Genomic DNA, 72,089 nt, shown 5'->3' on the forward strand with positions numbered 1-72,089 from the left:
CCAAGGCATCGAAAAAAATATGACACACACACACACACACACACACACACACAACAAGAAAGAGCAGGTGGCTATTTTTTTTTTTAAGAAAAAGCAAAGAAACAAAGGAAACCAGTTTATAAACATTGAGAACATGCATCCTAAAACAAAGCTCAAAACATTAGTAGAAAAATTTAAGGAAATCTCTCAGAATATAGAGCAGAGAGAAATATTTGGAAAATAAAAGACAAAGTCAGATAGGTGGAAGGCCATTCTGTGAAGTAAATATCCACCTACCAGGAGCTCCTAGAGAGAAAATAAAGAAAATGGAGAGAAGAAAATAATCACAGCCCAGACGGTGTGACTCAGTGGTTGAGCATCTACCCACGAACCAGGAGGTCACAGTTCAATTCCCAGGCAGGGCATGTGCAGGGTTGCAGGCTCAATCCCCAGTAGCAGGTATGCAGGAGGCAGCCAATCAATGATTCTTTCTCATCATTGATGTTTCTATCTCTCTCTGAAATCAATAAAAACAAACAAACATATTTTTTTAAAAAAAAAAAAAAGAATCACAAAAGAATTTGAAAGCAAATTCACAGAATTGAAGAAAAAACTAAGATTGAAAGGACCCATCAAATGCCAAATAGGATAAACAGAAAATATCATAAAGAAAACACCCTAAATCTTCCAGGGGCACGTGTGTTAGGGAAAGCAGCATGTGCACAGAACAAAACAGATTATCCATAAAGGAATGAGAATTTCCTGTTGAGCTAATTAGCAATACTCGGCGTTAGAGGACAACAGAACATATTTTAAAATGTCAAAGAGAAAATTATTTTGATTCTAAATTTCTAGAGTCATACAAACACACACACCACAGTGTGAAGGTTAAAAACATTTTTCAATCCTCAAGAAGAAAAGGTTTTCCTATACCTATCCATGTACAAAGTTAATTAGAAATACAGTGAAACACAATGAAAAGGAATACAAGAGAAAAGAAGATAGGGAATTCCAGAAAGAGAAGAATCCCAGACAAGCAACAAACAGAAGCCCAGAAGCTGGCTGGGCACAGACCCACCAGGAAGGTAGAACACCTTACATCCGGTCCTCCCCAGAGAGTGTGACTGAACAGCTGGGAGGCATTAGGGATGCGGGGAAGAAGGCATCTGCTCCTCCATCAATGGGAAAAATGAAAGACAATTAGCAAACAAAAAGCTGCACAGGAAAGTCAGATTCCAAAAATACAGTATGCCATGATTCTAGCAATAGATCGAATGACAGAGAAAGCAAATCCATCCGACTTTGGTGCCTGGAACTTTTGAGGGGCAATTCTAATTGCAGAAACATCTGTGCTTTTCTTGCCCAGGTTTTCCTAAAACGAAAAACTGATATTAAACAGTTCTATCCCCAGTGAGTGACACCTTGTACTTTTACCCTGTCACGTGCCATTAGTAATGTGTCCCACCAGCTCTGAGGGGGAAATCACTATTATTATTTTTCAGCTTTACACTGAGAACTGAGAAGCCTAGAGGTTAAGTGACTGTCAGAGTTAGCAGCTGGACGGGATTGGAATTCAGCACCTGTGAGCAAACGCAAGGCCGGGGCCTGCAGCCTTCACGCTTCTGGGCACCCGGGCCAGGAGGCCCATGGGGTCTGGATGTGTCCCTGTGGCTCCCCCCACGCACCTGAACATCACCCAGCCTCCAGGCTGTCCCTTTTTCCCTCTCCCCGCCCCTCCCCCCCTGACTGCAGACAGGGGTCAATTCACTTGTCTTCTCTTGACACTATCAGAACGACAAGGTTTGTAACCTCTTTCCTTAGGTGAGCCACGTCGTCGTTACACAGCATGTGAGGAAGGGCCGAGATCCTGGAGTGACAGCACAGAAACATCCCCTAAGAGGCGGCTCCAGGAAGAGCCTCACACAGGAGCCTGCTCCCATTCCTGCTCCCATTCCTGTTCCCAGAGCTCTAGACAGAGGGCTCCATCCACTCCTGGCTGCTCTAGGCCCAGCCAGCTCCCCGTCCACAGCCCTGCCTGCCCGAAATGCTAACGAGGGCCCTTCCAGATGGACAGAGAAAGCCAGACAATCCCTCACTCACAGTCCCAGGGCTGGCTGGACAGGGTGGACCCCAGTGTATCGATGGGCAGGCCAGCTCATGATGGCTCCGCTGGTATGTGGGAACCAGAGGAGGCCTCTGTTTTTAGGTTACAGGGACAGGGCAGGAGGCTGCTGGCTGAGGAGGCTGGAGGCAGAAGGCAGAAATCAGCAGGTGTGGGTTCACAGCTCCCCTCCCCCTCGCACACAGGCAGGCAACTGCCAGAATGAAGGTCCAGGTACTTTGAAGGAGATTAAATTCAAAAGCCAGAGCTCTTGAGTACCAGGAGGCCATGGCAACCATAAATCCATCACAGAAGAGCACTCAGAACAGGGGCCAAGCCAGCTTGCTCCACGTCACTGATGAGCGCTGGCTCCGCAAGTACATGCTTTGGCCACACATGGGCCTCGGCGCCTGGGTCCGAGCAAAGCCCTGTAAAGGGCATCGCGGAAAGGGAAGCCAGAGGCAGTGAAGAGGGTATGGGCTGTGGGTCAGAAGAAGGCTGGCTCAAATCCAGCTCTGCAGCTTACAGACTGTGCAACCTCAGGCAAGTCGCCTAACCTCTCTTTCCTGGCTCAGAAAATGGGCTTAAATCAAAGGAACCTTGCAGAGTCATTGTGAGCGACTGCCCCACAAGCACCACTCAAAATGACAGCCATGAGGACAACAGAGTTGATGGTGTCGGAAAGCAAAATTAATGTCCACAGAACATTAATGAGAGTGACAGCAGTCTTGCTACACCCCCTTCCACACACACAACACACATACACGGGTATCCTACTCTAGATAATAAAAGCCTAATATGCTAAGTGTCCAGTTGGCCAGTCGGCCATTCAACCAACCAAAGTATGATATGCTAAGGCTGCTCAACTGCAAGTTATGATGTGCACTTACCACCAGGGAGCAGATAGTCGACTGGTCAACCAGTTGCTATGACATGCACTGACCACCAGGGGCAGATGCTTTGACCAGTAGGTTAGCTTGCTGCTGGGGTCCGGCTGATCTGGACTGAGTGAGAGGGGCCGGACATGCCCTAGAGCCCTTCTGCAGACCCTCCCCAACTGGCCAACCTCCCATGTACCTCCCTGGCCCTGATCATGCATTGGTGGGGTCCCTCGGCCTGGTCTGCACCCTCTCTCAATCCAGAACCCCTTGGGGGATGTCGGAGAGCCGTTTTCAGCCTGATGGCAGAACGACTGGTCTCTATGACGTGCACTGACCACCAGGGGGCAGATGTTCAACACAGGAGCTTCCACTGGTGGTCAGTACACTCCCATGGGGGAAGCGCCACTCAGCCAGAAGCCGGGCTCATGGCAGGCAAGTGCAGTGGCGGTGGAGGGAGCCTCTCCCACCTCCGTAGCAGTGCTAAGGATGACCGACTGATGGCTTAGGCCCACTCCCCAAGGGGCTCCTGGACTGCAAGAGGGCGCAGGCCAGGCTGAGCGATTGGTGCAAAATTGAGTGCACCAATTTTGTGCACTGGGCCTCTAGTTTCTCCATAACATTAATGATAAATCTTTATACCAGGAGCAGGAGAGGATAATTAAATCTTTCCTCTATACCCCAGATTCAAAAAGTAATAATATTAACAATTTCCTGTGTGTATGTGGAATCATAGTTCAAAAGATAACTTCAGAGCCACCATCAGCTTTGAATGTCATGACACCCAGTGTGGCCGGTAGGTCAGGAAGGTATCCTGTTTGCCACAGATGAAGGAGGTATGGATCAGAGGGGAAGCAGTTTTATGAAGGACACACAGCAAGTTTGGAAGAGGAGTGGACCTCGCATTTTGTCTGCCTCCCCAGTGGTCTCATGGTCTTTTCCTCCCTGCTCTGGGTCTATTTCCTGAAGGCACCAGGAGGGCTGGTTGATAGGACAACTTGCTTCCCCAGCCATCTCCATCCCATCAAAGACATTCACAGTTTTCCCAAACTAGTTTTCCATCCTTGCCTTCCAACTTTCCCCTTTACAAAGGATGTTTCCCAATCCCACCCTGCCCCCAGCAACTCTGGGTCCCTGCTTCTGTCTAAAAGTCTCATTCTCATCTTTGCACATCCAACCCTACCAGGCCCAACTCAAACAGCTTGTCACCGAGAATTCTCTCTGGCTGCCCCTCTCTGTATCCCCACAGCACTTGCTTCTTCTTCACTGGGTCATTATTTCTGGTCTTGGGGCTTCTTTCCTGTTAACCTGGGATACCTTGAGGGCAGGAACCATGCTGCATTTTCCCCGGAAGCTCCCATAGGCCTCACACAGTGCCTGACAGATAGTAGGGACACAATCACTATCTATGTATCAACAGCATTAACCCTGGAAGGAAGGAAGGAAGGACTATGTGTATTATGTAGAGAGAGGTTTACCAGTACAAGGACAACCCCCTTTAAAAATTCAAGAATATGGACAGAAAGTAAACTCACTGCACTAGGTCAGTGTACAGTTGCCTTAAACTCAGGCAACAACTGACTCTGTCTATGAATTAAAAGAGGCAAGTTCTGCCCTGGCCAGTTTGGCTCATTGAATAGAGCATCGGCCTGCGGACTGAGGGGTCTCAGGTTCGATTCCGGTCAAGGGCATGTACCTTGGTTGTGGGCACATCCCCAGTAGGGGGTGTGCAGGAGGCAGCTGATCGATGTTTCTCTCTCATCGATGTTTCTAACTCTCTATCCCTCCCCCTTCCTCTCTGTAAAAAATCAATGAAATATATATATATTTTTTAAAAAGAGGCAAGTTCAAGCATCATTAAAACTGGCCTTAAATAGGACTTGAAGCTCCTCCTAGGACTTGGGGCTGGATCCATAGTTTTCATTCCAAAACATCACAAATGTCTCCTTCATTCCAGGCCCTGAGCTAGAGCCGGGGACAGAAAAGACTCATATCACAGGCCCTGCCATGACAGAGCTCACAGCAAGTGGGGAAAAGAGAAAGCAACCAAACAGGGACAAACAATATCAAAACACTCTCATGGGGCATGTCCAGGCGGCCACAATAGTGCAAAATGGAAAGGTGTCCAGGCAGGAGAGGATGGCCTGAAATATAAAGATGATGGCAGTTACCATGCAAAATACATACAGGTGGCTGTGTGTGTGTGGTAAGTAGCAGTTAAAATGTTAAAGGTTAGAAAACTAAAATTTCCAGGCAAAGCCCAAGATGCAACTAATTATCAAATAAATTTACCCCAAGTTCAGATAATATGCATAATCGAAGGAATTTCTGGTGCTAGAGAGACAAAACACATGGCCAACTTTTCCTTTGCATCAGAATGTTTTGATGCCACATGAACACACACATTCATGTTTAAAGTTGATTTAGACACCATTCCCTCTAAAGGAAACAAAAACAATAAAATTTAAGTTCTCTGAGCCTCAGTTTTCTCACCAAAGAACCAGGATAAAGTAGACCTCCCAGGATCTGCTGCAGCTAGAGTCCATGAGATGATGTACGCAAAACACTCTTTGCGTGAAAATCACAGAGCAGGCTCTTGATTACTGTGAGCGTAAATGTTGGGAATCCGCACAGCATGATAGGGGAGAACACGGACTGGAGTTCCAATCCCAGCTCCACCTCTCACTGGCTATGACCTTGAGCAAAGCTAGGTAACCTTTCTAAGCTCCAGTCTCCCAAGCTGTAAAATGGAAATTCTAATGCACAGCTCGTCATTCTAATGATTAAGTGAGGAAATATGGTGAAACATTTACCACAGAATAGGTAGTAAGTTCTAAATAAAGTATGACTAGTGTTATATTACTTTTGTCAAATATTTTTGTCTAGTTTTTCAAAGGTAATTCAGAAAATTGAGTTTACAATCTACATGTCCCCAGATACCCAGGTGTTAGAAGTAGGAAGAGAACATGGCATAGGAAACACTGAGGAATTCCAGGTCTACTTTTCAGTGTGGCTGCCTACACAGGGCTGACTCTGGTAACAGCCGCCCCTGGCAGCCTGGCAGTGTTGTGGGAGTAGGAGTAATTCTCAGGAAAAGAAAAAAATCAAAGTTGTCGGCTAGATGTCTCAATTATATATCCAATGTACTTAAATTTTAAAGAAGACCAGCTTTTCATTGGAGGTTATTGATATACATACACACAAACACACATACACACACACATATATAAAACCCCAGATCATTTTTTTCAATGTGTGTAACTAGTGCAGGGAAATGAAATAGTCAGCTGACCTAATTTTCACATTGGGAATAGGAGACATAAGTGTATTTTCCATACCAGTAGATCTAACAAAGTATTTTCTTCATTTCAAAGATGTAAAGAGTAAGAGAAAGTGAGGAACAGAGTATGGCACAGCGTCAGCGCCCATATCCCTTTGTTGCTCTACAGAAGTCCTTGTCTGCACATGTCTTCCATCTATACAATGGCGACCTGTGTCTTGGTGTAGAACTGGCTACCAGCATCTGACAGACATTTCTCTCACCACCCACTGATATTCAGGCCAGCAGTGTCCCCAGACGGCCTGGACTCTGGCATAGGCAGGCTTTATCCGAGCCGTATAAAGGATCCCGAATCACACAGTACAAACCTCTTAGGAAACGACATCTACCACAATAAGAATGCAACTCCTATCTGTCATCTAATATCCTGTAGAAAACAGACGTCACAGGCGATGCATGGAGAGCTGAGGCTTCATAGAGCACTGCTCACCATGTGTAATCATACTTCTGACTTTTCTAGCACTTTCCATGAATTCCAGAGGTTATCTTAATCTTTGCCACCCTGCAGTGAGGCAACAGAAATGAAGAAAGATAATGGTCATTTTGAAGTCAATTCTAAGACCTATTGTTTAAATGACTCATCCTGGGTCACAGACGAAAGCTCCAAAAATGTCAACATTTGGAGTCTCGCCCTTTTCCACCATCATCCTGGACACAGCCCGCATTTTGGTGAATTTCCTTAAGCTCAGCATGTCCAATGGAACCCATCTCTTTCCCCAGACTTATTCTGCATCCCAAACCCCCAAGGCCACCAGCTACATCATTTTGAGGTGCCCAGCAAAAATCTTGGAGTATGCATGATCCAGCCAGTGAACCAAGCAGAACAGCTAAGAGCCGGGCTTTGAAACCTGCTGCACCCAAGTTGGAAGACTGACTCTGCCACTTGCCAACGATGACCTCAGGCAAGCTACGTGTCGCTGAGATGCCATGTCCCCCTGCAAAACAGAAATAGTAGCTACCTTCCCTGCTGAGGAGCGACATGGTTTAAACATGGTGAGATGTGCGAAAGGCTTAGCACAGCATTGGACACAGAGGAGGCGCTCAATAGATGGGACTCACTATTGTTGCCAATGCCATGAACACTGGGGATGTCTTTCCTCTCTGGACTTCTAAAACATTGCATAATGTCACTTGAAAGCATATCATGGCAGAAGACGAACAAAGTCTCATCTCAGCTCCATGGCTCACTAAAAAAGACTCCTCGCAGAATTCATTCCCTCATTTGTAAAATGTGGGTAACATCACAACTTCTACCTTGCAAGGCTATTGTGAGTATTAAACAGATAATGCGCATAATACACACAGCAGATGCCCAATAAAGTGTGGTGGCTGCCACGCTCTTAATGACATCCTATTTCAAATCATCCTCTAATCATTTCTCACATAGAATACTATGTTCTAGTACCTGGCCATTCAGGAGGGCAAAATACCAAAGGGTATTTTGGTATTTTGGTTTCCAAAGCCCTCGTACAACCCACAAAATCAGGCATTGCAAGAGAAACTTAGCTCTCATCCAGCCAGCCGAGGTCTGAGAACATGGCCAGATGACAGAGGAAGGGAGGGTATGGTTCAGGCCAGGGGTAAGGGGGCTTCAATCTAGGGCATTCAGTAGGAGCACGTTTAGGAATGCAAATTCTCAGCCATCGGAGCCCTACTGAATCAGGGGCCCTAGCAGGGGCCTAACAAGGTGGGCTTTCCCCAGGCCTCTGGGTGATTCCCGTGTCCAGCACGTGTATTCCATTGGTCCATACCGATGGTGTCAGATGCTCCCAGCTTCATTTCCCCAATGCCCCCCTTTAAGAGGGCCAGTAATTTAACAGAATTGATCAGTAGTTCATTTTCTGCCCTTTCTTATGGGATCTATTACACCAAATTCTTGATGTTTGCCTCCTTTAAGTAATGCAAAGGGACAAAGTGAAAATAAACATTAAATAAGATAGCACATGAAGATGGCTCATGGCAAGATTTCAACACTGTTCCCATGTCCTATGGCCCTGGTGGAAAGTGGTCCATGCTTGGGTGGTTGAGAAGGTCAAGCCTCAAACAAATTCATTCTTCAAGACACCAGATGCTAGTTTCCAACATCCAGGACACTGGACGCACTGAGGCCCTTCATTCCCAAGGATGCAACAGGCCCAGGAGGGGAGGTAGGTCACTGGGGGGGGAGGGAGGGCGGTTGCTGCTCTAGACAGAATGGTCCTGGATAAGCCAAAGCTGCACCAGACCAGAGGAGAGACCAGGCAACAACCAGCCACTGAACTGCTGGGCTGCCCTGAGCAAATTGCCTGCTGTCTCTGGGCCTCATCAATAACATCAAGGTTTACACCAGTTTCCCCAAGATCCCTTCTAGCCCCATGCTTCAGAATCCAAAGGTTCAGTAAAACATCAAAAAGAAAGTAAAGGGTTAATGTTCCTCCACTCAGACGTTTTCCAGATGAGGAAGATACATGTGGGAGGAAAGTGAAAATTAAAATGATATTAAAAAATACATATTTTTTTAGCCCTGCCAGTGTGGCTAAGTGGGTGAGTGTCAACCTATGAACTAGGAGGTCACGGTTCGATTCCCGGTCAGGGCACATGCCCAGGTTGTGGGCTCGATCCCTGGTGGGGTGTGTGCAGAAGGCAGCCAATCAATGATTCTCTCTCATCATTGATATTTCTATCTCTCTCTCCCCTCTCCCTTCCTCTCTGAAATCAATAAAACAACATAAATAAGAATATTTTAATGTTATTTTAACTTTTCTGTTTCCACTTAAAGGGAGAAACGGATGCAGATTGCTTTAAGAAATTTTCAAGGGAAATGAACTCAAAATCTCCCAGCAGAGTCAAGTGAGGGGGGAAATAGTCTCGGATTGATATGCAGCTGGGGGTGTGGGAGACAGCTAGTCTGCAGTGGGTGGACATTTCATCTTCCCGGCGATTTATCACCTTTAGAAAAGTTTGCTGAAAGGAAAGCAGCCAGGAAAAGAAGAAAAACATGCATTTACCAATTCACTTGACCAATCTCTCCCAAAAACTAACATGGCAACACAACTTGAAGAATTTCACGTCCCCTGGTTAAAAGAATAAAATAAAAGACAGGACACCCTCTTCCATTAGGCTTTTTAAAAAGTTGGAATAAATGATGTAACAGAAAAAAAAAAATAAAAAACGGCAGTCATTTAACACCAAGGCTTGCTGGTTAATGTCTCAACAGGTAGAGGGAGTCAGATGCATTAACAGGCACTTTGTTCTCAACTCAAAGGATCAATAACGCAACTGCACGACGCCAGCAGAAATTTAAACAGGTTTACTTTTGAGGGTTATCTACAGGCAAGAAGTAAAGGACGGGTCTGCAGGAACTTGGTTCCTACACGGTGGTTACAGGACTCCAGAAAAACAATTTAAACTCAACATAGCCCTGTGTGCGTGTGTGTGAGTGTGTGTGTGTAAAACTGTGGCAACAAATGGCATCTTAACCTGACATCTTTTCTATTTATTTTTCTAACACCTTAACCATGCAGAGGTCAGTAGTGAATTAACGCTGGGCAACTGCTCCACATAGGGAATCGTTCCCAACACCCACTGCCTTTTGGAATAACCGCAGGCAGGGAGAACTGAAGAAACGGAAGACAAAGTACAGCAGACTGTATTTTCCAAAGTTGGCTGCAACCATCTCTCCCAGGCCACGTGTTCTTCAGCAAAGTGACCCTGACACTCCCCTGTCAAGAGGTCGAGTCTGTATCTCCACCGCTTGAATCTGGGGTGGCCCTCTGGCTTCTTTGACCAATAGGATAGGGAAGAAATAATGTGGTGCTGGCTCCAGGCATACAGAGTGCTAATACTATCCTAACCAGGGTGCTGTTTATGTGGCTGTCTTCTGTTTAAATATTGTGTTTCCTGCTTCCGGGGACACTGGTTTCTCGGTCACCACACTATGCGAAGCTTCTTGTGGGCACTCTGATAGTCCCAGCTGAGTTCAAAGCTGGTGCCCAGTATCAACTGCCAATCATGTGGGGGAGCCACCTTGGACATCCAGCCCACTGAGCCTTTTCGTGGCACCAATCCCAATACCATCTGACACAGTCTCCTAACAGACCTGAAGCAGGAACGCCCAGCTGAGTCCATGCAACCCTCAGCACCATGAGAGATAATACATTGCTATGAAGTCAGTAAATTGAGGGGTTGTTTGTTACACAGCAATAGACAACCAAAACATGTAACTTGAGAGACAGAGTTGGGGTGAGGGCTAGAGACAATAAAGAATCTGTCCCCTCAAGTGTCTTCTACAATAGTTGCCCTTATCTGCTTATGAGGAACTCTTCAAAACAACAGCACTCCACATCCCACAGCACTGCAGAGAGAGAAGGTGAAATGCACTTGAAACCAACAATGTGAAAAACAAAATAAGCATCTTACTAGACACACCATTTTAAGGGTGCTAAAATCACTGCTCGGAGCCACAGCGATGGGACAATCAAGCAGAATATTTAAGATCTGAAATCTTAAAAGCCTTTTAAAAATGTAAATAACCTTATCCACTTTAAGTCTCTATTTCAGAGTAATAAAAAAATGCATTAGCCAAATGCATCGCCTCTGGCACCGATCTAGGATAAAGTTGCTTAAATTCCAAGACCAGCCCCCACGGCTCCACAGTAATTGGATGGCCACACCTGAGAAGCTGGCTAAGGAGGTCAAGCCCTTACCGAGCTATTTTTTTTTTTCATTTTTCTTTCCTTCTCTGTGTTTTGCTTACTCTCCGATACACACTAAAGCAATGGGTAGGAGCAAGTGTCATTATGCAAGGACTGTGGTCACAGGAAGGAGCACATCCAGACAGTCGGGAAAGGGACCAGACCTCATTAGGGAGAGGAGAATGAAAAACACCGTAGACTGTGGCCACCCAACAAGTGGGTTTGGGGCCCAGTCCTCTTGCAGATGACTCAACTGCAAAGTGATAGTGTGTGCCATTCAACACTCGCCAGACAGAAAGGTCTCAAGCATGTCCAGGGCTCAGGAACCTTGACGAACTGGACATACAGGGTGAGTCAGGGTAAGGGGTAGCGGAGCAGCTGGAGAGGCAGGTGGTGCCCGGAGCAGGCACCTGAGACCCTCTGTGTAGGCTGGGCACAGAGAAGCGAGCCCTGCTCACCCTCCTCCCACCAATCCTCACGACGGGCCCGCCATGAGACCCCTTCAGTTCTTCGCTAGAGAGCTGTATAGCTACTTCTTTAGTTCTCCGCTTGAGATCTGGACTCTGTGAGCTGTTTTAAAGAAGAGAACTGTTTAAAGAAGAAAAAAATAATCTAGTGAAAGGAAAACCTCAAAAGCAGAGAGCTGGAGAGCCCTAATCCTGGAAAGGATGGGAACAAAGTGATCTCAAGAAAAATTTGCATAATGGATTACTCTGAGAATTAATCACCTTTTGAGAACGAGGCCATGCTAATTATTCCTGGAGAGGGCAAATAGCTCTTGAAATGAGCCCCTAGTTTCCAGACTGTCGGGCTTAGTCGTCAGCCACAGCATCTGTTTAAGATACAGAAACCCATCTGCATGCCACGGTTCAGCGCCAGGGGGACATCGACTCATCACCAGGCAGGACAGTTAACCTTTTCCTGAAAATGACAATCTCTTCCGACTTCCCTCCCACGCCGGGTGGGAAGTCTCCGATCTACATGAACGGCAACATGTCCTCATATGTAGATGAAGGTGCAAAAAAGGGACCCAAATTACATCTATTGATTTAGCAGAAACGAAACCCACACTGATAACGGAGGGCCAGAACATTCTAGCAGCATATGACCAGATGACATCTAGCATCTCTCTCAGATCTGAGGATGAGCGATTTTTTTTTTAAATATATTTTATTGATTTTTTACAGAGAAGAAGGGAGAGGGATAGAGAGTTAGAAATATCGATCAGCTGCCTCCTGCACGCCCCCCACTGGGGATGTGCCTGCAACCAAGGTACATGCCCTTGACCGGAATCGAACCCGGGACCCTTCAGTCCGCAGGCCGACGCTCTATCCACTGAGCCAAACCGGTTCGGCAGATGAGCGATTTTTATCTGATTGGCTAGAAGGCAAAATGGTAGGAACACTTATAAGCTACACTTCAACAAACACATCCCTATCCGAAAAGACAAACGCAATCTACCCAGGACCAAAGGGTTCCAAGAACCATTGATGGGAGACTGCAATCTCAAATGGGGCTCCTCGGTGCTTACAAACAGGGGAACAGAAATTTTCCAGATGGCGTAATGAGAATATGCTTGCCTTAAAAATCAGAAATTGTTCATTTCTTTCCACTCCATTCTGTTCCATGCTGTAATAGAAAGGTCATCAAAGGGTCAGAAAACTAGATGAAGAAATAATGAAATTTGAGGCTGTCTATGTGGAGGGGAAGACAAGTGAAACGAAAGGAAGGCAGGCAGGAAAATGGAACATTGTTTCAAAGTAAGAACCTAGTGAGTCTGAAATGAAAGTAAAATCAATGTGGAAAAGAAGGAAGCTCCCTCCACTAGTTTCCATGAGTCTGTACAGATTCAAAAAGGATTATTTTATAAGTGAAATTGAAATTCAAAAGTTGGATAGGGAGATTCAGGCACAGCCTTTATTAAACCCCTGTGGCCCACGGAGACTTTCAAAATAAGGACAGTGGCTGCTTGCCCTACCCCTAGATGGTTGGGTTTCTGGATGCAACTCATTCATGATATAAATGTGTCTCCTGCTTTAATTAAACTCGGTCTCTCATCAAGGGAAGGAGAAATAATCCCAATCTCACATCTCGTCCGTGATAAACTTTGCTGTCTCTCTTCTGTTTCCAAATGAATTTGGCTTATTAAAAAAGTAATGAGTTATTAATTAACTCTACAGTCATACAAAGCTGTTTAATTCTCAATCTAATTAGCAGCAATCTGTTGAAGGGTTCTAATGATTATTTTAAATTTGCTAACAGAAACATCTTTTCACTTTTCATAAGTTATTTATAGCAGAGCTCACACTGGATCCTGCTTGGTTTTTAATTTGATAATATTTTTATTAAATGCTCCACGCTTTTCCCATCTCTTTGTACACACATTGTATCACATTTCATTTCTGTGTAGCATTGTTGCTGTAACCACTACAGTAAAATGTAAAAATATCAAGTGATGTTTTGCATGCATGCTCTTTATGATCTGCATTTCTATATACATTAGAAGTGAATATGTACATGTTAATGTAAAGGGCTATATACTCCAAACTATGGATCAAATAAATACACACACATACACAAACTCCACATAAAATCAGATGTGTTTACAGAGAGGCATTTTTATTCTGCCCTATAAAGTATAAGGGATTAGATGATCATCAGTGTGCCACTCTACTTCTCTGAGATCTAATGCGAGTTAACCTGTTCTGCAGTCTGTATCACTGTTTAGAAATATCCAGAGAAAGATCTGAGGGAGGAAGCAACAGGTTCATTAGCTCTCCCCTAATATCCAAGGGAAGGAAAACCATTTCCTATATCACCCCCCATCCCTCCTCCTGGGTATATGAAGAGGCAATATGCATAGTGGTTAAGGAGCTTAATTCTAGAGCCAAACTTCCTGGGTTTGAACCCCAGCTCTGTATGTACTAACTGTGTGCCTTTGGGCAAGTTACTAAACCTCTCTGTGCCTCCGTCTACTCATATAATAAAATAGGAACAATAACAGTATACCTACTTCATAGGATTAAATTAACTAATATTTCTAAAGTGCTTAGAACAATTTCTGATACATAGTAGAAGCTCTATTATTTCCAAACTAGAGGACCGATACACGAAATTCATGCAAGAGTAGGCCTAACTTCCCCTGGCTGCCAGCACTGGCTTCCCTCTGGCACCAGGACCCAGGCTTCCCTTGCAGCCCCAGCTTAGTCCAGAAGGATGTCCGGAAGGATGTCTGGTCTAATTAGCATATTACGCTTTTATTATTATAGAGATAAAATTATAGAGCTAGGAACTTCTGCCTATAGAATATGCAGAGTTGGCTACACTGCAAGGCCATTATCTCACTGATAACAGCAATTTTTTTAAAAAGGAAATCCAGAAGTTCAGCCCGGCCAGAAGTTTGGTGGTTGAGCGTCAATCCATAAACCAAGAAGTCATCAATTCCATTCCAGGTCAGGGCACGTGTCCAGGTTTTGGGCTGGATCCCCAGTAGGGGGCGTGTAGGAGGCAGTTGATCAATGTTTTTCTCTCATCAATGCTTCTACCTCTCTATCCCACTCCCCTTCTCTTGTCTCTCTCTAAAAATCAAAAAAACATATTTTTAAAAAGGGAAAGAAAAGCCAGAGCTAAAATTACAGAGAAAATTTAGTCACAGTGTAGAATTTCTTGTAGACAGTTTTTTTCTGTTTCTTTTTTGAGAAAACATAGGTAGGGTGCTAAATTAAATGGCTTACATTAGAACTTTAACTAGTGTTGTTATTTATTAAATGTCATTATTCATTAAAATGCTAATAATTCACTAGGTTTTTTAAAAAGTAAACACAGGACCTTGAAAAAATTAAATTTAAATAAGAAAGTTGCATAGTAATGGATCGGAAAGCCCGGGGAAGCATCTTCTAGAAACTAGTTATTTATTTATTTTTTAAAAGTGCTATAAACAGTGTTAATAATAACAGTAATAATACCCGCATTTATTAAGCATTGCCCACATGCCGGGCCCTATGCTCGGCGGGTTACACGACCCTCTCGCTGCAGGCGTAGATGCGTGCAAAGCTTTCACAGCGATAGTCCTCTCCTCTCGGGTTACTTCTCTCACATCTTCTCTCCCCAACTGCTCACCTCCTGGAGCCAGTGCCCTGGGCAGGACAGTTGGACACTTCTTGGGAGGAGATGCCTGATTCCAATATCCCTGCCCGAGACGGTCAAGCAGAAGTGGAGAAGGTGCCAGGAGACAGAGGGGACAAGCAGGTGGGTGAAACCTTGTGTAGCCCGTAAGCTAGAGGCCAAGTCCTGCCATGGGCCTGTATGTCCAATTCGTCAAGGTCAGAGTGTGGCACTTAAATCCAAAGCTCACAGCTATCTAGGAGTTCTCCACTCTGTCTATGCCCCCCAACTGGAGATCCTGGGTCCCCCTGGTTACTCCATCAATGATACCTTTTTTCTGTCAAAGGCCATATGGATATATATTTTTTTTTTTAGAAATTGTTTAACTATATCTTTATTGATTTCAAAGAGGAAGGGAGAGGTAGAGAGAGATATAAACATCAATGATGAGAGAGAATCATTGATCAGCTGCCTCCTGCACAATCAGGGATCAAGCCTGCAACCTGGGCATATACCCTGACCGGGAATCGAACCGTATCCTCCTGATTCAAAGTTCGATGCTCAACCACTGAGTAACCATGGCTGGTCCCATTTGGACATTTATAACATCATTTGCGTGCCATACAAAATTATCAAAAGTCAGCCTGCTATATTTGGTCAAATTTTAATTAACTCACCCCTAATGCTGTGGCAGGGCCACACCAAATGATTTTGCGGGTCTAATATGGCCCTTGTGCCGGCATTCCCCAACCCTGACATAGAGCATGGTTCTCGCTCAGGGGCAATTCTGTCCCCCAGGGGACCCCTGGCAATATCTGGAGGCATTCTTGGTTGCCATGACTGGGGAAGGGAACATCTAGTGGGGAGTGGTCAGAGATGCTGCTGAACATCCCACAAAGCACAGGACAGATCCCCACAAAAAAGCACTGACCGCCCCTAAATGTCAATTCAATTTCCAATTTCAGCCAAAGATGAGAAACCCTGCCCTCGAGTGGCTTACAAACAGCACAGCCTTTGAGTCCGGGCAGGCTGGCTCACAGCTTCTCTACAGGCAAATAGCCTTGCACAAGTATAACCCCTGAGCTTCCCTTTACTCATCTACAAATTAGGAGTCTAATAAAGTCATGTGAAAACCCCCTGACAGCACTGCAAACTCAGCAAACTACCGCTATCAACACCTTGGGTGTGTCCTCAAAGAATAATGCAATCCGTTTTCTGTCCCTACCAACTCCAGGCACTATCTGAAACCTTATCTCAGGGTAATGAGTTCCAAACAGTGAATCTAACTGATCCTTGCAGGGGACTGAACTCATGCCTTTGGTCTCATCAGCTCCACTAAAGAATCTACTGAGCTGCACAAAGGAAGGTGGAAAGCATAGCTTTTCCATTGAATAACCTCCAGCAGCTGACTCAGCACTATCACAGCTCTTCAACCACAGGCCCAGCCCTCTGGAGCCATGAGTCTCGACCTCCATATAGAACCAGTAACTTCCAGATACCCCACTGGGCCAATCACTAATGGTTACGAACCAGAATACAAAGAGATGGTGGGGGATTCATTAAATGTTGTTAACATGAATATCATGAAATCAGCCCTGACTGGTTTGACTCAGTGGATAGAGCGTCAGCCTGCAGACTGAAGGGTCCCAGGTTCGATTCCAGTCAAGGGCATGTACCTCGGTTGTGGGCACAACTCCAGTAGGGGGTGTGCAGGAAGCAGCTGACTGATGTTTCTCTCTCATCAGTGTTTCCAGCTCTCTATCCCTCTCCCTTCCTCTTTATAAAAAATAAAATATATATTTTTTAAAAAAATATCGTGAAATCAACGACATCATAGGATTGCACCGAAGCCTAACAATTACTTACCAGACTTTCCTGTGTGATAATAAATAATGGCAATGTTCACCCCACCGCCTTATTCACTCGGGCAATGTCTACTGTGCTTCTTAGCTCACACATGACCTCCTCCAGGAAACCCTACGGCTGGGCCCTCACCCCAGGTCTAGCCACCCCTCTGTGTTCCAGTAATGCATCAGGGCTTACTACCATCACCACTGCTTTCCTGCTTCACCATAATAACCTCTTTTCTTTTTTCTACCACAAGTCTGTGGACTCCTAATGACAGAAAATATATTTTTGTCTGGGTCTATGTTTGCAACAGGTGGTATGGGGCTAGTACATGCCACTGTTGAACAGCTACCAATTGTGGTTTCCATGAGGGTTGAAACATGGCTTCAACCCTCAAAAATGCTGGCACAAAAATGCTGGCAACTTAACTCAACGGCTAAAACAAAAACATACTCTGTGTTCGCACGTCTGTAGGCTGTCTGCTGGACAGCTGAGTGTGGTACGGCTCAGCTGGGCTTAGCTTGATCCTCCAGGGGAGTCCAGGTCTCTTCCACATGACTCTCAACCTCCTTGGACCAGTGGACTAGCCACTTACATTCTTCTCGTGGCAATGACCAAACACAAAAGGGACATCTTGGTTGGCTTAAGGAAGTCACATGGTTGATGCCAACCACACCAGGTGGGGAAGTAGGCTGCACCTCTACTGGGAGGAAGTGAAAAGTCCCCAGCATAGAAGGTGGGATGAAGAATTGGGGGCAACGATCCACTATAGCATTAAAACTCTTACATGGAAAAGAGGGGCCCGTTTCCACAGACTTCTAGAGTCATGTGTAGTTATGGAATGTTTACCCCAAACTCCCACCGGCAGGAGTTAATACCTGCATTGTTCCATTGCAGTAGCCAGCCCTCTGCTGGTCCTAGCTATTAATTAGCCCAAGGTCACACAACTGGAGAGGAGTAATGATACACACAAACCAAGGTCTGTCTACCTCGAAAGCTCCCTACACTTCACTGCTCCCAGCAAAACCAAGTCCACATAGAAAATACAGTGTCTGAGGCCCTGCTCCAATCATGCTCTCCTGTCCCCGCTTCGTTTTTGAAGTATTTTGGAAGCAATTCGGCATAGTCCAAAGAACTATGAATAGTAGGTGGGAAAAACAGCAAAGGGCCAGGCCCAGAAACTGAGCCACATGGCCAAGGTCAACCCCTATCCACACACCAAAGGAACAGAACCTCTCGGACATTCTGTGAGCCAAGTACAAGGCATTCTTATGCAGAATCAGCTTCAGAAAAAGAGGTCATTTTGGTGACAAGAGCAAAGAGCCTGTCCTACACTCATATGACAAATGCTTCCAAAACATTTCTCGATGAAGCTTCACGTTGTGCAGTGCCGGGTTCTGCTCTAAAACACAGACAACACAGATAAAAATCACCCCAATCTCATTTGAGGTCACCCTGGCTTTTTCCCAGGGAAAGCTAAAACGGTGTGTGTGAAGATCAAAGTGAGAGGCCCGAATCTTCTTGTTCCTTTAGTAACAGTGTAGCATCCACATTCAACAGTCAGCTCAGAGTACATAGGTGGGGCCCATCCCCTACCACAGAAAAACTTTGATTTTAGAAGGACAACGCACTTATCTATCATGACTTCAGAAATAAATATTTTGTGGCTGGTAAAAATTCGGCAAAGTTTTTCTGCAAAGGGCCAGATAATAAATATTTTTAGTTCTGCCACTGTAGCGTGAAAGCCGCCACAGACTATACATACATGAATGAGTAGAGTTACGTTCCAATAAAACTTTATTCACAAAAACTGGGAGAGGACGTTTTGGCCCATGCGTTGTACTTTGTTGACTCCTAACCTAAAAAGATGGGAATAACTCTGGTCAGTGTGGCTTAGTTGATTGGAGAATTCTCCTGTGTACCACAGGATGGCAGGTTCAATTCCTGGTGAGAGCACGTAGGTTGTGGGTTCAATCCCCAGTCTGGGCACGTACTAATAGGTGTTTCTCTTTCTCTCTCTCTTCCTTCCTTTCTTTAAATTCAATTTAAAATTCTTTTAATTAAATAAAAAGATGATAATATATTTGGCTAAAATTCTAGAAAATTGGTTAAGATCTTTAAGAAGACAATGAAAATGTATAAAATTTCTTCAGCAAAGTCTGATTTAAACAAAGCCTCCTAAACACCTGGGGTACTCATTTAGTCCTTTTTTATAGGTTGATAGGATGGAAAACTCAATTCCCACTTTACAAATGGAGGTGCTGAGGCTCCCTGAGCCTGCGACCCACCCAAGATCACACAGCTAGGATGTGGTAAAGCCAGGATTCCAACCAAGGCCTGTGTTAATTCTGGTTCAGTGATTTTTTCCAGCATAAGTGTTGCCATTATGCATCCTGAGCCTAAAATGGTTATAAAGAATAATCAGAAAATGCCACTTTTATTCTAAGAAAATCATCAGTGATGAACTCAAATTTATGAGTAAGCTCTTCATTAAAGCCCTTTTTACAATACTATAAAATTAGAAACAATCTGAGTGTCCAATATTAAAGGGAAGTTTGAACAAATTATGATTTAGCCATTGGAAATAATGTTAATGAGAATATGCAATAATATTGGAAAATGTTCACAATAATGATGTTAAAAAATAACCAGAAAGCAACACAGTGGCTAAATCTTCACTCTATTGTTTAGCATGTATATTACAAAAGCTCTGGAAAAAAAAACTCTACTTGTTTATGATCAGTTGGCCCTCCCTGGTTTAGGGTTAGCAGGTAATTTTATTTTTTGAATGTTTCTGGTTTTGCCATGCTTTATTCAATATATATTCTTGACTTTTACAATTGGATGAATATGTTTTTTAAAAGCAATTTTCCCTAATTATTTTCTAGCTCTCGCCTATGGTTCTGTTTTATGTCTTTTCTTATGGGTAATTTGTACATAAATGAAAATTTTAAAAGCAACCTTTCCATCCTCTGAATTCAAGGGAGGCTCCTACGCACAATCCTTAACTATGAGCTGCAGCATTAACCTGGGTTCATATCTCTAATCTTTAAGAGGCTGAAGCTGTGGTCTTTCAAATGTTCAGGACTACCCTCAAGAGCAAGGCAGACGTACCTGAATCCAGTCCTGTTTACAAGACTGTTGAGTAAAAATAACCCTTGTTTCAACATTCATCCTTGCTAGGGTTACTAGTTAAAAAAGAAATAAACACTTTACCACTAACATTATGAATGCTATCCCAGTACCACTTGCAATGTGTCTGATTTGATCTGTGTGGTTTTTCATATTGCCCGAGAGGTTAGCAATGAATGTGTCAGGAGTTTCCTCCCCGGACCTCATAGCAAGGTAAGAAAAGCAGGTATGAGACCAGGCTTGAGTCCCCAGCAAAGCCACTTAGGAGATGCGTGACCCAGGACGAGCCATTTACACACCCTTCGGCTTAGCATCCTCATCCTTAAACCAGGAATGGTAACCACACACTTAACACCTGCCAGAGTCATGAGGATCTAATGGAAAATGAACATCACGAACACATTAAATATCACAGGGGTTCCTGCCATAACTGCCAGGCATAACACTGGGGTTGTCTCCTTCACCTACCACTTTCTGATCTGGATTTTAAAAAATAATTTCCTTGGAAATTGGTTACCTACTTCTATACTGGAGGCAGACATTGTGTGAGTGCATGTTGCTGTGTGTGTGTGTGTGTGTGTGTGTGTGTCTGTAACCCTTGCTCTATTCAGTTGTACAGAAATGGGAGTCAAGGATATGTGAAAACAATTCTTCTAGCCAATGTCAGTCCTATTGCCCCCTTAATCATGCTTTTTGGAGTTTGTTTGTTATTGTTGTTTTAGATTTTAGAGTTTTTTGGAAGAATGGATTTTCAACTTTCTTTTTTTAATTGAATTTATGGGGGTGACATTGGTTAATAAAACTATACAGAGCTTTTTGTTTTAGTATAAACATTTTGCATAGATATTGTAAGTAAATGTACTGATATAAGCACACATCCAGAAAAGTGTACAAAACATGGATAGATTGCTTAATAAATTTTCACAAACACTTGGGTAATTGCCATCCAGATCAAGAAATAAAACACTACCAACCTCCCAGAAGCACCCTTCCTGGCTCTTCCCAGTCAGCATCCCCTCACCCGCTCAAGGTACCTACTCTGTTGACTTCTAGCACCACAGGTAAGTTGCTGCCAGTTTTGGAAATACTTATTAATGGGATCATACACTACTTTATCATCTGTGTCTGGCTTCTCCTGCTCAAAGTTAACTGAGATTTCCTCACTTTGCTGCAGGTGGTAATTCATTATCTTCACTGGACGCTATTCCTTTGCCTCAACATAGCATAATTTATCCATCCTACTGGGCATTAGGGCTGTTTCTAGTATCCCTTGGTTTTCATGAATAATGATGTTGAGAACATTCATGTACATGCCTATGAGTAAATATATTTACCCATTTCAGTCAGGTATATATCTAAAAGTGAAATGGTACCTCACAGGTTATGCATATATTTAGCTTTACTGGACCTGCCAATCTTATACTCCCAGGAGCACTGTATGAGAGTTCCAGTTGCTTGACATCGTCACCAACATTCGACAGCATGTCTATCATTTAATGAATCTGGTGCAGTGAAATTTCCTTGTAGTCTTATTTGCATTTCTGGATAACTAACGAGATTCAGCACCTTTGCATATGCTTAGTGTCCACATCCTCTCTGGTAAAATGCCTCCTCACGTCTCTTAACCACATTGCTTTATTTTTTAGAAGCAACTCGTGATTTACCTATGCCGAGCAGGAAGGAGTGGCAGGAAAAATAAAAAATGGTAGACATCTAGGAAAAAATCACTTAAATTTATCTTTCAATTTCAGTTTTTATTCTGTTACCTAAATATGAATTTCCTTGAACTTTCTGAATCCATAATAACAATGCCATCCATACAGAAGCTAGAAAATAATGAGAGCTGTCACGTGCCATGTGCCAAGCATTTTGTCATCTCACATAACTCTTACATGTATTCTCAGGACAGCGCTCCGACTCCCTTTTACAGATGAGGAAACTGAGGTTCAGAGAGGTTGAGTAACTTGCCCAACACTACACAGCTATTAAGTGACTGAACCATAGTCCAAACCCAGTCCAGGGGCTCTGAAGCCTATGCTCTTGATCACCAAGCTATTTCTCAGCATTACAGGATTCCAGTGTGTACTGAACTTTGGCATGGCTCGGAATCCCCTGGAGGGCTTATTAAAACAGACTGCTGAGTCCTCCCTCTCACAGTCCCCAGTGATGCCAGTTGGGGTCACACTTTGAGAACCACTACTCACCAAGATGGCAGTCATGTCTTTCATTTCTCAGGATACAAAGGCCCTGCGACAGTGCCTGGCAGACACCAAACATGTACCTGCTTATTGAATGATTCCTGTTCCCGCCTGGCCCCCTCAGACTGCTGCAGGCTAACTCCAGGGAATGCCGTGCCCCTCTGGACTTGATGAGGGCCAAGAGAAGGGTAAAGCAATGCTCTGTTTAGAAATGCTGTCCAAAAACGTGAAGGAAGCAAGTGCCTTCACAGATTTCCCGCCTTCTTTTAATCCACCAGGGAAGAGTCAAGCTGCTTCCTGGGTTGCACATTGCTCCCAGGCAACGAAGCCCTTCTGTGTCCAGCGCCCCCAGCCCCCAGGATGCTGCTGGTAGCTGCAGACAGTCCTGATGGATGGAATTCAGGCCAACATGCCCATGCGCTGCTGAGTGCGTGCCCTACACGAGGTCTTTCAGGACGCTGGCTGTAGCACACACTGTCAGTCGGCCCCTCAAACAAGTCTTCCCTTCCTCACAGAGTAACAGCACCCCAGTTTTTGCCAAGCACTATGTTTCCCAGATAAAAGACTATTTTTCAGCCTCCCTTGCATTGTGACATACCCACATGATGAAGTTCTGAGCGATAAGATACAAGCAGAGGTAGACCTTCCACCGAGTCTTTTTTTTTTAATCCTCATAAGTTTTATTGAAAAGTGGAATGAAAATATATGAAAAACAATGGAAAGTTTAGTTTGGTCTTAATGAACTTGGAATCTTAGTAGTTCAATATAGAGAGGGCTTTTTCAGTATTGCTAGCAGCAAAGCCTATAAATACCCACGTTATCACTGACTAGAAATGGACTTCACATGACTACACATAATTAAGCAAAATGATTTATTTTTGCTTAATTGGATCAGTTGAATCATTTGGCATTAATAGTTTGGACATGAATTTTAGAAGTAAAAGTTAAAGGAGGCATTACAACATCATGTTTAGGAAGATAAATTTCTTCAGGTAGTATTTTGCAAACTTCCTTTTGTTGCTCTCACCACTTGAGTATATTCCCTGCCAGTTCTTCTGTCGCAGTCACCAAAATGCCCATCTTGGCTAAAGCCTTGCTCATTTTCTTTAGATTTGCATCTAAATGAGGAATATTTCAAATTGTCTCAAGATGGGTTTCTAATCTCTCAGTGAAAGCCACTGCCAAGTCCAACAAATGTCCCAGGTATCTGTGATAAACAGCTTCAACAGGCAGGTTTTCCTGGCACAGGGGTTTCAGCAGCCTTTGCCTGAGGGACCTCTTCTCATTCAGCACTGCTTCCAAATGATCATTCATGCTTTGCAGAGTATGACACTTCTGAGCCAAAAATGAAGGATGAACGATATCTGCTGTATCTTTTTCTAGTCTTAGAAGTTCAATTTCCAGGTTTTTCTGATTGATGTCAGCTTGAATATTTGTGATCTGCTGTAGCCTGGAGAAGTTCACAAAACAATGAGCTGATTTCTTAGGTCCATTTAGCATCTCCTGAGTGACTATCTCCAAAGTTACAAAAATGGCCCAGCAATACCCAGCAGCGTTTGGCCCAGACACCAGGTCCCAAGGGTTCGCCACAGCCATGACTGAAACCCACCTCCCAGAGAGGAGGTGGTTTTAAAAGGGAAGAAATACACTCTTCTCTATCTCCATCCAGCTACTCCACATGCAATGGCTGGAACTTAAGCAGGCACCTTGGGCCATGAGGTTGGGGGCCACAAATCATGTGAATGATGAAGAAGTACATGGGAAGGAGCCTAGGAGCCTTTCACAACTCTTTAGTGCCACTGGATGAGCTGGATTGCCTCCTCTGTGACAGTTTTACAAAAGGTAGAAATTAACTTTCATGTTGTTTATGCCACAGTTATTTGGAGGCTTCTTTGTTATGCAGCTGAACTTAGTCCTAACTAGTACATAGATGTAAATGGGCACTATGAGCCACCTGGACGACCACTTGACCCGGTTTGGCCTCCCTCTCTCATAGTATATCCCAAGCAAGTCACTTTAGTTCTCTGTACCTCAGTTTTGCAATCTGTAAAGTAGAAAAAAAAAGTGCAGTGTGATTGCTTCAAAAGACTTTTGTGAGGCACAAATATTACCTAGTCCAAAGATGCCGTATGAGATATAAAGCCCTCCCATATATAAAGGACTTTTATTTCCTACAAATTAGAGAATTTTTAATATGGAAATGCAATAGAAGAAAGCCAGGTATGAAAAGTCTCTTCTAATTAAGTAACTGAATCAGACCGACAGTTTCTCTGCTCATCTCTGCCAAGTCGCCCCTCCCAATCCCATCCAGGTCATTCTTTATTTTCCAAATGAGAATTTAATTTTGCTCCAACACCATTACATCTAAATTAAATATTTATAGGGCTGAATATCAATTGACTTTTAGAAATAAAGATTTGAACTCTATGAGCTGGAGATCCATGATGGTGGCAGATTAAGTGGAAGCTACACTCACCTCCTTCCAGGATCAAACTGGAATTACAACTAAAATATAGAGCAAACAGCCTGAATAACCAACTGAAGACCAGCTGAAGAGAAGTCTTATAACCAAGAATTTATAGAAGAAGCCACATCGAGACTGGTAAGAAGGGTGGAGATGCAAAAAGGGCTGCCCTGCTCCCACGGGTGGTGGCTGAGATTCAGGAGGGGTATCTCAGCTGCAGGGGGTCCCCGTAGAAGCAGGGGTTTCGACCCCAAGACAGGCTCCCCAGCCTAGAGTACCAGAGTCGGAAGAGGCACCAACATCTGGCTGTGAAAATCTGTGGGGATTCTGTCTGCCAGGCAGAGACAGGAGTGTGCTAGGGCGTGTGCTAGAGACACAGGTGCCCTCTTAAAGGACCAGCACACAAAATCTCCTTCACGGCCACTCACCCTGGGCTGCAGGGGAGGGAGTCATGTGAGGAGACACTGGGGTGTGTGGCTCTGGGGAGAGATTGAAGGAACAGTGCCAGGAACCCTGTACTGATCATGCTCCCATATTGCAGACACCATCTTTCTTGGGTGGAGAACCCCTCCACATAGTATGAGCCTGGGGGAATGCAATAGCTCCCCCTCTCTGGGCTCCCTGTCACCCCACCCTGTGGAGCTCATGCCCTGCTGGAGAGTCAGCTGCCTGGGCTGGGGTGTAGAGGTCTGGGCAGACTCAGGGGGTGTCACTGACTGAGCGGTGTGACTTGGGGTGGGCCATTCCCCTCACCTTTCGTGAACCTGGCTGGCACCTACCCCTCACAGGAGATCTGCAAGCCCCACTCTAGGGGCTCCCTGCAGCTCCACCCTCCCAATTCCTGGTTTTAATTTGCATTTCTCTGATGATTAGTGATGCTGAGCATCTTTTCATCCGTCCATTGAATATCACCTGCCAGAATGGCTACCATCAATAAATCAACAAACAACAAGTGTTGGCAAAGTTGTAGAGAAATGGGAATCCTCGTACACTGTTGGTGGGAATGCAGACTGGTGTAGCCACTGTGGAAATCAGTATGGAGTTACCTCAAAAAATTAAAAATGGGACTGCCTTATGACCCAGTGATTCCACTTCTGAGAATATATCCAAAGGAATCCGAAACACTAATTCAAACGAGTGTATGCACCCCTATGTTCATTGCAGCATTATTTACAATAGTCAAGATTTGGAAGCAGCCCATCAGTAGATGAGTGGATAAAAAACCTGCGATACATCTAGGCAACAGAATACTACTCAGTCATAAAAAAGAAGGAACTCTTACTTTTTGCAAGAGCATGAATGGACCTGGAGGGTATTATGCTAAGTGAAATAAGCCAGTCAAAGAAAGACAAGTACCATATGATTTCACTTAGATCTGGAATCTAATGAACAAAATAAGAAACAAAATAGAAACAGATTCATAGATACAGAGAAGAGACTGACAGTTGTCAGAGGGGAGCAGGGGTAGAGGGGGCTGGGTGAAAAAGGTGAAGAGTAAAGCAAAAAAAGAAAAGAGACTCATAGACACAGACAACAAACAGCGTGGTGATTACCAGAGGTAAAGGGGGTTTAGATAAATGGTGATGGAAGGAGACTTGACATGGGGTGGTGAACACACAATACAGCATACAGATGATGTGTTATAGAATTGTACACCTGACACCTATGTAATTTTATTAACCAATGAAATTTATGAGCTAACACAGAGTAATTCAATAATTGTAAATTTCACAACCGGGCTTTGTAATCAATTACTGTTTAATAATGATATAAATGCACCTTCTCCTCAGGAGACCCTGGACAACTATAAATTAGATTCTGCACACACAACGATCTGGCAACATCTCCATACAGGCTTTGGCTCTCCCGAGGAGTAACCGAGGCCAGGGATTAATCCCAGGCTGGCTTCCCCCAGCCATGCATTTGGACCCCAGTGCACTCATCAGTCAGGCTGTGCCGAGACTAGACTTAATGAGCGCTCACACAAAACATCATTGAGAAGATAAATCACCTGGAAGGAAAACCTCACAGACCAACTCAAAGAAACGCTGACAGTGTGTGGGTAACAGAGACAATAATTCATGCATTCAGCTATCCAACAGATAGTTATCAAGTGCCTACTACGTCCCAGGCACCATCCTACATCAGTGTAAGAAACAAAGATACCTGCCCTCCTAGAGGATGAGAATAAGGTGCAATGAACAATAAATAGTAATCAACATAAGTAAGCAAATTAAACTGGGCTCAACATCAATCGACTTTTAGAAATAAGGATTTAAAATTCATCAGCTAATACAGAGTATTAGGTCATAAATGCTATGAAGAGAAACAAACTTATAAAGTATTACCCTAATTTTATATATAAGCGAATTATAAATAAAGGTTCAAAGAAGAGAAGTAACTTGCTCAAAATCAGAAACTAACTTAGATTTGGGATTTTAATTCAGCTCTACCTGATGCCAAATTCTGCCCTCTTTCTACCTCCCACACTGAATGGGTGGACCAATGGCCAAACTTACTCCTGCTACTCTGACCTCATTTATCGCTGACTACAGCACAGAAATTCTTGTTCATAAGTTTCCCCTTCCACTATGCGTGTAACAGACTCTCTAACTCGGAAAATCAGGCTGAGATTAAAGAATGCTCGGTAACTAGAATGGACTATCAGTACCATGTAGCTATCCACCAGGCTTACCTCTGCACTGGGCTTGAGCAAAATTTCCCTTTTAATTTATCTGTGATAAATGTTGGCATTATTTTCACTCTGAAATAGCCTTAAAGCAACGTGTTAATCACTGTTCATTTGAAACCCATTCTTTGTCGTCATAGGACCGGCCGACTATATGAGCATGCATTATAAATGCGGCTTCTATTGGGCCTGAGCTTGGTAAAGGGGTGCTGGGACCTTCGAGGAGACCTCTGTCACAAACCCACAGATCCTGGTAATTGATTAGAGAGCTTTTAAGTGAGCTCAGTGATTGCATTTTTGAATTCTTTTATATTAATTATTAAGAGCAAATTATGTTGTTGAAAGGAAGGCCATAGAAAGATGGTAATTTGATGAAATAGATTAGGGAGGCATGCTGGATACGGTAATTGATTTTTAAAATGAAAGGCATTTGGGAGAAGGTTTGTCAAAATGGATTTAAACCACTGAAAACTGCGTACTTAGACACTATTTATGTGTTCCTTGAAGATGAAAAGAAAGTAGCTGGTGATTTGGTAGAATCTGGGCAAAAATGAAGAAAAGGATATTTTGTTTTATATAAAACAGGCCTGCCCACTGGTATAGTCATGCCTGACAACACCATCCCTGCATTGCTCTATCCAATCTTCCGTGGAAGAGTTCACAGGAGAAAGATTTCACCTGAATGCTCTCATTTTCGTAGGCTGTCCCTTTTCATCAGAAATGCCAATGCCTCCCTATAATACGGAAAGATGTTACAAAAGTCAGAGCTCAGATTTTAGAATCACTGTTATTTAAACAGTAAACTTTTGTTCTAAGAAGGACACCAACCCCTCAATTGCCATCCCCAATTTCCCACTCTCAGTAGGAGGCAAGCATCTTGTAATAGTAACAGCAGCAACCAGAAGAGTAGGAACACGATGCACATCCATGGTGCTTACTAGTGGTAAATAAACATCCACTGACCCCCTTTGGTGGATCCTTATGGGGGGCGGGAGGGGGGGGACATTCAGCTGGCTGCTTGAGGCCACAGACTTTCCGTCCTAGAACCACGGCCCAATTTGTCTGTGACCTCGAGGAGAAGGTCCAGGCAGTGAAAAACACTGCTATGACTTACACGAAGCCTGGAGTGGCCATGTTTTGGCACTATGCCAAGGTTGAGCTATTCCCCAGCTGAGATCCCTGCAGCTAAGAGAAAATAGTCAGGATGCTCAAACTGGCCGCTTCAAACAGCTCACAGTTAAGGAAGCTCTGTTGAAAGGTTTAGTGGCCACTGAGTTGTGGATGCGCTTTTATGTCAGCGAGATCATAGGCAAGGGTGGGCTCACTGGCTGTAATGTTTGAAGACCAATCTTTAACATCTGTTTCTTTTTGGTTTATTATTTGAATGTTCTTGGACCACAGTGTGTAAGTGTTTTATTGAGATCTTGTTTGGAGGTTCTAGCAGGAGAGCGCAGCTACTCGTATACCCTGGGGGGAAGGCCATCCTCTTCAACCTAGCACACAGCTTTGGGAGGGACCCATGGATCGCTGAGGGAGGAGGGGGACATCCACTTAGCCAGCCAGATTGGCCGAATCAACCCTGGTGATCAACGGGGTGACAGATGTCACAGCCAGATTAGCCTTACAGCCAAATGATGTTTTATTGAGTTGTACACTTGAAACCTGTATGGTTTTGCAAGTCAATGTCACCCCAATAAATTCAATTTTTTAAAAAACGAGCTCTGGCCCTGTGACTCTGTTGGTTGGAGCATCATCCCATACACCAAAAGGTTGCAGGTTCTATTCCTGGTCAGGTCACATACCTAGGTTGTAGGTTCCATCCCTGATCAGGGCATGTGTGGGAGACAGCTGATATCGCGCTCTCTCTCTCTCTCTCTCTCTCTCTCCCTAAAAATAAAAAATTAAAAACACTTACACATCCTCAGGTGAGGCTTAAAAAAAGATATGTCAAAATCAATGTTTTCTATATCAAACACTGCATGGAAGGTCACAATTTCTCTTGATATTAGGTTGGGTTGCCTTTTGCTTTAATAATGAATGTCAATGCATGTCTTTGCTCAGTCTGAAAATGGAAAGCATGTACAGTATGTGAATATACCAAGCTGGTACATATATTTATGAGGATAGCATTTTAATTTGAAGGTTGGAAAAATGATATTTTATTTCAGGAAAGTCGGGGGGAGGAAAGTACTTGGGAAAACTAGAACTTGCTCAAGTAGGAGAAATAGTGATACCATGTACCAAAGTTAAATCATGTCAGTAGTTAAAGAATAAAATTTGGATTGTTTCTCTTTGCTAAAATCACAGAAAATGCCTATGTATGTAAATGTTGGGATACTTGGTGGTATTCTATGTACCTATCTTCATGACATTTTTAATCTAATTTTGGTAAGTGGTTATCATTAATCTATCTGGCTTTATAATTTTTAGAGCCTATCTTTATAAAAATAAAAATACCCTATGAATATTTATTTTTATATATTTTTTAAATATATTTTATTGATTTTTTACAGAGAGGAAGGGAGAGAGATAGAGAGTTAGAAACATCGATGAGAGAGAAACATCGATCAGCTGCCTCCTGCACATCTCCTACTGGGGATGTGCCCGCAACCCAGGTACATGCCCTTGACCGGAATCGAACCTGGGACCTTTCAGTCCACAAGCCGACGCTCTATCCACTGAGCCAAACCGGTTTCGGCAAAAATACCCTATGAATATTTAAACAGGGTTATAACATGTCATCCAGGGATCTAAGAAGTATATGTTCAGAAATAAATGGAAGTGATTGGATATCAGTCAAAAAAAAAAAAAAACAACTCCATGGAGTGTAGCTTCTGAGCTGGGGGCCAGTCATCACTGAAAGGAGGGCTGCCCCAAGGACCACCCCACCAGCACCATCTGCACCAGATTCTGCACGAACGAGAAATAGACCTCATGTGATGACCTTCATTCCTTCTCCTCACTGCAACAGGAAATGAATGAAATATGGCCAGGGTGAAAGGTTGGTGGGCCAGCAGTACCTATGGCTGTGAATTATTTCTCCCTCCTTTGGATTCCTCTTTAAAGCTTGGTATGAAAAAAATTGCAGTCACACAAAAGAAAGGCTAATCACAAAACACAGCCAGGACACATCTACACCCTAATGCACCTCCTGGCATTAGTAAAAGCCAAAAAAATAAAAAAGCCCGGAGGGCACGTCACTCCTAGCTGGCCCCTTGGCCAGCCCATAGCCATGTTACTGCAGCCACAGCATCATCAAGCAGCCACAAGTAGGGCTGATGCAGAAGAAAGCCAGGCCATTACACTAAGGCGCTTCCTTAGCGTTACGTGGCAAACGTAGGTCCAGAAAGAGGTTAAAGCAGGAGTGAGGAACCTTTTTTCTGCCAAGGGCCATTTGGATATTCATAACATCATTCCAGGGCCATACAAAATTATCAAGTTAAAAATTAGCTTGCTATATTTGGTCAAACATTTATTAATTAACTCACCCCTAATGCCTTGGTAGGGCCAGGCCAAGTGATTCCTAGGGGCCTAATACAGCCCGCAGGCCAGACATTCCTCACCCCTGGGTTAAAGCATCCAAGGTGGGAGTGCCATGGACATGTCCTCCAGCGGGGCATTCCAAAGAGAATGTCCCTATGGGTGGGTACAGGGTCTGAGCTTGAAGGGCCTGGGACTCTGTTCCTGATGGCAGGTGAGCGGACTCTTTACATGCCAGACTCGGGGTAACCTCCACTTCGCGCTTGGTTTTGATGAATCTCACTATGATTGATTGATTTTCCCAACTTTCTTCCCACAGGTGCAAATCTGAATATTTCAAGATGTTGCCAGATCTTTCATGCTGACAACTGCCGTGGAACACTCTGAGCTGAGGCAGGGTTGCACTCTGTCCATAGCAGTGGTTGGCATAAACACTTACTCTGAGCACTGAGCCTGGGAAGGCAATTAGTTAGATGGATGAAGAGGATAAAATGCCTGCTCTACAAATGATGAAAACCAGAGCAAGTCTGTCTCCGGTCATCAGATCAGAGGCAATGAAGAGAGCCGGAGGCCCTCCACTGGACCAAAGAGGAGGTATGCAACTGTCACTTTCATGGCAGCCATAAAGAAGGGCAAATAGATTAAAAAGGGGTCAGAGAACTTTTAATAAGCGAAGAGGGAGAAATGACCAATTGTTGACTGATCTGCATTCAGTCTTGTAGTAATAGGACCAATGGCTTTATCTATCCCATTTCAGATGACAACATGCAGAGCTTTGAAAGCCTCAAGCTCCTACAACAAACCAGGCAGTTGACAGTCTTGTGGTCAGCAGCCCACTCTTTCTAGTCTGTCCCAGCACAAACACTACTGGACCCCAAAATAGTCAGGTAGAAAGGTCTGAAGGCAGAACAGCACCTGCATTGAATATGGCACGTAAGGAGAAGGGTCCAGCAGAAAGAAGAGACTAACAGCAAGGAGCTGGAGAAGGGCTGTCGGTCTCACCAGGCTCCCATGCCTACCACTGCCCCTGAAAGACCACAGGAGTGCCAAGCCCTGGCTCCACTAGCCTCCAGCTTTCTTGACGGAAAAACAAAAATTAGATTGTAGGCTACCATCCATAAACCCACTCTGTCTGCAATTCAGACCTGGCTGGGCTAAGAGTTTCAAAATTAGAAGGTGGCCTGTATCTTTATCCCACAATTCCAGGCTGTAAGCCTAGGACAGGTACCCCAGTGCATTCTTAAACTATGCATGTCATAATATATGAGGATAAGCTCCCCTTCATCACAACTTTAAGTACACATTTTGAAAGTGTATCTACATATAAATATGTATGTTTATATACATAGTACTATAGGTTTGTGTATGTATATAGTCCTGTTTTCTGACCATCAGCCCTACAAAGCTATAAGCTCCACTATGACTCTTCATGGTGCTCCCTGCAAAGGAGCAAGGGGTCTGCAGCCCCCCACCCTCCATGTACTGGCCACAAGTCCTGCATTTTTTTCTAATCTGCACAACCAGCGAGTTACTGAGCCATGCCCCACGTTCCCTTTCTGACTCCATAATCTTTCTACTCTAATGGGAAAAAGGGGGCTGACTCTTTGCCAACTTCCCCCCTTCTCCTTACCAACAGGGAGCTACCTTTAGCTGCTTAGCTTCTCCTCTACCTCCACTTCCCCTTCCCCACTCCAAAGAGTTCTTTTTTTAGAGATTGTGTGATACAGGATCAAGAGAACACAGAACAAGAGATAGAAATAGAGAGGCAGGAGACAAAAAAGGAAAGAATTTAGGCCAAAAAACTAAGCTGATCTGTGTTACAAAGACTTTACAAGTGGGGCAAGGGCAGGAGAAGAGAAAGTTGGGAAATATGTATTTGGGTTCCCATTAATAAATAGTCTTTAATAGATGTGAGCAAATAATTAAATGTCCTTTTAATGATCTCTATAATCTTAGAAAACGATGCCACTCAGAGACTGAGCCACATGGGTTTACAGGTTGCCAAGGGTTTTATCTCATTGATCCAGAGAGAGTGTGAATGCCAGAAAACTAGATAGATATTGGTGGAAAGTGGAAAACACTGGAATATATTGTCTTCTCCCCTACCCCAACCCCTGGATTAAAGAATGCCACACAGGAGCAGAAAATTTTTTAAGCCTGGTACCAATGCAAAAGGGATTTTTTAAAGCCAAACCTACGGACCTATCCAACAGCCATGAGACGGAAGAGAATGCTCAGCTGCCACACATGAATAATGCAGTTGCCCCTTCCTGCTTCTCCATAAACATGGCTTCTGAACAGATCGCATCCTGCTCATGGGAGAGTAAAGAGAACAAGAAAAAACACAGAGCTTAATTTTCACATACTGCAAAGCAAGAACAGCAAACAGCATCAAGAGACTTTGGAGGTACATACCTCTGAAAACAATCTACTACAGGATCCAGAAGAAAATCTCAGAAATCTGTTCATCATGCTTTTTACCTTATCTATGCCAAAATGGCAATAACACCTCTATCCCCACCTTCCATTGCCATATGCTTGTTCCCAGGCAGCCCTGCTTTTCACCAATATGTTGTAGATGTCAGTACAATGGCTTTTATATTCCTTTCACTTTCTGGAACTTTCACATTGTTCTGCAATGATTATGCATTGTTTCTATAATAATTTTAAAAACTAACTTGACAGGAAATAAAACCATCTCCCTTAACCAAATATAAATTTTCTTTAAAAAATGATTCACTGCCCTGACCGGTTTGGCTCAGTGGATGGAGCATCAGCCTGCGGACTCAAGGGTCCCAGGTTCGATTCAGGTCAGGGGCATGTACCTTGGTTGCGGGCACATCCCCAGTGGGGAGTGTGCAGGAGGCAGCTGATCGATGTTTCTCTCTCATCAATGTTTCTGGCTCTCTATCCCTCTCCTTTCCTCTCTGTAAAAAAAATCAATAAAATTTATTTTAAAAAAATGATTCACTTCCTATTTAAAATAAAAAGATCCCCTATCTTTGTCAAAGAATTAGTCCTCAAAGAAACACTTAGGCCTAGATGGATTCAGAAATGATTTATTTAGTCAAGCTTTTATTTGTTAAAGCTAGCATAATACTAATAACAGACTTTGGCAAAGACCAGAAAAAAAGGACTTGAAATCAATCTAATGAACATAAACAAAAATCCTAATTAAGCACTTAGCAAATAGAAACCAGAAAAGCATTTGTAAAAATAACACATCATGTCCTAATAGAGCTCATCCCAAGAACAGAGCCTATTAAAAATAATCACCATGTTAATATATTTAAAAGCAAATATTTTAACTCAGTAGACACCAAGAAACATTTAATCAAATCCCTCACTTATGCCTGAGTTAATGAAAAATAAAAGAACCTTGATAAATTAAAATAGAACTCTTACTTATTAACTCAATAAAAATATTCACACACCAACACCACCCCACAAAATATTCAGTAGAGTACTTAAGAATAAACCCCTGGAAGTGTTTCCATTCGAGAAAGGAAAAAACAAAGATGCCCATTATCACCATTGTTACTTAACATGGTATTGTAAGTGCTATTCAATGCAAAAAGTAGTATATATTGGAAAAGAGACAGCAAAATCATCTTTATTTGTAGTTGATTGTATACTTGGGAAATCCAAAAGAATCCACTGAAAAGCGAATAGAAAAAAATAAGAGATATCAGAAAGAGAACTAAATTTTAAAACATTTAAAAAATCAATATCTTTTTATACCAAGAACAACTATATTTTTAAAATGGGAAAAGATACTTCTCCAAAGAATACAAATAAGCAAAATCAATATTTAGGAATGAATTTTACAAAAACATACAAAACCCTAGAGAGTTGTACTAGAGGTCAAAGAGGAACTGCCGAATCCACTGAATGTGTTGTTCCCAGACACTTTGTAATACTCAATTTTGTGATATTATAGAGGAAATTCCAATAAAACTCCCAATTCATGAACCTTGACAACATAATTCCAAAATTCATCTGGAAGAATGAACTAAGAATAGTCAGGAAAAAAGAAATCGGAAAATGTAATTACTTCAAGGATTTGGGGTGACCTGGACTGCCAGATGGTAAAACCTATTATAATACTTTTGTACAGAAGACACAATAGAAATGTAACAGAACATCCAGACATAGATGCAAGTGTATATGGAAATTCACTATAAGATTTAAAAAAGACATTTCAATCAGTCAAGGGGATAGGGAGGATTCAACAAATGATGTTAGAACAACTAGCTAGTCATTGGGAAAACTTGGATCAAAATATATATATTAGCTCTGGTCAGTTAAGCTCAGTGGATACAGCGTCAGCCTCTGGACCAAAGGGTCCCAGGTTCGATTCCCGACTAGGGCATGTACTTCAGTTGCAGGCTCCATCCCCGGCCCTGGTTGGGACATGTGCAGGAGGCAACCAATCAAAGGATCTCTCAGATCGATGTTTCTTTCTCTGTGTCTCTCACCTTCCCTTCCACTCTCTCTAAAAATCAATGGGAAAATATCCTTGGGTGAGGATTAACAACAACAAGAACATATATATAGATTAGGTATGGGCATGGGTAAGGGTATAGATATACATATACATGTACATGTACATATATAATACATATACATATACATATACATATACATATACATATACATATACATATACATATACAGCTGGAGGAAAAGATATTTTATTGTCCTGGGTTGGATAATACAGTTCATAACATCAAACCAAGTCCAGAAGCTGTGAAAAAAACAAATGACTATTTTGATTACATAAAACAAACTGTGCTGAGAGAGATGGCATAAATACAGCTTAAATACAACTGTTTGCCCTGGGGAGGGGACATCGACTGGAAAGGGGCCAAGGGGGCCTGGAGATGTCCTATATCTTAGCCTGGATGATGGCTGCATGGGTGTGTACATACATAAAATCCACTGAGCTGTACAGTTAAGATTTGTGCATGTTATCAGATATAACTCATGCCTCAGTAAAAAAAGAAAGAAATAATAAAGGAAATAAATCAAGCACTTATCCTGTCTTTCCCGTAAAAATTATATTTCAGGGTAAGCAAAGACGTAATGAGGAAGAATTCTCCTTCATACAAAAGTTACAGTTAATAAATGCAAAAGGAACAAAAGAATTAGAAATTCACCATTTTGCAATACCTAATGAAAGAGTTGATCTAGAAAGTGCCTGTCAATGGCTGTTAAAGCCACTCCAGCAGTGGTTCTCAAACTCTAGCGTGCGTCAGAATCACTTGGTATGATGGTTAATTTTACTTGATTGGCCACAGGGTACTCAAATATTTGATCAAACATCATTCTGGGTGTTTCTGTGAGGGAGTTTTTGGATACAGCTAACATTATAAATCAGTAGATGAGTAAAGCAGATTGCCTCCATAATGTGGGTAGGCCTAATCCAATCAGTTGAGGGCCTGCGCTGAGCAAAAGGCTGACCTTCTGCCCAAGCAAGACGAGTTCTGTATTGTCTGCTCTTTCTGTTTCTATAGCATGTCTTTTGGCTTCACCTGCAACATCAGCTCTTAGACTAGAATTGTATCATCAGCTCTCACCGGGTCTCAGGCCTGCCAACCTACTCTGCAGATTTGAACTTGCCAGCCTCCCTAATCTCGTGAGTCAGTTCCTTATCCTAAGCCAATCTGCCCATATCCAGATAGATAGATAGATAGATAGATAGATAGATAGATAGATAGGTAGATACAAATATATGTATCTGTTTCATTTTTCTGGAGAACTCAAATACACCTGGAGAACTTAGGGAAACACATTGCTCGGTCCCACCCCAGGAGTTTCTGATGCAGTCGATGTGGGGTGGGACATAGAATTAGCATTTCTCACAAGTTCCCGGATGATGCTGATGCTGCTAAGTGTGGGACCGCATTTTGGAAACCAAGGTATTATATGTGGAATCTAATGAGCAAAATGAACTAACAAGCAAAATAGAGACAGACTCATAAAAACTGTCAGGGTTGGGTAAGGCGGGGGAGGGAGAGGATTGAGGAAAAACGGGGGGGAAAGAGAAAAAACCCATGGACACAGACAACAGTATGCTGATGGTGGGGGTTAGGGGTGGTAAAGGGAGGTGGAGGAGGGTATGGGAGGATAAATGGTGATGGGTGGAGACTTGACTTGGGGTGGTGAACACACAATACAGTGTACAGTGCACAGATGATGTGCTGTAGGTTAATTTTGTTAACCAGTGTCACTCAATAAATACAATAAAAAGGAAAAAAACTTAAAAATAAATTTAAAAATCTAAAAATAACTAACTAAATAAACAATAAAATTTAAGAAAAAGAAAACCAATGTGTTAGACAAAAGGTTGATCGGGATGTTCATAATGAATAAATCAAACTGACAACACCTAAACTCACTGATCAATCTTAAGTTCAGTTGATAGGAAATGGGGCAATAGAGGAACAGGATGCAGAACACCATAAATGTGCAGTCAGCCAAATCCAGGGCATGGGAAAATCTACAGAAAAAAATAAAAGACCTGGAGTCTTCAACAAATAAATGCCATGAAGGAGAGTGAAAGGGGGAACTGTCAATGACCGAAAGAATTTAAATGACCTTTGAGGGGACTGATTCCAACTAGCTACCTATTGTTTCAAGGGAGAAGTTAAAAAATTTTTGGTGGTTTTAGAAAATTGTCATCAGTGTTATTGGATGGGGTAATGGAATTATGCATATCCTTTTTAAGCCCCAATCTGTTAGACCAGGGTTTGTTAGCCTTGGCACTGTTGATGTTCTGGGCCAAGTAATTCTTTGTTTGGGGGCTATCCTGTGCATTGTGGGATGTATAGCAGCATCCCTGGCCTCTCTCTGCAAGATGCCAGTAGCAACCACACCAGCCCCAGCTGTGAAATCCAAAACTGTCTCAGACACTGCCACGTCCCGTGGAGGGCAAATTACTCCTAGTAGAGGACCACTGTGCTAGCTTTATCTTTTTTTGTTTGTTTGTTTTAGTGCTTAAAGTATTACAAAGGGTATTAAATGCTCCAGGAAACACTGTGGGGAGTGAGTGGGAGGCGGAGTTACTAGATTGGCAAAACGGAGACAGCTGCTGAAGCTGGGAAGTGAGTGTCTGGTGGTATCAGTCTAGTCCCGTGGTCGGCAAACTGCGGTTCGAGAGCCACATGCGGCTCTTTGGCCCCTTGAGTGTGGCCACGAAGTTTCAATCGCACTGTAGTGCGCGCCCGCACGTGGTATTTTGTGTAAGAGCCACACTCAAGGGGCCGCAGTTTGCCGACCACTGGTCTAGTCCCTGTGCTTTAATATATGTTTGAACACTTCCAATGAAACGTTTTTACAAAAACACATGCACACACATAAAGAAATACTGCAGAAACACATTTCTGACGAATGTTCATGATATTAGGTGGGAAAAAAGAACAGATCGCCAGGTAATATGTATATTGTAACTCCCGGGTGATATAAAAGAGAGATAGCGATACTCAAGGAGGATAGGAGTTCAAATATTTACATTAATGGTCTCTGGGTGGTGGAACTCTGGGTAACAATTCTCTTCTTCCAATCAGCAGTTTTCCACATGAACATACACATACTATTCAATGTAAACAAACAAATAAAATAAAAACTAATCAAGAAGAACGAGATTGCTTTAGAGCAGCGGTTCTCAACCTGTGGGTCGCGACCCCTTCGGCAGTCAAACGACCCTTTCACAGGGGTCGCCTAAGACCATCCTGCATATCAGATATTTACATTATGATTCATAACAGTGGCAACATTACAGTTATGAAGTAGCAACGAAAATAATTTTATGGTTGGGTCACAACATGAGGAACTGTATTTAAAGGGCCAGAAGGTTGAGAACCACTGCTTTAGAGAGACACCATATGGGCAAGAAAAGAAACAAAAAGACTATTCAAAACGAATACAAAATCTCAAAAAGTATATAAATTATGGAGCTTCTGAGTAGAGGGGAAAGATACCTCATAGCTAAAGCAAGTTCATAGACATACGTGTTGTGTTTCTTGATACTGATCTTAGTCACCTAAATTCCACTTGATTTCCCATTTCAGAAGGCAGAATTCCATGCAATAAGTTTTAGAAAGACTTCTCTCTAAACAGAGACTGGTACTTTCCTTACCAGGCAAATATTTAAACTAAAGTTTTTAAAATAATCATTTGGTGCTTAAATCCAACTGGAAAACTCAGCTATTCAGCTATACTCATGCCCCAAAGATTCTGGGTGTCAGGGGTTTTGCTCTCTTCGGTTTTTCAATGCCAAATATAAATTATTTGCTATTTAATCACCTGCTGCTTTGGCTCACCTGAGTGGCTGCAGCCTGACTTTGGCACAAGTAATTAACAGTGAGTAGCGTTCCCAATGTGATGGTTCCTTCTGCAGTATCTGGCCTAAATGTCAGTTCCCTGTATATCTTCAACCTTCCCGAGATCTGCTGTTAGATCATCTCCATCTCCGTGGTCATCCCCTCCCCTATAAGGTGGAGCTCATGAAGACAAGGCTTTTGTCTTCTTCAGTGCTGTGTCCCCAGTGCCTAGAAGAGGGCTTGATGCACAGTAGGTGCTTACTGCTGAAAAATGATTCAATCGTGTTTCCCTTCCTTTTCCCCACTTCCGGCCCTCTTGGGAAACATCCACTATTTCTGGGGCTACCAAATGTCTTAAATTCTCAGCAGACTCAGATTCCATTAATATGCTGCCCACCCCCACTTCAGGTGGGTTAATGAAGATGTTAACATACACCAACTCGGTACTATATGCACACACGCGCGCGCACACACACACACACACACACACCACTCTGCACACCCAGACACCTCCACACCTTGCCCCCGGTGATACTTTCCATTTATTCTTTGTGCCTCAGCCAATCTGTGCTCAATCTCATTGTCTTCTTAATAAAACTAGTTAATTAATTAGTTTCCAGAGTTAAAATTCATGAGGCAGCGCAGGGAACGTCTACATCTGTAGCTGTTTCTGAATTCCCTCTAGCTGCAGGCTTTTTTCATTCTGCCCACAAAGGCTTCTAAGTTTATTTGAAGACATGTCCCCACGGCCTCCCCCAGGTCCTCAGCAGCCCACAGTGGATTTTCCTTCTCCTCCCAATCATTTTCGGCTCAATTCACTCCAGTGTTTGGTGTGAGAATTGACATCACATTCTGGAACCAAGGCCAACTCTCAGCTAACAATCCTCTTTCAGGCCTGTCTGCTGGCCCTCCGCCAAGATCCACTCAGGGTCCCCATAATGTCACCCCAAATCCTCCTGTAGCCACTTGTTAGTGTAGCCACTAGTCCTACCTCTCCCTGAGGAAAAGAGGACAGTGAGGCCCGGCAGGTTGAAGCAGCATGTCAGGGTGACATGTGAGTGAGGGGCAATGCAAGGACTGTGACTGAGGTCTCCTCACCCCAAGAGCCCAGTTTCCATTCTCCAGAACATGGATCAGCAAACTAACCACCGTGGGCTAAATCTGGCCTTCTGCCTTTTTGTGTAAATAAAGTTTTATTGAAACACAGCCATGCCCAATTATTTTCATACTAGAGGCCCGGTGCACAAAATTCGTGCAAGGGGGGGGGGGTCCCCTCAGCCCAGCCTGCACCCTCTCCAATCTGGGACCCCTCTGGGGATGTCCGACTGCCTAGCCCGATCCTGGCAGTCGGACATCCCTTTCACAATCCGGGACCACTGGTTCCTAACTGTTCATCTGCCTGTCTGCCTGATCGCCCCTAACTGCCACCCCTGTTGGCCTGATCACCCTCAACTGCCCCCCCCGCCCCGCACCAGCCTGTTTGCCCCTTACTGCACCCCCTGCCGGCCTGGTCACCCCATGCAGCCTGCTGCTCAGTTGTTTGGTCGCCCCTCACTAACTCTCCTGCCAGCCTGGTCGCCCCACGCAGCCTGCTGTTCGGTCATTTGGTCGCCCCTCACTACCCTGCCGGCCTGATCACCCCACACAGCCTGTTGCTCAGTCGTTTGGTCATTCCTCACTAACCCCCCTGCCGGCCTGGTCGCCCCACGCAGCCTGTTTGGTCATCCATTTGGTTGTTTCAGTTGCGATGGTTGCTTAGGCTTTTATATATATAGATTGTCTGTAACTAGTTTTGGCGACAACAGCTGAGTTGACTAGTTGTGACAGAGACTGCATGAGCTACAAGCCGAGAATATTTACTGTCTCGCTAGTTGGCTGACTCCTACTAGAAGGTTCAAAAGAGCAGGAAGGAGGAGGGAAAGGCTGATGCAGGTACCGCACAGAAGGCCCATTGAGCATCTTGCTAGTCTCCTCAAAGGCAAGCAGCTCCAAAGAGGAATGGGAGGACCCCTCGGGCAGAACCAGTCATCTCCCTCCCCCTCGCTCTCCCCTGCTGCCCATGGCATCTTGGTAGACTTCACAGAAATGCAGCTTCACCCACTGTCAGCACCTTTGGCTGTTCCCTCACACACACACACACACACACACAGTTTCACGTGTACAATGGCCTCCATAAAATAGTTCTGGAACATTAAGTTCAGGCTGCCACAAAAGAGAGCCCCTAGACTCCAAAGCATGGGAAAGTCCAAGAGCCAAGGGACCTCCCCCTGGGCAGGAGGCTTCTGGGTGCATCTGGTCCCCCCTGGATGAGAATCACAGGCCCGGAGAACCCCAGAAGGTGAAGTTCCCCAGAGAGGTCCCGCTGGGCACTGTCGTCTCACATGGACACCTCCCAAGTCGAACGACTTGCCCCCAGTGGCAGCCCACTCCATTTCCACATGGCATGGGGGGGTCCTGGGGGAGCCCTAGAACCAGACCAGAGGGGGAGGCAACCTTCCTTCCTTGACTATTTCCCAGGATGAAGGTCCTGCTCACTGATGAGGCATCCAAGTTCAAAGCCTCCACATGGCCTAGACTCCAGATGAGACTCCAAAGTGGGTGTTGCCAACTCCTCACCATGCGGGAGCTCCTTCCTGCTTCTCCGGAACCAGGGGCACGGGCTCATGGCAGGATGAGGACAGAAAGCCTTCACGGGGCTTGACATGGAACAGAAGCAATACAGTGATCTTTCCTCACCCGCAGTTTCACTTTTCCAGTTTCAGTTTCCCCTGCGGTCAATCACGGTCAGAAAATATTAAATGGAAAATTCCAGAAATAAAGAATTCATCCGTTTTAAATTGCAAGCTGTTCTGAATAGCATGGTGAAATCACTGGACATCTCGCTCCATCCAGCCCCATCCTGCCCAAAAATGAATCATCCTTTTGTCCAGCGTCTCCAGGCTGTAGATGGGCCCCCGCATTAGTCATTTAGCCATCCCTGTGATCAGTTGGGTTATGAGAGGAAGAGAGACCCCATTCACATAACTTTTATGACAGCATCTATATATATAAAACCCTAATATGCAAATAGGCCGAACGGCCAAACAACCAAATAACCAAACCGAACAACCGGTCGCTATGACGTGTGCTGACCACCAGGGGGTGCACATGGAACATGGTGGGCATTGGCAGCAGGTGGCAGAGTGTGGAACATGGCGGGCATCAGCTGTGGCGGAATGGTGGAGCAGGTGAGCAGGGGGCGCCAGACCAAGGGGGGCGCCGGTTGCTGTCATCGGGGCAAGCCTCTGGTGGTTATTGAAAATTCCTCTGGTGGTTACTGAAAATTCTTTGCTCCCGTGTGCCGCAGTCCCACCCAGCGCTTGCACCTGCTGCCGGCGCCCAGCTCAGGGCTTCTCCACCTCCTCCTGCTCCTGAGGTGATCAATGCTGGCAGCTGCCTCTCGCACCCCGCTGCCTGGACCAAAGCCACTGCTCACAGCCACAGTTGGTCCCGATTGCTTGGTGCTGTCAGCGGGTGCAAGTGGCACCTGTTTGCCCCGATCACCCCTGAGGGCTTCTTCACCTCCCCCTGCTCCTGAGGAACAATGAGGGCAGCAGCCACCGCTTGCACCCACTGACAGCGCCGACCCTGCTCACACCTGCTGCTGGCACTGGCCCCAATCACTCCGCACCATCAGCAGGTGTGAGCAGGGCCAGTGCTGTCAGCGCATGGGAGCGGCAGTGGTGGGAGCAGGGATGCCGGCAGACAGGGGACCAGGGCCGTGGCAGGAGGGGCCAGGTGGGGGCGTGGAGGATGGGCCAAGACCCACCCCTGTGCCCACGCAAGCCTCGCGGCCCACAGTTCCTTTTAAGGTGCATGAATTCATGCACTGGGTCCCTAGTATTGTTTTAATTGTTCAATTTTATTAGTAGTTATTGTCACTAATCTCTTACTGTGCCTAATTTATAAATTAAACTTTACCTTAGGTATGTTTATTCCCTGTACATACTATTCATGGTTTCAGGCATCCACTGGGGGTCTTGGAACTCATCCCCACAGATAAGGGGGGACTACTGTTTTTTAAATATATTGTAGAACAGTTTTGTAAAGATAACCAAGAAATACAGGCAAAAGTAAATTTAAAAAGCCCGGCTGGTGTAGCTCAGTGGTTGAGCATCGACCCATGCACCAAGAGGTCACCAGCTGGATTCCCAGTCAGGGAACATGCCTCAGTTGTGGGCTTGATCCCCAGTAAGGGGTGTACAGGAGGCAGCTAATTGATGATGTTTCTCTCTCATTGGTGTTTCTATTTCTCTCTCCCTCTCCCTTCCTCTCTCTGTATAACAAAAAATCAATAACATATTTTTTAAAAAGTAAATACAAAGAGTATACAATAAAATCTTCCTCTTATCCCCAACTGCAGGCCACCCAGTTCCCTCTTAGGTATTAGCACTCTTGTAATTCCTCTGGCAGTAATCTATGCATAGAAGTCTCTGTGTATACAAATATGTTGTGTGTATGTGTTGTGAATGAATATCCTTTTGTTACAAATCAGATAAGCCACTAGTCAATGTTCTATACCTTGCTTCATTCAACCAGCAAATCTTGGATAGTGTTCCAAATTAATGCTTAGAAATCTCACAATTTCTCCTTACCAGTAGCATGGACATTTATACTATGTATGAGAAACACTGCAATACGTACCCTAGTCCATACATTCCCTGAGATCTTCTGGTTGTAGAATATTAGAGCTAAATTGAAACTCATCCTAGTTCACTTCATCTGCTTTATTTTGAGTCTGTTGTTCCTCAATTTCATCACACTTTTGGTTATTAATGCCCCCATTCAATGTTTCATATTCACTAGCCCTTCTTAATCCAGTTTACTTATTTGAGGCTTAATACCCTCACAGAGACACCGTGTGTGAAATTATCTTTTACAATGCTGAATCCAAGCAGTTTATAGGTTTCAGTCAATTACTCCCGGCTGCCAGAGCTGAGCTCGGATAACATCTCTGGCTAAATTTCTTCCTTCTTGGATCATGAATTCTCAGGCAGGACTAATCCTGGTGTCTGGTGAAGCCACGTATTCGGACTCACACTCAGACCAAAGACACTCTTCGAACTTGAAAATCCACACTCATAAGCCGCAGGTGTTCTGGAAAGTTCTAGTACAAATGCCAGACTGATAAGCTGAATGGTACTTCACAGCCCCCGACTGAGAGTTACCTTTTAATGAATCTTGTAACAAATCCACTTGTGTACTTTTTTCTAAATCTTTTGGCCAATAAAAACAATTCTCTGGCCATTTAATTCAACTCTATCAGTTAGTTTTTCCTGTGTAAGAAACTATCCCCAAAACTTAGTGGCTTCAAGAAAATCATCATTTACTTGCCTCATGATTCTACAGGTGAGGGAGCTGATCTAGGCACAGCTGGGTAGTTCTGCTGATGGAGGCTAGACTCAATTGTGCAGCTGTGATCAGCAGCTGCTCTGTTTTGGGGCCCTGCTTCTAGGTGAGGCTGATTATCAGCTGGGGAGGGGTTATCAGCCAGCAGGCCAGCATGGGCTCCCTCACATAGAGAGGCAGCAGCAGGAATCCAGGAATCCAGGAGAGAAGACCCTAGTACACAAGTACTTTTCAACCCTCAGCCTGTGTCACATTTACTACTGTCCCATTGGCCGAAATAAGTCACATGACCAAGCCCAGATACAAAAGGTGGAGAAACAGACCGCACCCCTGCTGGTAAGGGGGAGAATATATAGCCATTTTTTACAATTGACCACATCAACTGTTTATAAACTCATCAAACTGAAAAAATACTTTATAAGGCTTTGCAATGCAGAGTTGCTTTCAAATACTGGCTTTATTCCTAGAAGAGTGTCTGAAAACAAAATCTACATAACGCAACTACTAAAGAGACCTCCAATGCCAACAGTTGGGTATTCATATAACCACTCCAAGTCATCCTACAAGTCAGCATCAAGGCACCCTTGGGGCTCTGAAGGGCTTTCCTCAAGGCGACCATGACACAGAAGAAAAAGCACCTGACGTGGGCTACAGAAAACTCAAAGTCCCAAATCTCAGCTCCCAAAGCAAGTTATTTCAATTCCATGTACCATCTCTTCCCTCCTTTGCCAACAGGGATGGCAGAAGCACTATAAATAAGAATTGCTGAGAGGCCCTGACTGATTTGGCTTAGTGGATAGAGCATCGGCCTGCAGACTGAAGGGTCCCAGGTTCGATTCCAGTCAAAGGCATGTACCATGGTTGTGGGCACATCCCCAGTAGGGGGTATGCAGGAGGCAGCTAATTGATGTTTCTCTCTCATCAATATTTCTAACTCTCTATCCCTCTCCCTTCCTCTCTGTAAAAAATCAATAAAACATATTTTTTTAAAAAAAGAATTGCTGGGAGGATTCAAGTGAAACAATGCTGTGTCTGTGCCCCAGGTACCTGAAGTGCCCAGTGTTGCATAGAGCAAACCCTGAAATGGTGAACCAAGCCCAAAGTTCTAAAAGGACTTGATTACTCAAATACAAATTACGTGAGCAGAGGAAGGCCAAGGCCAGAAGCTGGCATTCAAGGTAAACGGAACAAGTGTGGCCACAGGGCACAGGGCTGCACCCGGTCAGGATGTAAAATTCTGAAGACAGCAGAACTGTGTGTTCTCTATGCCCTTTGTGGTAATGGCCAGGTCTTGGCCCTTATCTCTACTGAAAGGAAATTAAGTCCCTGGGCGAGTTCTTGCTAGGAAAATAGCCCTACACAAAAAAAGACATGAAAATTCATGTTGCTCCACTAAAGGCCTGAAGGAATCATGCAACTTGCTCTCTATAAAAGAAATAAACCTTCCATCACAACCACTTTTTATATTTGCAGGTAACAAGAGCAGTAGCTATGAGTTGCTGAATATCAACCACATGGCAGATACTGCTACATTAAATAATTAGCATTCAGGCCACAAATATCCATTCAGTGATTTTCACTGAGGACCTACTATGTGCCAGATTCCACATGAGGGGCTGGAAACGCTGCTGATGTGCCAGGTACAGTGCCTGCTATATGGAGCCTTAAGGTCCAAACTAATGCTACTGTTGCTGCCTCCACCATGCCACCGACAAAAGATTGCACCTCGCTTTTATGAATGATCACTCCATACCAGCTTTATGCACACTTTCTCAGAAACACCCACGATTACCACTAGAGATGGACATCATGAGCTCCAGTCTACAAATAAGTAAACTGAGGCACAGAGGGCTTGTCACGGCGCACACGGGCAGCATGTGACAGAGCTGGACCCAAACCAGGGAGCATCACCACACCTCCCAGGAGACCCTATCTTAGCAATAACTCCTCTTCTCCCAATAAAGAGGGAGTCTTGTGGAACACCGCAGGGTTTCGGTGGGATCGGAAGCCCCACTTCCTCACTGTGAGTTATTTTCATGCTCTGCACCTGCTCTTCCTAAGACTCTCAGACAAAGGCAAATGGTGCCCGTTCCTGCCATCCCTCTCCCATCTCTTTTCCACTTCCCAGTCTTCAGCAAATTGATCAAATATAAATTCAACAGCTCACTGGCTCTAAATCTCAGCTCCAGCTCTTTATCTGCCTAAAGGGCTCATGGGGTTGCTAATTTGGCTTTTGAATAAAAATCTAACACACATTCATGCACCCACTCATTCATTTGACAAAAAGAAAATGCCAAGTGCCCACCAAATGCCAGGCCCAGTGTGAGAGCGCTGAGGAAATGCTCAAGAGTTGGTGACGTGCTTACACTGATGTAGAAAGGTCACTGTGGCCACTGTGGCAGTGGGGTGGTCCAAGGCAGGAACCGGGCACTGACAGCTCGCAATGTTTCCATCTCAGCCCAGCAAGAAGCTCGGGCATGTTCAACACAGAGGGAGAAGCTAACTAGGACAAAACCCCAGTCAACTTCAACCGAGAGAACAAGCCCACAAAGGAGGCTAGAAGGAGCTTCGAGTCCCCCATCCCAGAGAAGCCAGAGGGAAAGGAGTGACCGGTCACTGGCATTAAAGGCTGTTGGGCAGTGGCTGGGGGGAGACTTCACTTGGGTCAAGGGAGAGGCATGGCTTTGCCTGATTGTTCATTTTTCATTTGCTAAGATGAATTAGTTGAGCATATACAAGCAGGTGGGAAGGTGTCTTGGGAGACACCAAGACAACCCCTGACTGTTAATGGTTTGGCGGAGGACTCACAGCACTCAGCATTGACTCATACTAACAGTAATGATTTATTACAGTGAAAGGACACAAAGAAAATCAGCAATGAGTAAAGATGCACAGGGGGAACCTGCCAGGCCTGGAGAAAGACGTGGCGGGCTCCGGGGGAGACTGGGAAGGCTGCCCAGGCACAGGGAAACATTACAGAGCCAACCTGCAGGCCCAGGTGAGACTGGGCACCACACATCTGTAGAGGCCACATGTTTAAGATCTGAGGAATTTTCCTCCAGCAGCTTCCAGTCCCCTGAGAAGAAGGAGAGAAGAAAAAGGGCTGAATTTGTCAGGGAAAGTACTCGACATAGACACAGAGGGACAGGGAACTGGCGTAGACATAAAAGGAGGCAGACAAGCAGCCAACTGAGCGAAAGATCTGGACATAGGCACCTCCATCCAAAACGGCAATGAGACTGATTGGAACAATTAGACCAGGGTGGTATCTGGAATTCACCTAGGCACAATGCACCTAATGCATGAATGCCTTCTATAGAATTGTGGGAAATGGTCATGGAGTTCTGCTTGAATACATCTGGCAGCAGGAAACTATACTACCTTATAAGAAACATATACATTTCCGGGTATTTATAATCATGTGGAAGTCCTACCTACTGCCAAGTGATAATCTGCCTGCTGAGGTCAGGTTCTGCCATCCACAGCTACACAGAGCAAGGATGCAGGAGAGGGTACTGTATCTCCAATACAATCACATTCATGTCACAGCCCTTGGTTCTTCCCGATGCACAGCTGTCCATCACTCCCAAGACTCAGTGGCCATCTGTGTGGCAGTGACTCTAAGAACTAAAATTCTAGCCTCTCTTCAAACTTCACACTCGTATACTCAACTGCTTACCAGACACCCCCACTGCAATACCCCATGGGCACTCACCCTGAATGCACACAAACCCGAAGCTGTGGTCTTGTCTCTACACACCCCATTGGAAGATGGATCCTATCCGGTTCCCAACAGGGCATCAGATTGACTTTCTGTCCTCAAACAGCCAGATAATCATCTGTCTGCTGAATCTTCCTCCTAAGTGGTCCTCAAGCCCATCCCCCTAACCCCCTCCATCCTCACCACCACACTCCACTTGAAGCCATCATTATTCTTCTCAAAGACGTTCCCTAACTCATCTCCCTTCTGCCATCTCGCCCTCTCCATCCATTTTACTTGCATAAAATTGAAAGTGATGTTTTTTAAAAAGTAAAGTTGGTCACAACACCTCGCTGCTTAAAACTCTTGAGTGACTCCCACTGCCCTGGGGAAACAGTCATAACTTGCCCCCATGATCTCACCTCTTACTCTATAACACCCTCCACCTCTAGGCTCCAACCGAGCTGAATCTTTTGTTACCCAAAGTGCCATGCCAGCTCACCTCCGAGCCAATGCAAAGGTTGCTTCCTCTGCCTCATCCGTATCCCTGGCTTCCACATGCAATGCTGGACCTCTCCTCTCATGGATTCTCCTGCCGTTCTGTAATGAACTGTCCATTTATCTTCCTCCTTCAAAGCCCAAAGAAATATATCTATGTGGTTTACCAATGTCTCCTCAGTCCTAGCACATAAGAAGCCCTCTATAAATACCTGTTGAAAGAGAGCAAGAATTTCCATCTATCACCTCCAATGGTCTGTTCCCTATTCTTCTATTAATGCAGCTCCAAAAAACACAGGTTTTTTTTAAGTTGCCACAGTTCACTGTAGATGCACATGTAATTCCCCTTGAGATTTTTTTCACCTCAAGATTTTTTTCCATTACCCATTGTTAGGTTTCCTCCAGCTCAGAGCCAAGCAATTCCCCAATCTAAACACTTGCTGCAGGAGTTTCTTATCAAGACAGAAGGAAGGAAAACCCATTTTCAGGATGAAAAAGGGTGCATGAACAGTTTCAGCTTCCACTTTTCTCTGGTCCTGCTCTGGTTCACAGATTAATTTCTGGCACCAGGATCCGCAGCCAGCTATAGCAGAGAGTCATACAGAAAAGCCTTCCCCGGCTCGCAGAAGCCAGCAAGAACCATGCTCTTCACAACCGTCCATTTTACAATGTGTCTAATTATAACTGAATAAATTGCTTTTGCCATTCTGCGGAAATACTTAAAATAAATAGCTCTCTTTCCCTGAATTAAAATCATAGTCTTTTGTTCACTGTTGTCTGTTCCATAAAGCAACACAGCCTGTTGATTAAAGATCATTTATAGGACTTCATTTTCTATCTATTTTATGATATCACTTTAAAATACCCCCAAATAATCAGCTGCAAGGAGGGATAAGAACTTCTGGCAATTGGCTCTTTGAGACTTGCTGATGAGAAATGAAGTTGTGGATGTAACTCTCAGCAAAAGAACATATATTAGAAAAGTCTATTTTAATAACTGCTTGGCTCTTCTCCCTGGATTTTTTCCCTCTACCCAACTTCCTATATTTTTCTTGAGATTACAACATAATCCCTGCTGACACTCTAAATATTACCTCTCTGTATTGAATGGATGACACTGAGACAATAAATCACTTTGAGCTAACACAATATGCCAACCAGCCCCAGCTAAGCCAAATATTTGACGAAAGACACACAAACTGAAATTTAGCAAGGCACTAACACTATGTGAATTATGCTCTGAATATAAACCAGCTCTAAACCCTCTGCAGTGAAACAAATAGATGTGCAAGGAGGCCATATGTGAATGCATAAGATGATCCCGTGTCCAGAGAAACCAGTGAGCCAATCCCGGGACACATGTTGGACACCCTCCAAACTGGGGGTTGGGGGGTATCCTAACAAAATAAAGACTCCTCAGTTCTGGCCTAAAAAAAGAAAAGGGGGGAAAAAACAACATGAAGCACTGTTTTCCTGGACTGGGTGCAGAAAGAAGTGTGATGTCAATGAAAAAGTCTATCCAGGGCTGGATTTAACATGACGCTAACAAAGCCGACACCTTAAGGCCCCTCACTTATACACACTTTTCCAAGGCCCTGTACCTGATTTTTCATTTAAAATGTTGCATTCCTGGCCTATGGTTAGAGCATCAGCCCTCGGACCAAAGGGCAAAGGGTTCAATTACCAGTCAAGGGCACATACCTGGGTAGCAGGTTCGATTCCTGGCCTATGCTGGAGGCAACCAATCAATGTTTTTCTCTCACTTCAATGTTCTCTCCCTCCCTCCCTTCCACTCTCTCTAAAAATCAATGATAAAAATATCCTCAGGTGAGGATTAACAAAAAGATTTAAAATGTTGTATTCCTTTTCTTAAAGAAATCCCTCAGGTTCTGTATTGCTTCTACAGAACTTCCTGGACCTGCATTGTGGATTCTGAGTGCATCCACGGAAATGCACTCAGCTGTCAGGAGAAATAGACTGTGTTCACAGGTCATCCACTCTCCCCTAACAGGGGAAGACAGAGCATCCTTGGCCAGCACCCAGGACCCTCCCAGAGTGGCCCAGCAGAACCTCTCAGACTCCAATCGCACTCCCTGCTGCTTTCCACCTGGAAACGTTCAGCCCAGCCCTACTCAAGCTAAGCACACTCTGCCCATGTCACCCCTCAGGCACTTCTCTGCCTTCAGAACCCACTGAAGGGGCACCAGCTCTGAGAAACCTTTCCTGGGTCCCCAAGATGAAACTGATCACATCCCCTCTGTGCCCACCAGCTAGGACCTCAATAACTACCCTAGGTCCGAATTCTGGTTCGTACACTTGCCAGAAAACCCCAACACCTCAGTTTCCTCACCAGCAAAGCAAGAGTCATTAGTACCCTCTTTGCAGAAAAAACATGAAGGTAAACCTTGCTGCAAAACAGAAACTCCATAAATGCCAGCTATGTCATTGTCATCATCATCATCAAAGAATCCTCCTCCATACCCCTCGGTAAGAAATCCCTCAACAATTCATTCGACCTCCCCACAAGGCAGGGACTCCTGAATGGCAGAGACGGAAGCCTGTGCCCAGAGCTTGGTTGGTGCTCCATAAGTGTTTGCTGAACACACAAAGGAATTAAGTGATATTTAGATTCTGTCCAATAGAGGTGGGAGTCAATAATGCAGCCCACAGCCTTGTTTGCTAACATGTTAAGTCTATATAGGAGAATTTGATGAAGCATGGAAGATGACAGGAAGAGTGGGGAGCAGAGCAACTTTTAATGTGTTTCTCTGTCTATTCCTAAGAGTCTTCCTTCTCCACATGCGCCTGCAAAGCCCAAAGCTGCTAGCTGCCGACAAAAGGCGCCTCCCAGAGCAGCAGCCTCCCTCTACTGCTGTTTGTGGACAGACCTCTAAGGGGCCTTCAGATGAAAGGAGAATCTGGTCAAAGCCAAAGCCAGACCACAGACCTCACCATTGGCAATAAGTATACACACGATTCATCCATCTAGAACCCTCCTGTGGAACTAGACACCATGAATAACTCTGTAATCCAAGACAAGGGTTTAAATCCACAAAGGATCTCCTCGAGCAAAGCGAGGGTTCTGTCTGCAGTAGCTGCAGAGAAGGTGTGATCCAAGTTTATGAGTGCAACCTAAACGCAGATCACTGACATTTGCACACCTCCAGGCCGGGAGGTGGGATCTGCCTCCATGTTTAACCTCATCTCCGGTTATACCCTCACAGCCAACCCTCACTCTCACCTCTACAGACCTAGCAGTTCTTAGAAGGTGGCCCAACCATTCTCACCTCACTGCCCTGGCATATCTGTCACCCCCGCCTGGCATGCATTCTCACCAACCCTCCACCCCATCCCTGGGGCAAGAGGTATGCATCCCAATCTATAATAATAAAAGCGTAATATGCTAATTAGACTGAATGTCCTTCCGGACAAAGCCTGGTCTTCGAGGGAAGCCCGGGTCCCGGGTGCCTGCCGGCGGCCAGAGAGAAGCCCGGGTCCCAGGTACCAGAGGGAAGCCGGTGCCGGCAGCCAGGGGAAGGAAGGCCTACTCTTGCACGAATTTCATGCATCAAGCCTCTAGTAATTTCTATATATTCCTACCAAACCCATCACCATTCTGGACCCCTCTTCTCCAGAGTCCACTAGTCCTTGTCACATGGCTCTCAGCACAGTTCATACTACGTTGCACTTGTTAGTCTTTCAACCACCAGACCAGACTATATCTACATGGAATGGGAACTGGATATTTCCTCTCTGAAACCCCAGCACCCAGCACAGCAACTGATGCTCACAGGAGGCACTTTATAATCATCTGGTGCACCAATGGTTCAATGAGTCATCCCCCTTGAGATCAGAGGCTTAAATTATGTTCCACACAACCCCTGAGTTGCTAAAAAGAATGTGCATTCCCAACCAATGGATCACAACCAGCCTCGCTATTTTCTGAAGAAGAGTAAAGGATATGTGGGTTGGTTTTTTCAAGAAGAAACTACCCATAGCTGGACCACTGGAGGCTCAGTGCAGTGGTGGTATAGAGTAAGCATGCCTCAAAAATGTACTGCCTGCCCCCTTTGTATGGACCAAAAAATATACGGCAGCAGAAGTGATTCTGAAACATCAGTATCATCTGCTCAAGAAGTCCTGTAAGAAATCAAGAAATCCTGGGGTAGGTCAGGGATTTTTTTTTAATATCTATGTGATATTCTTATGTCTGTGAGGCAAATTAATGCTGCAAAGTAACTGGGGAAAAGGAAAAAATCTTGATTCATGTTCGCCTGGAATGCAGTTGGCTTTCATTGTTTTCTCATGTAATTACATATATTACCAATGTAATTACAAATAATACATGTATTTGATATGTGCAAAGAATAGTATATAATTTTTAAATGTGGTACATTTCTTCCTCCCAAGATCCCTTTGTGAAGGAAACAATTTACCATTTCTAAAAATATGCATCTGTTCATTACATTTTAATAAAATAAAAATTAGTAAATATTTGCCTTTCTTTTGTATTTCAACAAAATAAACTTTGTCATGAAAATTCAGGTTTGAAAAGTCTCATTATATGCCTGGAAAAATTGCTTCCACTAGCCTAATTCTTCCCATTGGAGAAAAGCCAGCCAAACATTATCATTATCAAGAAAGGCAATTGAACCCTGGCCGGGTGGCTCAGTTGGCTGGGTGTCATCCACAGAAGGTTGCTGGATGGATTCTTGGTCAGGGCACATGCCCAGGTTGCAGGTGTGATCCCCAGTAGGAGGTGTGCAGGAGATCACTGTTCCACTCCCACATCGACATTTCTCTCTCTCTCCCTCTCTCCCTCCCTCTTCCTTCATCTCTCTCTAAAAATCAATAAGCTATTTTTTTTTAAGAAAGGCAATTGTAGAGGAACTACTCTGTGCAAGGCATGGTCCAGGGAGGCAGTGATGATGGCCAGGACTAAAGGGAAGTAACACCTCCGTGACCTGGTGAAGCCCCTGCTCCTCTGGAGTGCAAGGCATGGACAAGGAAGTGAGTGGGGCTCGGTCTCTTACCAGCTGTGCACCCTGAGCAAGTGATCAAACCTCACAGAGCTTCAGCAGAGTGGAGGTCACCCCACTCACTCACCATGCAGTGAGGATTAAATGAGATAATGAGATAACGTATGGCAACGTCCCTAATACAATCTCACTTGGGCAGTACACACATCAAGCCATAGGTGGTTGTTGCTGCAACAGTATAAATCATAGCCTCCTTTACTGCTGCTGTATTTTAATTTTCAAGATCACTGCACAGCATCTATAACACTGGGTTCTCTTGGTCTCACATTTTCAAAAGTAAAATGACAACAAAGTGGACTCATTCAACGTAGGGGGACAATTGTGAAGGGCCCAGGGTAGGAATGTGTGCACCCCCTGGAGATGTGCATGGAGCATAAGGTGGGAGTGGGGGAGGGATGCAGAATTCTCAACCAGAAGAAAAGTTCTACATAATCCTAATCCAATTAGTAACCCACACTTAGGTTCTGTCGGGTCCACACAACAAAATAGCTTTTGTTGAAAATGTAGCAAACATTTAAAATCAGATTCCCATCAAAAGCTGAATGTAGACATTCTCTTGAAAATGGAAAGCACAATCAGGACTGAACCCAAGATGCCTCGCGTCGCCAACTTGCTGGAGCCAAGAAGTGTTGCCTTCCAGTTGGCCTCACCCTGTAGGCTGTCCTCCACTGTGTTCATCATTTGCATAAGCTAAGGCACCCCCTGGGGCAAAAAAACTTGGAGATTCTCAAGTGGATTTCCAGACAATACAGAAGTGGCCAGCAAAGGATTGTGGCCTACATCCCCAGCTAATGCTCCGCCGGATCTGCTGGAGCAGATACTTGTGGGGTCAGCATTGCTCTTCCCAGGAGCCATCATTACAGAGGCTGTCATGACCCCCCATGGCCTTCAAACACCTGGAGCTCACCCAGCCCCAGGGAGAGAAGAAACTCTACAAGAAAATTATTACCATGGAATGTTCTCCCTTCCTGGAGATGAAGGCAGGCATGGTCTGTCTCCACATTGAACCTTATATGTGAGAAGGGAATGGACAGATCATAGCTGGTCTGAGATGTCCTGAAGATTCTCCACCTAAATATTCAAGAATGTGTCTCTAATCTTGGCACCCCAGTGGGTAAAAGATGTCAGAAAGCTTCTTACATGGAGAGCTAATAAAGAAGACAAGAGCCGAAACCGGTTTGGCTCAGTGGATAGAGCGTCGGCCTGTGGACTGGGGGGTCCCGGGTTCGATTCCGGTCAAGGGCATGTACCTGGGTTGCGGGCACATCCCCAGTGGGAGGTGTGCAGGAGGCAGCTGATCGATGTTTCTCTCTCATCGATGTTTCTAACTCTCTCTCTCCCTTCCTCTCTGTAAAAAATCAATAAAATATATTAAAAAAAAAAGAAGACAAGAAAGCAGGCCCTTGCTAGGTAGCTCAGTTGGTTAAAGCATTGTCCCAATTTGCCAAGGTTGTGGGTTCAATCCCCAGTCAGGGCATATTCAAGAATCAACCAATGAATGCATAAATAAGTAGAATAACAAATCGATGTTTCTCTCTCTCTTTCTTCTTCTTCTTTCTACAAATCAATTTTTTTAAAGAAAGAATGCAAGAAAGCAAGCTATGCTGATGGGAAAACTGAGTCTCAGAAAGTTTTAGTAACTCAGAGAGCTTTGAATTGAACCCAGGAACTTGGACTCCAGATATGAATAAACAAACCACACACCCATACTGTTGCTTTCTAATTAAATACAGTTGACATCTGAACAACACAGGCTTGAATTACATGGGTCCACATATTCACAGATTTTTTTTTCAATAACTACTGTAACTTGTTTTCTTTAATTACAGTTTCTTTTCGGTAGCTTACTTTATGGTAATATCATATATAATATATATAACATACAAAATATGTGTTAACTGACTATGGGATCAGTAAGGCTCTGGCCAACAATAGGTGATTAAAGTTTTGGGGGAGTCAAAAGTTATATGTGGATTTTCAACTGCACCCCCCCATTCCTGCACTGTTCAAGGGTCAGCTGTATACACTCCATTAAATCCATACATGTGTCAAGATTAAGAAATCAAGAAACTAGAAGACTAGTGAGACTAAGAGGCACCACTTCAGCTCACCTGAAGATGGAGAAGGACGACCTCAGCAAACCCACCTGATGGAGCCAGCAATAGTATGTAGGACTTGACGCTTCTTTTTACAGTGGCATCTGGATGAAGCTTTAAATGTTTCATTCTGGATTCACTCCTCATCATGGAAACAATGGTTTCATTGAATATGGGAACTGCTCAGGAAAAGCCTCTGTCCTGGGTTCAAGTTTACCACAGCCTCAAAGACTAAATAGTAAGTTTACATTTTAAATGTAAGCCAAAAGAAAAAAGAAAGACTGAAAAGAAATTTACCAAACTATTAAAGTGGCTGATTCTATGTATTAGGATCACAGAGAGACACCATTTTTTGCTTCTGTCCTTTTTTTCCATAGTAGCTTTGTTTTCTTAAATGAGTTGATCTGATTTACTTAAAATAACATACAAGTAGACAAGAGAGATAAAACATATGAATTAATCCCACTTAAGTGAGGAAGCTGAGTCAGGCATCTGGTCCTAATCTGGGACCCAAAGATCTATCCCAGTACAGTTTAGCTCATACTTTTGTCCCCTGCTAGACTAGGCAAGGTCCCTCTAATGCCCTACCGCAGTAGTCAGCAAACTCATTAGTCAACAGAGCCAAATATCAACAGTACAACGATTGAAATTTCTTTTGAGAGCCAAATTTTTTAAACTTAAACTATATAGGTAGGTACATTCAACTTTAAATTCAACTTTAAATTCACGGTTTTCGTCTTCCGTTTTTCCTTGCTTCTTCTTTGTAGCCATCTCAAACAGGGCACCTAAAAAAATGTTTCATTTTATAATAATAAAGCCACCAACACAAAAGAATAACAATTCTTAAATTGATGACAAAAATACCTGTAGGATTTGCAGCTGGTTGGAAAAATACAGGTAACTTTATGCTTCGAGTAGGTACTTTTGTCACCCGCGTGATTTGTGGACGCGACTAGCACTAACCACTGCACAATGAGACTGCTGACTGACTGGCTCACTCAACTCGTGCACGAATCGCTGAATCGCGCGCGCCTCCCCCACGCTGCGTATCCCGCGGCCAGCCTGCGCCGCGTCTCCCTTCGCCCGACCCACCGACACCCCCCACTTCTTCTAACGCCACTTCTTCAAATAGACTGGCCCAGGCCGAAAACTGACTTCTGCGCATGGGCCACGAAGTTTCAATCGCACTGTTTGTGCACGCCCGCACGTGGTATTTTGTGGAAGAGCCACACTCAAGGGGCCAAAGAGCCGCATGTGGCTCACGAGCCGTGGTTTGCCAACCACTGCCCTACCGTATCCACTGTACCCCCCAATCTGAGCAGCAGGGTCCACAACACATAGTAGGTGCTTAATAAACATTTGTTAAGTGAATAAATTATAGTATCTAGTATTTCCTTCATCCACTCTCTGGATCTGTCAATTAAGAGGATGTTACTCAGTTGAATGATATTTCCTGGAAGAGATCATACAATCAATTACCCTTGTAACCTCAAAAATCATATTTGCAATCAAATCTGCACAAGTGACAAGTAGAGGGTATTAAAAAAGGCACTCCCTTCAGCCTCTTAATTACATACTATTTATCAAGCTCTGCAAATGTCCCATTTAACATTCTACACTTGGCATTCAATTCCAAACCTGAAATGGAGATTGTATTACCTAAACACTTCCCTGATTTTTTACTAAAAAAAAATAATAATAATTCCCCATTTTTACCCTTCAACCAGGTTTTATCGACCCCCAGATACTTCATTATCCTAAGATGAAGGGCACCTACCGGTGGCAAGTACGTGAGCACACTCAGAGTATATAGAGAAGTCAAGTGCCATCAGATACATAATGACAGAAGGAACACTGCGGCAAAGGCATGTGAAGACACACAGAGAGAACCATCCCTCTTCAGGAAGCTAAGTATCTTGAGATTAGAGACCAATGAGTATAGCACAGCCGTGGGCAAACTACGGCCCGCGGGCCGGATCCGGCCCGTTTGAAATGAATAAAACTAAAAAAAAAAAAAAAAAGACCGTACCCTTTTATGTAATGATGTTTACTTTGAATTTATATTAGTTCACACAAACACTCCATCCATGCTTTTGTTCCGGCCCTCCGGTCCAGTTTAAGAACCCATTGTGGCCCTCGAGTCAAAAAGTTTGCCCACCCCTGGTATAGCATGACCAAAATGTTCTTTAAAAAATATATTTGCAGCCCTGGTTGGACATCGTCCAATGCACCAAGATGATGCTGGTTCAATACCCTGTCTAGGCACATGTCCAGGTTGAGGACTTGATCCCTAGTAGGGGGTGTGCAAGAGGCAGCTGATCAATGTGTCACTCTCACATCGATGTTTCTCTCTTCTCCCTCTCTGTCTAAAAAAGTCAATAAACTGTTCTTTTTTTAAAAAGTGTGTGTGTGTGTGTGTGTGTGTGTGTGTACTTAGCTGCCAGAGCCACTAGGCCAGTGATGGCGAACCTATGACACGCGTGTCAGAGGTGACACGCGAACTCATTTTTTTTTGTTGATTTTTCTTTGTTAAATGGCATTTAAATATATAAAATAAATATCAAAAATATAAGTCTTTGTTTTACTATGGTTGCAAATATCAAAAAATTTCTATATGTGACACGGCACCAGAGTTAAGTTAGGGTTTTTCAAAATGCTGATACGCCGAGCTCAAAAGGTTCGCCATCACTGCACTAGGCACTTCTCAGACCCACAGTGAACATCCAGAGGGAGAAAGAGGTCTGGCTTCCCCTTGGTCTCCTCATTAGCCAAGTCAGGGTCACATGACCACTTATTCACCAACTGCTGTGCCCAAGGAAATGCATGAGCCAACTAGTTCAAGAACCCAGGCCTAAGCCAATCACTGTAGCTAGGAAAGCTTTTGACCTGATTGGCTAAGACTACATCACAGATTGGGGGTGGGGATCGGGTTGTTGGAAGTGAGATGAATTGAGAGAGAGAGAGAGAGAGAGAGAGAGAGAGAGAGAGAGAGAGAGAGAACACATGAGAATAAAAATCTAGGGGGAAAAAGAAGAAGGAAAGGGAAAAATAAGGTTGAGTAGCATCAACAGACAGGGCTCCAATTACCATCTGTCGCCTACAGTAAGGATCCTAGAAAGGTATCCTAGACGCTCCTTTCGCTCAGCGTCTGCTCAGTCATAAATTAACGTCACATCCCTTTCCTTATCAATTATCACACACACATGTAGCTGCTTTTATCTCAAATTTACAAACCTTAATCTGAGCTATTCTCCACTCTTCTTACTTGTATCCCTGATTCTGGGCTTCTCCTTTTCATTTCATCCTTTTACTAACAATGAGAGCAATTATTTTAAAAAGCAAATTGAACTGCATCCGTTTCCTGCTTAGAACCTGTCAATGGCTCTCCATTGTCCTCAGAACTCCTTGGTGTCCCCGTGTGGTAGGGCCCAGGCGAGCTGGCCCAGCCTGGAGTCCAGCCTCTTTTCCCACCACACCCCCTTCACGTTCTCTTGCCAGCCTCACAGTGCTCTCCACACCTGCTAGCTGACTCAGGATTCTGCCTCTTGGCTTAGTTCACACACCTAAATTCCTTGCCTTTCACAATGGCCAACTCCTATTCCTACCTTAAGACCCAAATCACCTAACCCGCCGTACCCGAAACAGAGCTGAGGAAGCAAAGCAAGGCTTCCAGAATAAGGTGGCTTGTGGAGAAACTTCTGGAGATTTGTGCTCTCTCCCCCAGGAAGAGACCTGCAACAAGTTCCTCCCAAGGTGAGAAGATATCCACCTTCCACATCCTCGGGTCTTGGAGGGAAGGAAGCACCAAACTGTTACAGCCATTAATACTCTCCTATAGGAGTCATATTCCTCAAAACTGCTTACCTCCCTTAACAATGTAAACTGACTTCTCACTCTTCAGAAATCAGCAGCCTGGGCCCTCAGCACAAGACTTCCACTATGTGAAGAGGGCCACGTCACCTGCCAAGTCCTCTCTGTTCTCAGCACTCCTGCACTGAGAACTTCCCTCCACCAGTTTAAAACCTGGCCATCATTTCCTCCGGCTCCTGACACACTATCCACATCAATCCCAAGTGACACTGAACTTCACTGAGGCTTACAAAGGTCCAAGGAGTGCTGGCCGTACCCCAAGCTGAGGCTTCTCTGCTGGCTCCCGGTGTCTGGAAGGTCAAAGGTCTCATTTCTTGGTCAGCCCTGGGAACAGGAAGAGGTGAACAGCTCCATTCGGGTCAAACATGAAGCGTGCACATGACAGCAGCTCAGAATTAAGAGCTGCAGACCCAGAGGGTCCCTAGCAATACCCATTGTGCAGATGAGGACACTGAGACCCAAGTAGGGAACATTATCTTCCAGGAAGTGAATGACAGAACACAACTGAAATCCTGGGTTCTAAACACAAGGTCAAATGATAGATGGGTGGAGAGAGAAACAGATGGACAGATGGCTGGATGGGAGGGAGGGGCAGAGAGAGATGGCTTGCTGGCATCTTGCTATAAAAAAGAGAATCAGAACAAAGTCTTATCCCCAGGCTGTGCTGTTCTGTGGTTCCAAACATGCCCTGAGACCCCACCCAGCCACCTTAAGCACTCCTCCCATGGTTTACAATGCCAATACCAAGAATGCCAGATTCTCATCAGTTCTAGGTTCCTACCAGTCCCTGATCACCCAATGGAGAAAGTTGTTACAACCACCAGTCCCTGATTACCCAATGGAGAAAGTTGTTACAAGGCTGGTGTATCTGGGATGATCAAGAGACACCAATGGCTTTCTTACCTGGCTTACAATGGGGGCTCTCTGTTGATGCTTTCGAGGTTAAAAGAGGGGTAAATCTATACATCGGCCCCTTGGCCAGGATTCATGCAGAGGCGGTGGGCTTTGGGTGGGATGAATCAATTATCAGAAATCTCTTGCCCCTTCATTCATGCATTCAACGCCTATTTATTAAATGCCTAGAGTGTGCCAGGCATCATGCTAAGACATTGGAACACAGCAATAAAAAAGTTACAAATCCCAGTCCTCTTGGGTTTATATTACTGGGAGTGGGACATGAAAACACAGTAAACAAGAAATATAAAGTACACTGTGTAGATGGAGCATGCCAAGGAAAAAAGAAACAAGAGGAGAGCCACCCGCTCCCCTTGTTAGCTTACCCAGAGCCGCACCACAGGTGGGAGGGAGCATGAGGCACTCCAGGGAGGCCTCACTAATCTGCCCAGCACAGCCAGACCTGCCTTTTTCCCGTTGTAGCCCAGCTGAAGTCTACTAGTTACTTCCAGTGCCACCTTTCCTCTCCAGTGTATTCAGGTTTGGATGATAAAGTATACAGGCATCTTATTAGGAAGTATGCTTTAAGACTCCGAGGAGGCAAGGGAATTAGCCCAGCAGGTATCTGGGGAGGAACAAGTAGAGCACAGACCCCAAGCAGGAAAGCCCAATATATTAGAGGAAGAGCAAGAGGCGGGGATGGGAGCACGGTGGGTAGTGAGGTCTAAACAACCCTGTGGGTCCTTCACGGAAGGACTGCGGTTTCACTGAGGGACATGGAGAACCAGGAGAGGGTTCTGAGCAGAGGCAGGAAGCGATCCGCTTCTCATTTTAAATGAACCATTCTGGCTGCCATCTTGAGAGTAGATCCCAGCAAGACAAAGGCAGACTGACTGGGAGATTCTCAAACTAATCCCAGAGGGAAAAGAGGGTGGCCTGGCCCAGTGGTAGCAGGTCAGGTGGTGAGAGCAGGAGATTCTGGGTGTATTTGGAAGACAGTGCAGGATGCTTGCTGATGGATTCGATGTTGGGTGTGAGAGGAGAGGAGGCAAGAAGACTGGAGTGACTTGGCCCGAGCAACTGGAAGTGTGGACTTTCTATGAACTGACTTGGGAAGGTGGTCTGGAAAACCAGGGGTTCAAATAGCCAAGCTGAATGTGAGATGTCTATTAGACGTACAAGTGGAAATGACATATAGTTGGGTATCAGAGGCAGGAACTTGGAGAGAGTTCTGTACTAGAGATACAGATTTGGGAGTGGTCATCTTGCAGAAGTTCTTTAAACCGTGTTTACCATCAAAGAACATCTGGCTTTTAGTCCAATTCCAAACAGAACAAATTACGTGGTAATGTGTTATCTCCCCCGTCCTATCATTAAAGCTACTTATGATCCCAAAACATATAGCTAAACCCCACTAGAGGGCCCGAGCTATTATAGTAGCAAGGCACCCCCAGGGGCCTGAGCCCCTCCTGAAACAATTCCGCTCCATGATAATCCAAGTGTTGCTAAGGACACCTTGTGTCAAAACAGGCAGCTGGCTGAGGACAGGACTGAGATGGAGACAGAAAACCTATAAGAGAAATCCTGGCTTTGTTAATGGCATGACTCTGGCTGGGTGAACCTGGACAAATCACTCAACCTCTCTGAACCTCATTCCCTCACAGGCAAATGGTAAGAATACCTACATCATAGGTTTGTTATTGAGCAATTAGTGACAAAATCCATCTAAACATGTTAGTACAGCACCTGGGACGTAGGAGTTGCTCAGTAAACATCAGTAATAATTATGTTGCTACTGTTATTATCAGTAGTAGTTGATTTAGCTTGGGTTCCTCCAGAGGCAGTTTTTGAGACCAGGATTAGAGAACAAATGGTTTATTTAGAAAGTGATCCCAGGAAACACTGGTTAAGGAGAGAGGAAGTGAGAAATGGAAGGAAAGATGCCAATAGAGCAAGCATGTCCAACTTGCAGCCGGCAAGCTGCATGCCTCGTTTAAATAACCGACATGCTTGCAAAAGGGGGTCAGTTTCAAGCAAGTGACCATTGTGGGCAACAAGAACTTAATCCCATGGGGCACTCGGGGCTCCAGTGCAAAACACGTGACTACCAATGACCCCACCTGAGGGTGAGGGAGCAGAGGTATTTAGTCTCTGGATGGGGGCTGCTTGCAGCATGGGGGTGGGGACTTTTAACATCTGGGAGAAGAACCAACGTATACAGGTGGGACACTGGCATCTGCTACAGCATTATCATTGTATGGCTTTGCCCCTAACATTGGGCAACCCACTCAACTCCCCTGTGCCTCCGTTTTTCATCAGTAAATGGGGTAATAACATCTGCCTCTCAGAGTTGGTTGGAGGATTTTACAAAATAACGTCAGTAAATGCCCCTGGCACGAGGCCTGGCGAATAGAATTTGTTTCCCTCCTGCCTTTCTTCTTCTTCTCCACGTCACACCCTTCACACATAAAGAAAAAGGCTTGCTTCCTCGCAGGCCACTCAAGCCCTTTCGAAAGGGCATTTTCGGTTTTATGGCATTGCTCCCCAGCGCAGGGCACCCCTCCCCTAATGTACTCTCCGACATCGATAATGGTCTTCCTAACTATTCCCTTGTGGATGGGGGAAGTGGAGGTGCTTTGAGAGCAATGAGGGCGATTCATGTCCCCAAGGTGCGTTTAACTTCTGTCCCTGCCCTTGATGGCACCCCATCGCCAACGCAAACGGGCGAAGACAGAGTCGTTGGAAACCCGATTACACTCAGCTCCACCGAGTGCACGTTGCTGCACGGCTGAAAGGAACGCTGGCAAGCTGACCCACAAAGGAGCCAACCCCTCCTGCCCAACCCTTCCCCCAAAAGCCCAATCTTGAAAGGGCCCCTGCAGGAAGCAGGCCTGCCCCGTGCACCCCGCCAGCCCATACAGCGGAGCCCCCCAAGACAAGTGCTCGTGTGTGAGCGAGAAGCCACCAGCATACAAACGAGCAGGGAGGCCTGGTGCCAGCAAAGCCCCACAACGGCTATTTGTTTGGTGTTCTGGGAAAACCAAACGCCAGCAGAGGCCTCACGGAGGCAGCCCACAGCCAGAATAGAGCTGAAAGAGCTTCACCACACTTGAGGCTGATCGGGGTTGGTTACCAACATGCAAATCAGTCCGGCTGATTGATAATTGCTCTCGACTTAGAATCAGTGACAGTCCCAAAGAGTGGCACCCGCTGCACCCAATGGCGTGCTCACCAACATGGGTAATGCAACTCAACTGATGGAAAAATACAATTAGGTGGTTTCTGTATACAGGACTGTGTTACGGACCTGGAGTAAGGCATCTGATTGATTTTTCATACAGCCCCCGGCACAAGCATTAATTCCCCATTTTACAGGTGAAAGAACTGAAACTCGAAGGGCTTATCGATAATTTGATTGTGGTGTTAGAGCCAGTCGATAAGGGAGCCAGAGCCAGCCCACTCTTCCTCATGTATCAAGTCTGCCTCTCAAGAATAACTTTTAAAAATCTATGGTGTTTTCACATGATGGATTTAATGTAATATGAAATACATTTACTGTGTTTAGAAGCCACTGGTTACCTCTGGGGTTGGAGGAGGGATAATAATGGGAAGAATCTGAAGGAACCAAAAGATCCTGATCCTGTGCCCCTTCCTAGACCCCCAGCTAATCTCATGGGAGCACCATCTTGTGATGATAACTCATCAAGGCAGAAACTTATTGACTAGTGAACTTTCTCCATGTATGTCATACTGCAGGGATCAAAAGTCAGGGCCTGTGGGCCAGCTGCCTGTTTTTGTAAATAAAGTTTTATTGGAACAGAGCCATGCCTGTTCATTTACATATTGTGTCTGCTTATCTGAGCCTTTGTAGAAAAAGTCTGCTGAGCCCTGTGTACACTGTCCGCAAAGCACGGAGCTTGACTTGGCACTCAGATGTAGCTTCCTGCCGGTGTTTTTCTTAGCCAGTCACATAAATGAGTTTTCAGACTTTAAGAACATGTCAAATGACCAGGAGAGAGAGCTTAATGTTAGCCTGACATGCTCATTACAGAATTTAAATGTTAACTTATAAAAATACATATAAGCCCATGAGAATACAAGTAAGGATAGCAGAATAAGTGGAAGAATCAAGACCAAAGGGGAAATCGCCTGTTGTGACAGCTTCGATAATGACTACGATTGGGCTGCAAATCTGACATACAGTTGCCTGGACACCCAAGCAACAACGGTAACACATGCAACACGGATGTCAGGAAGCCACTGGGATGTTTAGATTTCCCTGCACAGTCCAGAGAGAGTCCGAATCCATGCACACCGCTGAACGCTGGCTGTTCTTGATATAAAATAAATAAAAATGAAACACCTTTACCCCCATTTTCCTGCAAAAAGACAACTCATTTTTTGCTCCAATGGACAACAAAACCCCCAGAAGCCTAATTTCACCAACTGCCATGTGGTGCTGCCCGCCCCATCTGGGCGGCTGGCACGGGACCCAGCGAGCAGAGCAGGGGCCCCAGGAGGGTCCTCTGATCATGGCTCCATCGCAGTGACCTACTTGGGATGAGAACAACATTTTAGAGTGTAACTGTGTTTTATGGGTCATAAATATTGCACAGATGTTCCTTATTTACATAGTCTCGGTAGATTATTGTGGTGACATTACCATGCTAATACGGTGATTCCTGCCTCCGAAACTGGAGGGCAGGAAGCAGGGAGATGTAATTAAACAAGCATGGTGCACATTTGGGGGGCTTGTTCAATAAAACAAAACCACATACTGAAACTATGCGTTACTCAATTTTCTTCCACAACTGACATTTGATGGCGAGAGTTAAAATTTTCCCAGCTTATCATTTGATAGATTGAGAGAGCAATAAGTTAAAGGGGAAACACTAGCAGTAATAGGTACCAGTGAATGTATGTGTTTTCCAAATGTATTAACTGACTTAATTCTCAGAACAACCCTATGAGGTGGGTTTTATAATTACGTCCTTTTAACAGATGATGAAAGGGAGGCTGAACTAGACTAAGTAACTTCCCGGGGTCTGAAATGTTGTAGAGGCAAAACCAGTGTCTGATTCCAAAGCCCTCGCTCTGTTAACGAATACACAAAAAGCAAGAAGAGTAACAGCTCTCTGCAGAAGCAAAAGCTATTCTGTGCTGTGCTACCCCGAGTCACTGAAGCACACGACTAGTAATGCCCAAAACGATCGCAGTGATCCCTGGCAACATAACACCGTCTCCGGCAGACAGATGTCTCCATGGTCCTTGACTCCAGAGGCAGCAAGGAGTCAAGCCTTTGGATCAGATCATAAGTCTGTCTCTCACCCCACTCCACCCCTCCCGCCACACCAGCTCGGGCTCCAGAGGCTCCTACACACCAAAGGGCTTAACTTTCACAATGACCTGCAGGGCACTGGCTCAGCCCAGGCAGCTCTCCCATGCCCTCACCTGGCTCACTACTCCACAGCCAATCATCAGTATCTTCCAGAACCATCCCTGGCTCCAGGCTGCCCCTTGCAGCATTGTCTTGCATCCACCGTCTCTGTACGGTGATGGCCAGCACACCCATCTGTTTCCCTAAACCAGCGAGCTCCTTGACGACAGGAACGGTCCTTCAGTCCCCCGTGTCTCCCCTGCTGGTGTTAGCTCCAGAGGGTGACCTGGTGGAGCAGGGGACCTGGCTAAGGAGCGTGGAGGCCTGTCTTTGACAGCAGCAAGGATGCCCTGGTAGAATGGCAGCATGCCTACTCAGATTTGCCATGGAACAGTACCCTCGTAGCCTCTTAGCAGCTTTTGAGTCTCCAAAATAAATATCCCGGTCAACATGAGATGAAGAGAGTGCTTGCTTCTTGACATGCCACTCTACGTCACAACTCACATTCTCCCTCAGTCACATCAGTGTTTGCACGGCCCGGGCTGAAGAACAGGCTGGCTGTGTAAGGCAGTAGCTGGTTCCTATATGCTATTAGGATGGTTCTGTGGCTCCTGCACTGGCCCGGTGTCCTCAGGGAAAAGCCATCCAAGGATGTCCATCCACAGCACATCTATCTCACCTGTATGTACCCATGTATGTGTATAAAAAAGGAAGGGGAGAAGGAGGAGGAATAAATACATCTATTCCACATCGTCTCTTTTAGAAAACACGTTCCCCCAAATTAGTCGCAAGTTGAAAGTTTGAAATCTGGAATATATAGATTCTTACATGCTTTCAGAGGAGAACAGAGGAGGGTGACTATCAGGGGACAGTTTTAAAAACTACAACATTTTAATTATGATGTGAATGTTTCATTTCCTTACTCCTTGAGTGCAGTACAATGTATACCTGATTATTCAGGATCATTTAAAATATTACAAAATAAATTAAATTACAAACAATAAAATTTTGTGATGTCTTATCTTAAATTCCAATTATCTCAGCTTACTGAAAATGACATTTTTGTATGAAGGAGAAAATGAGTTTGTTGTTGGAGAGAAGGATGTACGTACTGGCACAGGCATGGCAGAGGGTCTAGCTGTATATTCAACACTGATTTCCATTCATTCATGCAGTCTGTCAATAAACACTTATAAAGCACTCAGTATGTGCCAGGCACAGTCAGTCAACAAGCATTTATAAAGCCCCCAGTATGTGCCAGGTGCTTCCTAGGGAGTGAGAAGGCCATTACTGCTCCCTCTAAGAGCTTCCATTCAAGTGGGAGAAACAAACTAATAAGTAAAGAAAGAAAGAAATATGAGTTCTTGACATATTAACATATCAATATATTCAAGCTCATGGGGACAGTAAGTGAAGGAGTGATATCTGAGTAGAGGTTGAAAAGAAGCAGCCTCTTAGCAGCGAGAATAGCAAGTGCAAAGGCCGTGAGGTAGGCATAGATTTTCACTGTTCAAGAAGGGAAATGGCCCAGCTGCTGTTGCTCAGTGGTTGAGTGTTGACCTATGAACCAGGAGATCATGGTTCAATTCCAGGTCAGGGCACATGCCCAGGTTGCAGGCTCAATCCCCAGTGGTGGGCATGCAGAAGGCAGCCGATTAATGATTCTCATTGATGTTTCTATCCCTCTCTCCCTCTCCCTTCCTCTCTGAAATAAATAAAAAATATGTTTTTAAAAGAAGGGAAAAGGCCCGGCACGTGTGGCTCAGTTGGTTAAGTGTTGTTCCATGCACCAGGAGGTCAGTGTTCGATTCCTGGTTAGAGCGCACGCTCAGGTTGCAGGCCCAATCCCCAGTAGGGGGTGTGCAGGAGGCAGCCAATCAATGATTGTCTCTTGTCATTGATGTTTCTATCCCTCTTTCCCTCTTCCTTCCTCTCTCTAAAATCAATAAAAACATATTTTAAAAAAAGAAAAGGAAAAGAAGGCCAGTGTGGCTAGATCGGGAGTAAGCAAACCTTTTCTGTAAAAGGCCAAACAGTAATTACTTTAGCCTTTGCAGGGTACACAGTTGCCACTGCAACTACAGTTGCCCCCTCTTATCCACAGGGGATGCGTGCCAAGACCCCAGTGGATGCCTGAAACCTCAAATAGTACTGAACCCTATATATACTAAGTCATGTTTTTTCCCCATACAGACATGCCTATGATAAAGTTTAATTTATAAATTAGGTACAGTAAGAGATTAACAATAATAACAATAAAGTACAACAATTATACCAATACACAGTAATGAAAATCATGTAAATGGCTCGGGGGCCATTACTAAGTTAAATAAGGGCTACTTGAAAAAGCACTGCAGTAACTTGACAGTTGATCTGGTCATGGAGACAGCTACTCAGTGACAAATGGGGGGAGCCCCCTCCACGTGGTGTTGCTGGACAAAGCACCGTTTCACATCCAGGGCGGGAAGCAGCAGATTGGCATGAGATTTCAACAGAACTCCTCAGAAAGGCACACAATTGAAAACTTACCATTTGTTTATTTCTGGAATATTCAATGTTTCTCGGTGAATATTTTTAGACTTCGGTTGACCGTGGGTAACTGAAACCACAGAAAATGAAACCTCGGATAAGGGGGAACACCTGTCCTCAATTCCACCCTCGTAGTGCAAAAGCAGCCACGGACAGCACACAAATGAATGGACAAGGCTGTGTTCCAACATGACTTTTTTATGGATGCTGAAATTTGAATTTCATACTATCTTCATGTCTTAGAAACTACTCTTTTGATTTGTTATCAACTATTGAAAGATATAAAAACCATTCTCAATTCACGGGCCACACAAAACAGGTGTTGGGCCAGACTTGGCCGGTGGGAGGAAGTTCGCCGGCCCCTAGGCTAGACTCAGTCAGGTGTGGGGGAGGAAGGGGAGGGAGGATGGAGGACATGCTCAGGAACCAGACTTTACAGGCAAGGAGCAGTAGTTTGGGCTGCGGCTTTATTCATTCTAAGTGCAGGTGGAGCGATCTGCAAGAGAAAAGGGAGATGCTCTGATTTATGTTTTTTAAAATTACTCTGGCAGTTGCACGGCGATTCTGATGGTGTCATCAGCTTTCTTGGAAAATGTGTCAATAGGAAGCTGAGCGCCGTCCTGCTGATTAAAGAGTCTGGAGCAAACTGTCTTCCCATCAAAAGCTCCATGGATCTGTTGATTCTCTGGATTTGACTCACTGGAGGGGTTTTTTTCTGTCTTTAATGTTGATTCTCAATCCATAATTTTAAAGACTTCCCCTTTCCTCCATCACCAGACACGGCCTCTGAGACACGACATTTGAGGATGCATTTCCAGCAGTTCATGCGTGTTCTTTCCCTTTATTTCCTTTCACAAATGTAATCATCTGACCAGCAACAAGTCAAAGCAACACAGTAGACACTGACTGTACACCAAGCAGGCCCCTGCTTGGCCTCCAACCCATTACCATGAGTTCTGGCATTTTCACATTTCCTTTTTCAACTCATTTTGATGATATAAGGGGAACTCAATCACAGCTATGCAGACCAAGGTGGTCGGAGAGAAAAACTGGCCTCATGGTTGGCAGATGTCATGACTTCGATCGGTTTTATGAAGTCCAAATTCAACACTGGGGGTGCACGAATAATGAGGAAAGCATAGTTTCCCTCCCATAATTCTAACTTATATGGAAGGAAAGGCTGTCAGGAGACTTAGCCCTGTTAGGCTTTGTTGTGTTTCTCTGGCTGCCCTTCCTGCATCCTGACTTCAACATCCCCTCTGGGGCCTAGCCTGACCTTCCTATCTGCTCATAGACTGTACCTGCTATCTTGACATTCAACGTGGCCCAGTGGCCCAGCTCTAGCTAATCCTGGCCCTTGCAGAGAGGAAGCGCCCTCAAGTTAGTCAACGGCAGCAAAGCCTTTATCCTTGAAGCCTTCTGTTCAAAATCCAAGGGCTCTTGACCCTGTGAGCTTGGACAGGATTCAAGCTTGTTTCTAAATCCTGGCTCCCTCATCTGCTGACTTCTCAGGGCTGTAGTGAGGGTGAAAAGAAATCTCGGATTGCAAGCCCTCTGCAAGACACTTGGTAAGGTAACCAGATCAAAGTCAAAGGGAACTTTCCCTCCCTCTTTTTCAGCCTCTTGGTTAAATCTCAATCTCTCCCATCCTCATAGAAGCAAAGTTTTTGTGGTTCTGAAGAATACAAAAAAGGGACAAGTTTTGAGGTGTGGGTCTGTGGCAGGCAGACTTGGAGATGGCTCCCCAATGATCCTCACTTCCCAGCACTCGTGCCCTTATGTAATCCTCTTCCCTTAAGTGTGGGCTGGAGTAATGACGACCTTCTAACCAACCAGAATATGCTAAGCTAAAGAGAGAGAGAGAGAGAGAGAGAGAGAGAGAATGAATATGTCATTTCTGTGATTAGGTGAGTAAAACCATGGCTTCTGTCTTGCTGGCAGACTCTCTCCCTTGGTGGGGAGATGCAGCAAGCCATTGTGTTGGAAAGGCCCATGTGACAAGGTACTGAGAGTGGCCTTTGCCCAAAAGCCACAAGGAAGTAAGACCCTCAGTTCGGAGCCTACAAGGAAATGAATGCTTGCAACAACCACATGAGCTTGGAAACAGACCCTTCCCCAGTCAGGCCTTCAGATGAGACCACAGTCCTAATCAACACTCTGACTGCAGCCTCATGAGAGCCCCTGAGCCAGCAGATCCAGCTCAGCCATACCCCGATTCCTGACCCACAGAAACTGTGAGATAACTAATGTTTTCAGTGGCTTATGTGGTTTAGTAAGTGTTAAGTGGCTAACTTGGCTAACTTTTTAGGGAGCGACAGTTAACTAACACAAAGTCCCACTTCCATGTGAATTTCTCAGGTCATCCTAACCCAGAAATCACATGCAGTCAACGCTCCACACACCTCCAACTGCATGACGCTAGGCATTCACAAATTTAAAAGAATAGTTTAGACACTGATTTCTTTCAAAGAACCATCTTGATTATTAAACCCATCTGGATCCCTTTTCTCCAACAAAGGGACATCATTTGCCTAATCTTCCTTTTTGACACAAGTGACAAAGAAGAAAGTCAAACTGTGGCATGGTTATCCCTGCATCTAGGAGGAAGGGCTGACAGCACTCTGCTGGCCCTGTTTCCCACCAGGAATGCAGTTAGATGGTCCCGAGCAATGGCCGCCCCATCCATTTGGACAGGACCAGCATCTGAGAAAGACAGAGGTGGGCTATCCTTCCGTGGCTATTATGTCATCATTTGCTAGCAAACCTCTATTCCACAGCAATTTTTCCCCATGCTAGTGTGAATGTCTCTTGCCAAATAAGAGTTATTTTTAACCAAGAGCCTCAGGCTGTAAACCTGCTCCTCCAGAAGAGTCAGGTGAAGCTAAATCAAAGGAGTCCCAGAAAGTAGAGAAGACGCGTACTCCTCAAAGAAAACGGCGTGTGCTCCCCACAACTGTCCTCTGAATGCATCCCAGGCCCTCAGCCCTCTCCTTTTTCTCACCTACACTCTTCTTTATGCATTTCCTCCTACCAGCTCGCCCCCTCCACTATGCCTTCATTCAAGCTGCTCCTCAGAAAACTTGCCCTCAAGATCACAGCGCTTTCCAGATAGCTAAGGTATGCTCTTTACTTCTATTTACTACTCCAACTACTTAAATCCAGGGTTCCTTCGGCTGAAGGCATCATCTAAGCACCACAGCTGACACTTGAAGGGCTGTGTCTACAAAGCCTTTAAAAATCTTCCACGAACTTCCCTTCCCTCTTATGTGATAGAATGGGGCCACAGTGCACACCCCGGGTGCAAAATCTAAAAAGCAGGTTTTAGTCCCTGTGTGGCCTTGGGTTGGTCCCTTAATGCATCTAAGAGTCAGTCTCCCATCTGCAAAAGGGTGGTAGCACTTATTAAGAGCAAGGATCAAAATAGAATGATATGCCTGAAAATACTGAATAAAGCATTATATATTTTATTGATTTTTTACAGAAAGAAA

The 72,089-nt window shown here is 44.6% G+C and overlaps 2 pseudogenes; one reads left to right on the forward strand and one right to left on the reverse strand.

The window, feature by feature from the left end:
- Positions 1 to 23,153: 23,153 nt before the first annotated feature.
- Positions 23,154 to 23,849, reverse strand: LOC102424255 (annotated as a pseudogene).
- Positions 23,850 to 27,308: 3,459 nt separating this feature from the next.
- LOC102432060 lies at positions 27,309 to 28,747 on the forward strand (annotated as a pseudogene).
- Positions 28,748 to 72,089: the final 43,342 nt, after the last annotated feature.

The sequence above is a fragment of the Myotis lucifugus genome, unplaced genomic scaffold (assembly GCF_000147115.1).
Source record: "Myotis lucifugus unplaced genomic scaffold, Myoluc2.0 scaffold_16, whole genome shotgun sequence".
Lineage (NCBI taxonomy): Eukaryota > Metazoa > Chordata > Mammalia > Chiroptera > Vespertilionidae > Myotis > Myotis lucifugus.